Source organism: Lactuca saligna, chromosome 1 (genome assembly GCF_052625555.1).
Source record: "Lactuca saligna cultivar CGN05327 chromosome 1, ASM5262555v1, whole genome shotgun sequence".
NCBI lineage: Eukaryota > Viridiplantae > Streptophyta > Magnoliopsida > Asterales > Asteraceae > Lactuca > Lactuca saligna.
The window spans coordinates 100,596,841-100,668,929 of NC_136417.1; the positions used below are offsets into that span (position 1 = coordinate 100,596,841).

A 72,089-nucleotide genomic window follows, 5' to 3' on the forward strand; every position below is an offset into this window, starting at 1 on the left:
CTTCCTAGAAAATCTTATATTTTCCTCTAAAATGAAAAGTAGTCTTTTACTCAACACCCGAGTGTTTTGTATGTTTGTTCTATTGTAATAGTGTAAAAATGTATGTTTGTACTTGAAATAGTATAAAATGTATGTTTCTACTTGAAATAGTATAAAATGTATGTTTGCCATATTTATAAACCATCTTTACTAGAAAATTAGTATGCATTTCTCATGTGAGAATATCACTACATGAATGTAATAGAAAATGAAGGTTATAGTAGAATTGTGTAAAATACACTATTGATGCATTACTTGCCTTGTAACCAAACAGTTAATTAAGATTAAAATGTGATTAGGTTATAACCATGCTTGATTGACTAGCATAAAACACGACGTTCTTAAGGCGTCGAAAATGATATGACATTTGTCACCCGTGGACCTGCAGGTCCCACTTTAGCTAGCATCAAGGTGTAGGATGGTCAATCCCGTATAGATCTATACACAAACTCACACTCTCCTTTCAAGAGACTCTACTTACAAAACCTGACTTAGCAAGAATATTTCTATGCCACAGAATAATATCTCACATTCTAGTTATCTTGTTCTTGTTGCAGTATGTAAGTTCCTTTTTGTTCTTGTAAATGAATAGTATACTTTTTAATGCATAGTAATATTATGCATGTATTGATTCATGTATTGTTTCTCTGTTCTAGAAAATAGTGTGTATTGATCCACTAAACTATACCTATTATAGTTGACTAGTATGTTTGTTTTAACTGTAAATGATTTGTAGAAAAGACTCAATTGCTTAACATATGCAACTGAGTTAAGTATGTTCCTTAAAAATGGGGTTTAATATTCATTTATATATTTAGTATGTATAACTATGATTTAGCCAACAGTTGGACTAGTGATCCTACCCTAAGACCACAACCAAACAAGGAACAGGAGTCAAGGTATTTAGCAATAGTCCTTAGTCCATTAAAGCATACTTACACATAAATATATAAATGAATACGATTTTGATAATAAAAAACAATATAAAATAGTTTAAAAGATTTTTTGAAATGATTTTAACAACAATTATAAGCATAAGAAATCCTTTTTTGTTTGTTTTCACATGTAAGAGTTAACACAATTCCATTGTGTTCTACTTGTATTCCCCCTAAAAGCATTTAAAAAGGTAAATTGTAGGGGTATGAACTCACCTTAAGTAAGTCATTCGTTTGGATGTTCGATATAGGAAGATTGTTTCCACAAGTTAGATCCCGAGAGAAAACAAGTCCTAAAATGCATTTCACTCGATATATATATGCATACAATTAGTGTATAGAAGCGTAGATACATTAAGGAAATAGACTACTTTGTAAGTTTAACTTACAAATAAGAGTGTTAATAGCAAAATGGAAGGCTGTTAGGGATTCAAGGCCAGCCTTGGAGTTTACGACCCAAGAAGATATTGGTGTTCTTGGGTTTGTGGTTGAATGTTCTTGTAGATATGAAGGAGATTGAAGGGTTTATGGTTGAGTGTTCTTGAAGATATGAAGGAGATGCAGGGGTTTACGGCCCAATGATCTTGATGAATGAAAAACACTTGAAGATCCAAGTAAGATCCTAAGAAGATTCAATGGATTGAAGGATGATAGTTGAGAGAGAAAAGGTGTTTTCGGTTGGTGTTCTTTAGAGTGGGAGGGTGGGTTTTCGGATGGAAATGAAGAAGTGAGGAGGGGTTCACGGTTCGGTCGTTATATAGGGTAAAAACTGGTGGGACACCTTCGTTGGTTTACACACCGAAGGGATAAGACCGGAGTTTACGGTCCGAGGAGCGGGTTCTCGGCCTTACACCTCGTTTGCGGTGGCAAACCGTTTGCGGTCCGAAGTCTCAAGCTTTTGCGAGGGTTTGCGGCTCAGATGAAGGTTCTCGGTTCCATGTAATTCACTTATAGCAACACTTCTAATTAATGGTTTTGAACCAATCTAGAATTTAAATCTACTTTAAATAAGATAGATCAAAATAAGAAGTTTGACTTTAGTTCCACTTTTACAATAATGAAAATAATAGGTTGTCACAAAGTACCTGAAACCAAAACTGAAAACTATAAGCATGACGCTTAGTGAGTCTCCCCAAACTACCACATACCATACATATAATCTCATAATGTCATATAAACATATCATGGGCCTCTCCCTATCATCGGGGCCCGCCCGACATCGAGTAAACCTCGATATACATATAAACATATCAAGAAATACACATAACTAATCACATAACATAAACACATAAACATTCCTCGGGCCCCGCCCAACATCAGACCAAAATTCGAAAACATACAATGCAGACACATGCAAGAATCACGAAGACATCAAGCCTATAAACATTCCTCGGGCATTGCCCGACATCAGATCTAAATTCGGAAACATATACACCTATATCGGGCACTACTTGATATCAGATTGAAATATGAAACATATAAACCTAAATCATGCCCTCCCTGGCATCGGACCTTAGTCTGGAACATACTAAAATACATATACGGGCTGAAATTGTGCCTTCAACCCGTTAATCCAGGAGGAAACTCACCTCAAATGTCGGATACTAGCTGAAATGTCTCTGCTCCGAAATCAGCTCTACTTACTCCCTGAATCAAAACAACCCTTTAGATATAATTTCATACCCATAACCCCTTAGGGTCAACTATGGTCAAAGTCTAGTCAAGGTCAAAGTCAAAGTCAACGCTTCCAGTTGACTCAACTTTTCGAGTTTGACCTTCAACTCGTTGAGTTCCCATGAATCACAGAATTGTGATTTCGCTAACCAAGTCATTGAGTTCTTCGATGAACTCACCGAGTTCTTCCCTATCACATAATCAAGACACTTCCATTCAACTCGTAGACTCTATCCTTGAACTCGTCGAGTTCCTCTATTTGTTAGCCTAATCTTACTCATTAAGCCGTTACTCTTCAGACAAAGACCCTATACTTCAGATCTCAACTAGAAATGGCTCTGGAAGGGTAAATTTTCCAACTTTACCCATTAAAACCTTTCCTAAATGGGTTAAGCTCAAACCCTAACCAAAAAGGCCAAAGTGTTAATCCCATCATCACCAAAACTACAAGGTAGACCTTGAGGTCACATATCTGGACTCTAGGGACAAGAAGATCATGTAAAGTCCCAACTTTCTCTACATGCATGGCCATTAGATGCTCCAAAGGCTAAAATGATGGTATAAAGGTTGCATGGGACTTCCATTGCCATAAAGTTGCCACCTTTATGCAATGAAAACCACTTAAGGCCCTAGATCTGAAGTATTCTCTATTTGGGACGTCCAAATTCCAAGAACCATGTCATTTGGACCAAGAACAATCAAAATAAACCTAAAAGAAGATCTAATCAACTACAAGGGAAGGTTCAGGCTTTATACCATAAAGGTGCAATAGATGACGCAAGGATTCTAGATATATATGCTTGTTCTTGTGTCTCTAGGCTTTTCCTTCTTCCAATAGCTTCAAATACACACCAAAACACTAAAAAATAGCTCACAAACACTTCAATGGCTTTAGGGTTTTTCGAGATTTAGGATTTGGGACTTGGATGCTAGAAATGAGGCTAACATGAAAGGTCTAAGATGTCTAAATAAGATGCAACTCAGAAATTAGGGTTTCATATTTGTCGGCCTACTCGTCGAGTTGAGGCCTCAGAACTCGTCGAGGAGGTTTCTCAACCCGCGGTCCTAATAGTCTCTACTTGACGAGTTTGGGGCTTCCAACTCGTTGAGTTGCTCTATAAAAATGAATAAATTAAAATTTTTAATGCATACCAGGAACCAAGAGTTACACAATCATGAGCATCGGAAATCATAATGATCAGCGCCCGAGGAATAGGTTATAGATATCTAAATTGAACTCACATACATCGGGTTACACTAAAAAATCAATCTATTTTTTTTCATTTAATTATTCTTAGGCCATGTTTTTTATTGAAAAAAAATCAATATACCAAAAATCATAACTTTTTATCTTCTTTCTATAGATATCGATACTTATATGTAAACTCATTTCGTATTTTTGCTTTCTTTTTCAATATTTAGGTTTTATTTTTATCCCAAAAAACCTACATATATCTGAATTTTGAAATTTGTGTCCTCTATTAATAGACATGAACATAGAAAAAGAAAATAAAACACATCTTGATCTGTTCAGATTCACACTTCCACACTGTGAATCTGTATTGTAAATATTTTAGTTTTAACATTAACAAAGTTAATCTGACTTACCATTTCAACTCTTTAATCGTTCACAAGTGATATTATTGAATTTAACATGTGAATCAATATATATATATATATATATATATATATATATATATATATATATATATATATATATATAATATTCTAACTTTTTGATTACTCATAAATTAATTTTATAAAATCAACAAATGAATTTTGTTCACATTGTGAACCAAACGTGTATATGAGTCAGTTTTCAGAATTCACAATTTGTATCTGACTTAATATTATTCACAATATGAATCTGAAAAATATTTGTTTTACATCAATATGAATCTATTTTAAAGAGTACAAAAAAAATACAAATTTTTATATATTTACTAATTTTTTCTGATAAAAAATAGACCTTAAATGTTCAAAAAACAAATAAAATGAGGTGTTTTTTTTTAAATCTTTTTTATATATTAATATAGATCTTTATTTAAAGAGAACGAAAAATAATGAACAATGGTATATTCGATTTTTTGTTTCGACAAACAAAAATATGGCCTAAAAACAATAAAACTAAAAAAAGAAGTTTATTTTTGGTATAATATAGTGCATTTGCATCGACTCGAAGATAACCGGTGTCTCATCAAGGATACCCCTTATGATCTCGGACGCGATGAACTTGCGTGACCCATCATCCACATGCTCGGATCCTGCGCCCGAGCCCGATCCTGACCCGGATCCTGAACCTGCTGCTCCATGTCGCGTTACCATCATTTTGAAAATAAACATACGACTGTCAGGGTCACATATAGTATCTAGGCCCTCCTTGATTCGAGTACGGGTCATCTGCTTTCAGTAGTACGGGCCCATACTACCTTCCACATATACCCGTACTTTCCTCAAGGATTGCTTCGAATTCACCAAGTCCCTTTTACTGATACCCTTTCCAATGTTCTCATCCTAGGCTTCCCTAGGGCACACTCCGACCTACTCTCCGCCATCAGCTGCACTAGGAGTCCCCACGACCTCCCCCTAACTAGCTTGCGGATACTATTACATATTCGTTCTTTAGTTAGTTAAAGTTAGCCAAAACCCCCATAGCACAAAGCAAGCAAGATTCGTGTATTGAGTAACCAAACTAGGCGTTACCTACATAGGCCATCCTACTGCTGACTAATCAGTCCTAGCATACGGCTCATACAACAGGCACATAAGGCATCCTTCCTAGATCCTTAGCCCTAACTAGCATGCATTTCTCAGAATCATATATCAGGCACACAAGGCATCTTTATAGATCCTTAGTCCTATTCTAGCATGCAGTTCTATGAATCAAAGCATATAACATAACATAATAAGTATGGGTATCTTGGGGAAAACTTACTTGAGCCCAACCAGTCGCACGCATCACACACTTCGTATTTAAAATTTCTCAATTTAGATTTTTGAAACCATTTTCCTTGAAAAATATTTTAGTCCCTCGGTTTGAGTCCATATACCCCCGAGGGTGCATCCAAATCCCTCAAACCAAGGCTCTGATACCAGCTTGTAACATCCCAAATTTCAAGCCCGAAAATTTCATTTTTAAATTAAAATTTTTGTTAACATTTTTACCAAGATATTCTCGAATAAACAACACGTCACAAAATCATATTGTTGCGTCCCAAACCATAACGTCAAAAGTAATCAAAATCAGAGTACAGTCCCAAAAAGTCCTTGCGGAAAACCATGTGTGGGTGTGATGCGCTGCTACACCTCCATCATACCACATACCATACAATATTGTCAGTATCTTTCAACTGATAACCTACATCGGTATCTTTCAACCGGTAACCAACATCAGTATCATTCAACAGGTAACCAACATCGGTATCTTTCAACCGGTATCATTCATCGATATCTTTCAACCGGTATTTGCAGACTATTTCACCCCTACCACTAGCATACAATCTATAGATATAAACATACAGTCAGGCATATCCGAGTACTGACCTACCCTTGGGTCCTATGGACCACTGTTAGGGAACCTAATCCCTACTATACACATAACATATCATCCAGATAAATCTCATAACCAACACAAAACCAGACCAAGATAATTATCACAAAGGCCATTATCTTCTACACGACAACCTTCAAGTCAACACACAACAAGGAAAACCCTAAACAGGGTCAGTCCAAGTCTAGTCAAAGTCAACTTCAAGTTGACCCGACTCGCCGAGTTGGGCCGTCAACTCGCCGAGTCCCTCACCCTTTTACTCGTCCTCATCCATGACTTGACTCGTTGAGTTGGGTCGTCAACTCGACGAGTTCCTCTCTCATATGAACATCGCATTAAACTCATCCGACTTGCCGAGTTGATGAACAACTCGTCAAGTTCACCTTCATTTGATGAACAAGTTCTGTCCTCGACTCGCCGAGTTGATGACTAACTTTTTGAGTTCATCTTCATCCTTTTGAAGATTGCCTTGGACTCGCCGAGTCTGTTCTAGCACTCGTCGAGTCCCATGAACTCCAGGTCTAAAATCACGTCCAATACATTGGGTAACTCTTTCTTTCTGATTACAACACTTCTAACACTCAACTGGGTTCCTTTGACCCCCAACAAATATGGGCTCAAAGCCTCGGACTCGTCGAGTCCCAAGAACGGACTCTCTGAGTTAGTCATGTCAACGCTTCTATAATCGATCTAGCATGTAAAGTTACAAACTTTACGTGCTTGCATGGGATTTTGAGCTCAAAAAGACATAAAACAAGCTCTTAAGATGCATGGGGCCTTTCATGGGTGCAAAAGCGACTCAAATCTGCCTAGTGACCCCTTAAATGATGTGATTCAAAAGCTTTGTCCCCCAACCACGTTTGCAAACATGGTTGGCCACCAAAAATGGCTTATAAAAGCCCTAAATCTCCCCAAAGAATGATCTAATAAATGAATGAGCAAGGTTACAGCTTTTTACCTCTAATGAGCTGTAGAAGGTGCATAAACTCGGGTTCCCTTGGTCTCTACTTGCTTCCTCAAGATTTTCTCCCTCCTTCTTAAGACCATAAGCACCAAAATCCACCAACAAGGCTTAGATTGCTTCAATAATGGCTAGGGTTTCAATGAGAGGTGTTTTGGGAGCATAAGGGACGTTTTGGGACGACATAAGATTGTTTAAATAGGGTGCAAACCCTTAGATTAGAGTTTTTGTCCAAACATCACTTACTCGTCGAGTCCGGGCCCCGACTCATCGAGTCTAAGGCTTAAAACCCACGTCCCATCCCGCTTCTACTCGGCGACTTGGTCCTTCAACTCACCAAGTCCAAGGACAAAATGAAAAATACATAGATAAAAATAAAAAGAAGAGCATACCAAGTACCAGGTGCTACAAGAGTGTTCTTTATATCTCTGAAATCCTTATGACGACTACTTCCACTTTCTTCAATGCCATTCATGCAAATTGTTATTCTATTTTGGAGGTGTATTTTTTTCTTGTTTTTATTATATTGCTTTAACCATGTATACTACACATAACTAACATAAATCACATAATACTTAGATAATTATCAATATTTACTTCATAAAGGGTTACAATTGTTGACCATTACAATTACATCATTTTCTAAATGCTAAGCACGAAACGTTGAAGTTACAAAAAACCATCATAATTTTTTTCCACATATCTAACCAACTTGTGGCAGATGGTGACATTTGGCCACATTGTTTGAGTGTGGCAAATAACTGTCACATTTTTTATGTTTAAGAGTGTCTAAAGGTTTCAATTATATTACCAATGGTCACAAAATTCAACTTAAAATGTCACTAAAACAATAGCAGGGACATAAGTTTAGTGAAAAGTGTGGTTGGGCGGTTTTGGGTAAAAGTGTGACCATATATCATTTTTGTACTACTTTGAGGTTCTTTGGTGGTTGGAAGAAAGTGATAAAAACTGATTTGAGGATAGTGGTCATAAATTTGAAAAGAGAAAGAAAACTATGTACATAAAATGGAGCAGTTATGTCTTTGCATATGTTTATTTCATTTATAATATTTTTTAATCATTGTACATAAATTTTATTATATTATAAGGTAAATGGAGCAATTTTGTCTTTATATGTGTTTATTTCATTTATGTTTCAAATTGGAAAAAAAAAACAAAAACGTAGTGCCAAAACAGAAGAAAAAAAAATGAAAACATAGTGTCTTTTGTGCATGGGCGAAGCTAAAAAAAATTAGGGTGTTCCTCATATATATCATAAATATATAAATGATAAAAGAAACAAAGAAATTGAAAATTTAAGGGTGGGTGTGGGCCTACCCTAGTCCTAGGGTGGCTCCGCCCTTGTTTTTGCACCATTTTTTCCGCTTCTGACACGTCATCATGTCACGTTAACAGTGACAACTAGATGACCTAAAACAAACCGATCAAGTTGTCAAATTTGTAACAATTGAAAACATAGTGAATTAAATGTAAGAGAAAAAAATGTGGTGCTTAGAAACTTAAAACTTTGTTGATAGATGGTACAATATATTGGTTTGGTTGGTCTTGCCGTATAAAGTTCATATATAACATACTATAATAGCAGTTAAAAATTCACATGGAGATGTGAATATGATTGTTAGTAATGAATACGAATACATTCAATTGTAAGGGTCAATGGCAATATTAACTCACGTGGTTAAAAGTGAGTAGTTAAAACGAATTGAAGATATCTCATTCTGAGAAAATATCTATTCATCAGAAATGATCATGATATATCTATAATAAAATGGATTAAGCAACTAATAATTACTAATACGTCATTGGTAAAAAAAACATTTGTTACATTGTTTCTTAAACTATTATGCAAAACATTTGTGCTTTGTTTTGTAGTCACATGATATAGAACGGGCATCGTTGGTGTTGTAGTCGCGTTTTTCTAATAGTGACTACAATATGCACATACAATCTTAGCAATTCAAATCATATAACAAGAAATAAGTTAGTCTTCCTAGTTTTATCTATTCTATCTAAAATGTACAGGCACAAATTGTTACCAAATCACACATTATCACCATTCAAATAAGTGCAACTGTGCAAGCATGGAATGATATACATAAAACCAAAAATCCACAATGAATTTACTTTACTTGAAATAACTTCTTTAAAGCATTGTTTTTCGCAAAGTAATTCCCTAATGAGTTACTCTTCCTGGATGGCTGAGATGGTATACCTCTTTTTGATTGTCCACTTGATGAGAAGGTATCACTATGACCGGTTCATCACCTGATTTTACTCCTTGTTTGTGCATGTAACACCATTTTTCTTGAAATAGGTAGAAGAAAGCCATGAAATAGACCTCAATAGTGAAGAGTATGCTCCAAATCCTTGCATTGATGGATGTTCTCTTGTGATATGCTTTTAGACGTATGTAGGTGTTAACGATCGCAACCAATGAGATTGTTGTCCCTAATATCTAGTGGAAAACGTACCATAAGGTCCTTCCATTAGTCCCCCTGGCAAACAACAGTTATTTTGTTATTGTTTAATTACAATTGTTATGGGGTTACATGCAGAAACAAGGAGTAAAATCAAGTGACTTAAAGGTAAGAGAAAAAAATGTGGTGTCAAATAAAAGTAAAAGTAGAAAAGAGTAACTTTTATGTCATTTGCCCTTTTATTAGTCTTATGTAGTTTATGATTTGAATATACGGGTTGGAAAGAAATTGATACTTGGTTTTTATTGAGAAATGGTTTTAATTGTTTTACTTATATTTTGAAAAAGAAATTTTGGTTTGAAAATTAGGGACGTTACACAATAGTAACACAAACATCTGTCAAATGTATCCGTCCGTAAAAGCATCCATTGGTAATCCATCGCTAAAAGTGTTCATCAGTAATTTGTCGCCAATTCATCATAACATTGTCGGTGAATTTATTCGTAGCAGGTTGGGGAGACTTACGAAATGGCCCAAGACAGAAAAAAAAGTAGTGCATAATTGTAGGGTCAACCATTCTGTTAAAATGACATTACATTTTATTTTGTCATATTATAGACCCAATTCCATTATCTGGTGCCGTTTGGAAGTGGTAAACTAAAGAAGTTTGGAGGTAATGGAATTGAATCAGCGTAGAAGATGAGGGAACAAAAGGGAATACAGAAGAAAAGCAACAATTTATGGCCTTTAAAAAGGGGCTAATGCAAAGAATGAAGAATATCTATTATAATAAATGAAGATCCATTTTGCCACATGTCATAAGTTTTGATACTTGCATTTTGTAATATTTTTAAAATAAATAATGTCTACATGTCAATTTCTGGGTTTTTTTAAAATTTTAAATTAAAAAGCCATATGTAATAAATGTGATAGTAAATTGTAATTAATACAATTCTTTATTTTTTATTTTAAAATTTTATTTAAAACTACTTATTGTTTACACTTTGATATTTAATTTATTTTAATCAACCTGTTTAATACACATATTTTACACCTGGTAAATATAATATATGGCTTATGTTGGTTTGATGTTATGGCTTGCAAGTATGTAAAATGGAGTCTTTTTTATGGTGTGACCTAGTACTCCTCCCACAACAAAAAGGAAGGCTCAATCTGTTTTTTTATTTTTCTTGGGTGATCTTGTGCTTCACTAGGGATGTTAACGGGGGTAAATGGAAAAGGGAGTGCATCTCCCCTCGCAACCCCGAAATTTATCCATTCCCTCATCCCCATCCCTGCCCCTGAAATGTTCAGCCTTCCTACCCCTACCCCGCCCCCAGCCCCTTTTGTAGTTACGATTTAATCGAGTATGTAATATGAGATCAGAATCAACAATGAATTAAGAACAAAATATCTAAATCTAATTTGGTTGTCTCAATTACGGTTTCTGGAAAATACAGAGAAATATCAGAGAGTACAAGTCGAATGCAAAAGCTACACTCTAACTCTAGTATCCATCCCATATATATATATATATATATATATATATATATATATATATATATATATATAAAACAAGGAAAGCCTACAAAAAATATAAGGGACTAAGACTCTTAACCTTCGATACAAAATGCCCTTATAATAAACAAACATACAAACATACTTCGACACTAAGAAAGACCTAGATAGACTTTGACATCTCACAATATCTTTCGACCTCAATATTCTCCACCTTTGTGAGAAGTGTTAAATCTAAGTCATCAGCATCTGATCAGCTTGAAGTATACCTCTATGAATTTCTGTATACTAGTTAACCACCTTGCGAATTTCAGCTTTGTCACCTTCATTATTCTTTGCACAACTATTCATTTGAACAATAAGGTTTGTGTAATGAGGTGTGGTAGATCTTTCAACATCAAAAACTTGAAACAGAAACTTTGTAACCTTCCCCTTCTTATTCTTTCCAACAAAAACAATTCCCAATGGCTTCAAATAAATCTCCCCATCTTCATAGCTCTTCAAACTAGCTTGGATTTTCAACATTGATTGAGGTACATTGATTTGTTTACCAATAGCTAATACTAATTCGACATCAGTTAAAGCAAGATATTCATAGTAATTGTCTATGACGAACTTGATGTGAGCTAATCCAATTAGGAAATCTTCTTTGCTTGTTAACTGAAGCTTTGAAACGTCGGTCCCCTTCAAAATTCTTGCAATAGAAACAAAAACATGAACATTCGTCAAAGGGATGTCAGCAACAGAACAGTCAAAAGTGACATTTTTTGCTTTGACAACAGGGAAGTGATAATTCTGCAACATTCCTTCGAACAAAACATCTTTGGAAATATTGAGAACTCAAATTATCTTGACCAATGACCAAATTTCCTCTTCCCTTTTACCTAGAATAGCATTAAAACAAATTTCTAACCTTTTGAATTCTTCTTTGCCTTCGAACTTTTCAACAAGCTGATATTATTCTGCCATGAACATCATCTTATTGATTAGAAAATCTAATTGATTGAAATCATAATTTTCTATGACATAGCTCTTCTTAGGAATTTTCTCAAAGTCTTGCTTTTCACCAGTAAAGTCTTGGACTTCAATGTATTCCTAACAAAAATGCTTTGAAGAATCACCGTTATCAAAACCAGGAGGGTCATTAGCCCTTTGTTGAAGAATGCTTTTGAATCTCTCTTTGTTTCTTCATTTCTTCATTTCTTTCTCAACAACAACTTTCTTTTCTTTGACAGTGGGTTCTATAGAAACACCTTTCCCTTTGTCTTTCATCTCTTCTGTTGATGGACATGGCTTCAAAGAACTTGAACCCCCAACAATAGAAACAATCACAATCCTTTTTGTTAATGGTCTTGTTGTTGTTGTTGTTGAAGTGGTTGTAGTTGATGTCTTTGGAAACGAAGTGTGAATTTCAGTAGAGATGACTTTCCCAACTACTTTCGCATCATCATCTACTTTCAAAGAAACACTTCCTCCCATACTGGTCTTCGAGCCCATGCCCATTATAACACTTATCTTTTCTCCCTCTTCCACCCCTATGTGAACAGGTGGGGCATTCGTTGGCATTAAAGTAGCCTGTTTTGTAAGTGGGGCTAATTCATTGTGAATAATAGATTCCAACAAGCGAAACTTCTGAGTTAAAAACTCAGGAGTAAGTAATGAGGATGATGACGAAACAGACTTAGAAACCAATTCCTTAAGAGTATTCAACAACTCTTCAACTTTGCTAAAACTCTGAACATCAAGTTCAACATTCTTATCAATCTTCGGTAATAGTGAATGATAGCACTTGACAACATTTGTAACAACATCAATGATTACATCCACTTTTGTATGGTTAGAAGAATATTCGTGACTAATAGTTGTAACTTCCTCCGCCAACTCAACCCTTAGTTCTTCAATTTTTAGATTGACATCTTCATGAACCTTCTTGACATCTTGAACAAACATAAGATACCTTTCTGTGGCCACAAATTTAAACTCCTTAAGCTCATGATCGAAATTCGAAGATTGAGCCTTAACACGATTCTCATTATTCCGGTCCAGAAGCCTCAATTCATGTCGCAAACGAAACTCTTGATCCTTGAGCATCACATCTACTTCAATTCAAGAAACATAATTTCGACCCCATGCATCATGTCACACCCCCAAACTAGAATGGCGGAAACATTCGGGGGTGGGTGACTTCACGTAGTACCATAACAGTTGAATATCGTAAAGAAAGTAACACAACCATCATATATATATATATAATAAAAACGTACATTGTTGCGTTATACACGTTTCCAAAAGAATATTACAATAAGATGGTTTTAAATGATTGATAATAAACGCCATAGCGTTCCTTCTTCAAAAGCTGGTAGTTACATGTATTACCGATTCCCTGAGAAATACAAGTGGTTTCGAAAAAGTGTCAACAATAAAGTTGGTGAGTTCATAAGTGTTTTTGTATTGAAAAGTATGTCATTTTAGAAGAAAGTAGATAAACGTAGTTTCCAGAAAATCCAATATTTTCCACATTTAGTTTGAAAAGTTCCCCCAAGTTGGAGTGCGTTAGTATTTTTCGTACTTGAATGATAAAGATAAACTTTGTGCTAAAAATAATGTAAATACTGAATGCATATATGAGTCTCGTAAATCAATCATGTTTTTATACTCTTGTATGAGTTTTATAACCATACTATTGACACAGACTGCCTGTAACAACATTCATCAGGTGTTGTAGTGTTATGACATTTGTCACCCCAGACCTGCCGGTCTAACTGTAGCTAACAGTTTAGGTGTGGGGTTGTCAATCCCGTATAGATCTATAGACAAGTATCACGCTCTCCCTCCAAGAGATTATGGATTATAATACAGTACATGAAATGCATACTTAAGAGTACATTGAAGTCGAATATCTCACATTACTTAGTATAAAATAGATTTAAGATAAGAAAGTCTTTATTTCACTTCATATGAAAGTATTTCGTTTTTCAAATATGTATACGTAAAAGTGTATGAATAACTCGTAAACTATACCCATTATAATTTTTCTGAAAATGTATTCCATTTGGTTGAAAATAACTTGGTGAATTACTAACTTTTTGCGTAAAGTAAATTGCTGATATCGAATAATGATAAGATAGAAGTTGTATTATATCTATATAAATCGATACGTTTTCTTGTATTGTACTTGTATTTCCCCCCTAAAACATGAAAAGACTTGAAAAGTAGGGGTATGAACTCACCTGTTTGGTTTGGAGAGAGAGAGAGAGAGAGAGAGAGAGTCTAGAGTCGAGCAGAACTTCAACCGTAAAAAGCTGTGTCTCCGAGCTTCTCGGTATCTCGGTAGCGTAGAACCTTCGTCGGGGCTCAGGTGCGGAAATCGAGGGTGTCAGGATGGCTTCTGGTGCTTGCAAGTGTGTTAGAGTAAGTGTGAGTTTGAGATTGTGTGCCAAAAATCCGGAGCTTATGCCATTTATTTATAGGGCTGGAAAGGCGAGTATGCTGGGCGTACCACCGGAGTACGCTGGGCATACTTCGGTTACGCTGGGCGTAACTTCACATCATGGCTTAGGACTCGGGTCTAGCTAGGCGTAGAGCTGCAGCCGATGAGACTCGACCTTGCTTCTGAGTACGGTGGGCGTACTCTTGAATTACGTTGGGCGTAATTCTGGCTCCCATCTTCTAAATTCTGTAACTTTCGCATACGGGCTCCGTTTTTTGTGTTCTTTATATCCACGCGTAGGTGAGATTATGCTCTACAACTTTCATTTAGACTCCATCGCCTAGTTTTGAATTTATTTTTAATGCTATGTTTTTAATAGCCCGGGACTGCTAAGGTCCGTTAAAAATTCATAGTTTCTTTATCCGACGTGTGTTTTCGTTTGTCTTTATATTATCTTACTCCTGATGTGGAGACCTTCAACTCTCGTTTAGGTTGTGTTAGCTAAATATCGTTCGATCTTCAATCCGAGTTTTTAGCTCTCTACTACTGTTACGAAACTTTGAAAATTCGTAACTTCTTCATACGAGGTCCAATTTGGGCGATCTTTTTATGCACGTTCACCGTTTAACGAAATGTATGACTTTTGTTTAGATACCTAAGGCTAAAATGCATTTTATTGAAACTTCTTATTTTACATTTGGTAATGTCATACCGGGTGCGTCGTGAATGTTTGAGTAGTCAAAATATTTTCATTATAACTCGGTTTTGAATGTTCTTTATGTTTCTGGAAACCTTGGCACGATATCTATCATTTGGTGTATCCCAACTTTAGATTTTGAACATTTTATTTTTGAGGCTAATTCCGTTGATTCCAAATAGTTTCGTTGTATTAGACTTTTTAATTGTTACATTGCTTTGGAAGAACATCGGGTTGTCACATCATCCCCCCGTTAGAGGGAATTTCGTCCTGAAATTTAATCTAAGATAGGGTTTACAGGTTAGGAAAAAGATGCAAGTACTTTTGTTTCATCTGATCCTCGCATTCCCAGGTGTATTCAGGTCCTCGTTTGGCGTTCCAGCGGACCTTTACGATAGGTATGCGGCTTTGTTTGGTTCTTTTAATTTCCCTATCCATGATCTCTACTGGTTCTTCTATGAATTGGAGCTTCTCATTTATTGCAATTTCTTCCATAGAGACGACGAGGGTCTCATCGGACAAGCACTTCTTTACGTTTGATTCGTGGAAGGTAGGCTGTATGTTGTGGAGTTCCTGAGGTAATCGGAGTTTGTAAGCCACCGGACCGATCCTGGCAAGGATCTCGAATGGTCCGATGTACCTTGGGTTCAGTTTCCCATGCTTTCCAAAACGTATTAGTCCTTTCCAGGGCGAGACTTTTAGTAGGACACGGTCTCTAACCTGGAATTCCAAGGGTTTTCGTCTTTTATTCGCATAACTCTTTTGTTCGTCCCTTGATGCCTTCAGTCATTCCTGGATTTGAACAATCTTTTTCGTGGTTTCCCTTATGATTTATGGCCCGGTGAGAGTGTTGTATGTTGCTTGTCCTCTTTCTAGCTGTGTGCCACCTACTTCAGCCCAGCACAGAGGTGATCTGCACTTACCACCATAGAGGGCTTCGAACGCAGCACCCTTGATTCTAGTGTGGTAGCTATTGTTGTACGAAAACTCGACTAAGGGTAAATGGGTGTCCCATGCCTTGCAAAAATCGATTACACAAGCTCTCAGCATATCTTCTAAGGTTTGTATGGTTCTTTCACTCTAGCCGTCGGTTTGTGGGTGATACGTTGTACTCATGTCAAGTCTCATGCCTAGGGATCTTTGCAGCGACTGCCAGAACCTTGAGGTGAATCTACTGTCTCGGTCTGAGATAATGGATATGGGCACACCATGCAGTCGTACAATCTCTCTGAGGTATGTTCTAGTTAGTTTCTCCATTTTATCCGTTTCTTTGATCGCTAGGAAGTGCGCGGATTTAGTTAACCTATCGACGATCACCCAGATGGTGTCGAGTACGCTTTCCATTTTGGGTAATTTGTTTATGATATCCATGGTTATCTGTTCCCACTTCCATTCGGGTATTTCTGGTTGTTGTAATAAACCCGAGGCTTTTGGTATTCCATCTTGACTTTGGCGCACATCAGGCATTTGCTCACGTAGGTAGCAATTTCGGCTTTCATGTTCGGCCACCAGTACAGTTTCTTGAGATCCAAATACATCTTATCGGAGCCTGGATGTATGGAGTATCGTGTCTTATGGGCTTCGTCCATGACGATTTCTCTAAATCCACCAAACTTAGGTGTCCAGATTCGATCCATGAAATACAGAACTCCATCCCTCTTGGCTTCGAGATTCTTATTCATTCCCCCTAGGGCTTCTCTTGGCACATTTTCGGTTTTCAAAGCTTCTATTTGGGCTTCCTTGATTTGCGTGGACAGGCGTGAATGGATTGTCAGAGTTAGAGACTTCACTCGGCGGCCCGAGTATTCCTTTCGACTGAGTGCATCAGCCACTACATTAGCCTTCCCGGGATGATATCTAATTTTGCATTTGTAATCACTTAGTAGTTCTACCCATCATCTCTGTCTCATGTTAAGTTCTTTCTGCTTGAGGATATGCTGGAGGATTTTATGATCAGTGAAGATTGTACATTTTGTGCCGTAGAGATAGTGTCTCCATATCTTTAGAGTGAAAACAACTGCTCCTAGCTCAAGATCGTGCGTCGTGTAGTTTACTTCGTGCGTCTTTAGTTTCCTTGAGGCGTAGGCGATGACCTTCCCTCGTTGCATCAGGACACACCCAAGTCCTTGGTTTGATGCATCGCAATAGACCACGAAGTCCTCTATTCCTTCTGGAAAGGTTAGGATGGGCGCAATACATAAGGCTCGCTTTAGTGTTTGAAATGCGATGTCTTGTTTTTCTCCCCAGTCGAAGGTCACACTCTTCTGAGTTAGGGTGGTAAGTGGCTTGGCAATCTTCGAAAAGTTCTGTATGAACCTTCGGTAATACCCAACGAGTCCCAAAAAGTTGTTGGATTTCTGTAGGGGTTATTGGAGTAGTCCAACTCTCTATTGCCTCGATCTTGGAAGGATCCACGTGTATCCCTTCTTTGCTTTCAACGTGGCCTAGGAAATCTGCTTCCCAAATCCAAAACTCGCATTTTGAAAATTTTGCGTATAGCTTCTCTGCCCTCAATGTTTCCAAAAGTTAGAGGAGGTGTTGGCTATGTTCTTCCTGGCTTCTTGAATAGATGAGTATATCATCTGTGAACACGATCACGAATTTATCCAGGATTGGACGACATACTCGGTTCATCAAGTCCATGAACACCGCTGGTGCATTTGTCAACCCGATGGGCATTACTACAAACTCGTAGTGACCATAGCGTGTTCGGAAAGCTGTTTCGGGGATGTCTCCTTCCAGTACTCACAGTTGGTGATATCCAGATCTTAGGTCGATCTTTGAGAAGTAGCTTGCTCCTTGTAGTTGGTCGAACAAATCATCTATGCGCGGTAGGGGATATCGATTCTTGATCGTGAGTTTGTTTAGTTCACGGTAATCGATGCACATGCGGAAAGATCCATCCTTCTTTTTCACGAATAGGATCGGTGCTCCCCATGGTGAGAAGCGTGGTTTGATGAAGCCTTTGCTCAGCAGCACGTTTAGTTGGCTGGACAGTTCCTGCATCTCGGTCGGGGCTAGACGGTATGGCGATTTTGCTACTGGAGTGGCTCCTTGGATTAAGTCGATTCTGAACTCGACTTAGCGTTCTGGTGGGATCCCTGGAAGATCTTCTGGAAAGATGTCTGGGAAGTTGCAGACTTCCAGAATGTCTTTAATGTTCTTCGATTCTCGTTTCTTGTCTACTACGTGGGCTAGAAAGGCATGATATTCTTTGCGAAGATATTTTCGTGCTTTAACACAGGAGATGATTTGTAAATTTGTACTGGGTTTGTCACCATAAATGACAAGAGTTTCGCCGTTTAGCAGATTGAGGCGAACGTCCCTTTCGTGACAAAGTATGTCGGCATGGTGAAGGCTTAACCAGTCCATACCGATGATGACATCGAGACTTCTTATTGAAATAGGCATAAAATTGATTTGAAACAAGTGCTCGTTTAAATTTATGGTGCATCCTACGTACATATCGCTTGCGATTTCCATTTTACTATTTTCCATTTCTAAAGTGAATATTTTATTGAGTGGTTGGGGTTTTTGATTAAGTAGGTGTTTGAATTTATGACTCACAAAACTTTTCTCCGCACTTCAGTCAAAGAGTATGCATGCATAAATGTTGTCGAGGAGAAACGTACCTGTAACCACCGTGGGGTCTATTATTGCTTCATTCTGTCCTATTACCAGCACTCTTCCCACACCGCCAACATTCCTTGCCTTGGGGCAATCCCTCCTGAAGTGACCAGTTTCTCCACACCCATAACATGCCTAGCTTACTCCAGTACCAGGAACTTGTGTGATTGGTCGTGCCGGTGCTTTACATAAACGGGTAGTGTTCCGTTTCCTGTCGCAGTTCCTACAGTGCATTACACTACAGTTACCGTGGTGATGGCAATTGCATTTGTTGCACTTGGGCAGGTTCCCAGCATATTGTTTTGCTAGCGCAGGGGTAGTAGGGGTTGCAGTGGGGGTAGTAGCGGCATGGACCGCCACCATTTGTTTCTTAGAAGGTTCTTGTGAAGTTTGACCTTTCCTCTTGTTCCAAAACTTCTTCTTGATGTTGTTGTTGGCACTATTGTCGTGGTTGTTGCTTCCTTTGGTTGGTTCGACGATGGTTGCGGCACTCTGACAAACACTGTGATCGTCGAGAGATTGCGCCAGTTCCTTGGCGTTACACACTCCCTCGAAGTTGGGGTGATAGTCTCGAGATATACCTTTCCACCTTCTGGCTTTCCAGGACCATCATTCTTGGGCAAAGTATTGTTAAATCACTGAATCTATTGGTATAGCCTGTAATGTCCGAGCCTACCATCTTAAGGTCCCACAGTTCCTGTTCGAGCTTTTGGATCTTGCCCCTGGGGCAGTACTCTCGTAGAAGCATTCGTTTCAGGTTTTCCCAACCCACGGAGTTCGCCACCGGTAGGGTTAGTGCCTTGATGTAGCCATTCCACCACGTTAGGGCTCGTTCGGAGAAAGTATAGGCAGTGAATTTCACTTTGCTTTCTTCGGGGCACACGCAAATCTCGAACAAGGCTTCCATTTTCTCTATCCATTGGGATAGAGCCATCACTCCCTTGGTTCCACTAAAGGGAATAGGTTTGCTGTTGGTGAAGTCCTTGTAAGTACATTCCCCGGTACGACCCTGGTTTAGGCCATTTGTAGAGCTATTTATTCCTCCGCCTGACCCGTTGTTACTAATTTGTGCCATCGTTATGGTTACAGCGACTGTTACGACGGCTAGGAACATTGTTGTATCCATAGTTGGAGGGGGTGGTGGATGTGGTGTTGCAGCTGGGTTTTTGCGCGGTGTTTTGCGAGGAGGCATGTTCTGGTAAAGAATTAATAATAAAGACTATAAGTTTCTAATGAATTGACAATTGTGCACTAGAGGGTTAATCATATCTTGTAATTTGTTTCGACATTAGTTAATGGTTTCAAAGCAATTTAAATAATCTGATGAATTTCGATGGGTATATAAAGGCATACTTCATATATAAGTCGCACATACGGTCCGTTACATTATGCTTTATAGGAAAATTTTGACCTATCTACAGGTCTCTGATTACATGTTCAAGGAAAATACGAACAACTTTATCCCAGGTCCTATTCTATATCAAAATTGTTGGAGTTAGGCAAGTCCTACTTGCGGCGTGTTGTGCGTTCTGAGCTAGATTCTCCATCCGATTGTTTGACTCCCATTAAACGTCTCTCAAGAACCGCTTGTTGTTCCTTCATCTCTCTTATTTCTGCAAGTGTTGCCTCCATTTGGTTTTGAAGCGCCCCTGTGTGGAGTTGGGTATCTTCGTGTAGTTCGTCCAGACGATGGATGTCTGCGGTGTTACCTTGTGTAGCAGCATTGACCTCACGAATTCTGACCGCTTGCATGTCCAGCTGGTAGGTCTTGGTGGCTATTTGTCCCACAAGGATGGGAAGCGCCCTATCTGCTGAGCCTCCTCCACTGACATTGTAAAACTCCCGACACATGCCGAAGGGAGGACGTACACCTTGCTGATGGCTCCAATAGTAGAGGTGGCTTCCCAAAATGGGAATAGGAGGTTAGTAACCCATTCTAACTTCGGGAGAACGAGGAGCGGGTGGGTTGATCACTTCCGGCTCGGAGTCTATTCCATTCGTAACTTCCTCTTCCTCCTCTATTGGCTCTTCTTCCTCTTCGACTTCCTCATTGACTTCATATTCCTCTCCGACTTCGACTTCGAATTCCACTGGGTCTTTTTCTGGGTCTTCCTCTATCCATCCACCATTACCTTGGTTTAGGTAGTAGGGATCCCCCGGTAAATGGAATCCGACAATCTTGTTTGTACTAGGATAGAGGTATAAGAATTTTATAAGAAAAGAAATTTCTATTTATAGGCATCTTAAGTTTAGCTATATATTGTGATGTGCAAATTTTTATTGTCCTTATATGTTTATAATAATACTCCTATAGAATTTTGAATTTGTAAGTTTAAAATTTTTTATTTGGTAAGTTTTTGACTTGTTGTCCACTACGACGATTCCTTGACGTACGTTGGTCAAATCCAGGATAAATATAGTTGATCAGGCTATATTTATTCTCGATTTGATTACATACCTCGAGGCCCAATCATAGCGTCGCAACTCGCCTTAATACTTTTTAGAAACTTTTTTATGATACGAGACCGATGCGTGCGTATAAAAATTTATATTTTAAAAGAAAATATGTCGTTTATGAAAAACGTGTTGTCAGAGGGTTTTTGTTCCCTTTTTTACATTTATAGTTTGTATATCTTATGTGGTTCGATATAAATAGTTCACTATAAACAATGCTCTGGTACCAATCTGTCACACCCCCAAACTAGAATGGCGGAAACATTTGGGGGTGGGTGACTTCACGTAGTATCATAACAGTTGAATATCGTAAAGAAAGTAACACAACCATCATATATATAATAAAAACGTACATTGTTGCATTATACATGTTTCCAAAAGAATATTACAATAAGATGGTTTTAAATGTTTGATAATAAACGCCATAGCGTTCCTTCTTCAAAAGCTGGTAGTTACCTGTATTACCGATTCCCTAAGAAATACAAGTGGTTTCGAAAAAGTGTCAACAATAAAGCTGGTGAGTTCATAAGTGTTTTTGTATTGAAAAGTATGTCATTTTGGAAGAAAGTAGATAAACGTAGTTTCCAGAAAATCCAATATTTTCCACATTTAGTTTGAAAAGTTCCCCAAAGCTGGAGGGCGTTAGTATTTCTCGTACTTGAATGATAAAGATAAACTTTGTGCTCAAAATAATGTAAATACTGAATGCATATATGAGTCTTGTAAATCAATCTTGTTTTTATACTTTCGTATGAGTTATATAACTATATTATTGACACAGACTGCCTGTAACAACATTCTTTAGGTGTTGTAGTTTATGACATTTGTCATCCCAGACCTGCCGATCTAACTGTAGGTAACAGTTTAGGTGCGGGGTTGTCAATCCCGTATAGATCTATACACAAGTATCATGCTCTCCCTCCAAGAGATTATGAATTATAATACAGGGTTTGAAATGCATACTTAAGAGTACGTTGAAGTCGAATATCTCACATTACTTAGTATAAAATATATTTACGATAAGAAAGTCTTTATTTCGCTTCAGATGGAAGTATTTCGTTTTTCAAATATGTATACGTAAAAGTGTATGAATATCTCGTAAACTATACCCATTATAGTTTTTCTGAAAATGTATTCCATTTGGTTGAATAAACTTGGTGAATTAGTAACTTTTTGCGTAAAGTAAAATGCTGATATCGAATAATGATAAGATAGAAGTTGTACTATATTTATATAAATCGGTACGTTTTCTTGTATTGTACTTGTATTCCCCCCTAAAACATGAAAAGACTTGAAAAAGTAGGGGTATGAACTCACCTGTTTGGTTTGGACAGACAGAGAGAGAGAGAGAGAGAGTCTAGAGTCGACCAGAACTTCAACCGTGGAAACTTGCGTCTCCGAGCTTCTCGGGATCTCGGTAGCGTAGAACCTTCGTCGGGGCTCGGGTGCGGAAATCGAGGGTGTCGGGACGGCTTCTGGTGCTTCCAAGTGTGTGAGAGTAAGTGTGAGTTTGAGATTGTGTGCCAAAAATCCGGATCTTATGCCTTCTATTTATAGGGATGGAAAGGCGAGTACGCTGGGCGTACGAGTTACGATGGGCGTACTTCGGTTACGCTAGGCGTGACTTCGCGTCATGGCTTACGACTCGGGTCTAGCTAGGCGTAGAGCTGCAGCCGATGGGACTCGACCCTACTCCTGAGTACGCTGGGCGTACTCCTGAATTATGTTGGGCATAATTCTGGCTCCCATCTTCTAAATTCCGTAACTTTCGCGTACGGGCTTCGTTTTTCGCGATCTTTATATCCACGCATAGGTGAGATTATGCTCTACAACTTTCATTTAGAATCCGTCGGCTAGTTTTGAATTTATTTTTAATGCTATGTTTTTAATAGGCCGGGACTGCTAAAGTCCGTTAAAAACTCATAATTTCTTTATTTGACGTCTGTTTTCATTTGTCTTTTTATCATCTTACTCCTGATGTGGAGACCTTCAACTCTCGTTTAGGTTGTGTTAACTAAATATCGTTCGATCTTCAATCCGAGTTTTGAGCACTCTACTACCATTACGAAACTTTGAAAATTCGTAACTTCTTCATACGAGGTCCAATTTGGGCGATCTTTTTATGCACGTTCACCGTTTAACGAAATGTACGACTTTTGTTTAGATACCTAAGGCTAAAATGCATTTTATTGAAACTTCTTATTTTACATTTGGTAATGTCATACCGGGTGCGTCGTGAATGTTTGAGTAGTCGAAATCTTTTCATTATAACTCGGTTTTGAATGTTCTTTATGTTTTTGGAAACCTTGGCACGATATCTATCATTTGGTGTACCCAACTTTAGATTTTGAACATTTTATTTTTGAGGCTAATTCCGTTGATTCCAAATAGTTTCGTTGTATTAGACTTTTTAAGTGTTACATTGCTTTGCAAGAACATCGAGTTGTCACATATCAGCTTCAAGCTGCAATAAAGAATTAAGCTTCATGTTGAGAATCTTGAATTGTTTCCCTCACATCAACATGTGATCAATAATGTTTTCTTCTTTTGGATCAAATTCAATATCAGCAAAAGTTCGCATAAAATCTCCATCTTTTGTGGTTTCATCTTTTTGAATAGTTCTGAGGCCATCAGTGGATTGTGATGGAAACAATGAATTGATGGGTTGATTCATGATGTTTTCAAAAGTTGGTGAATGAGTGGATTGAGGTAAGGTGATAGGAATATAAGTATGGAATTGTGGTAATGAAACATTGGTGTCAGTGGTATATGTATCGAAGGAAGATGAAATAATAATATGGGAAGTACCTTGGGTTTCATTTGTCGACACTCCCTCACCCATATTAACATTTGCATCCATATTAGACATGTTCGAATGGATGCCTGAAGTTCGAACCTCCTCAGAAACTAACTCAGCAACCGAAACTTCGGGTGGTATGACAACAGTCTTCTCAGGAGTGGATATCTTCGAAAGATCACCATGATTAGTGTTTTTGTCCTCATTAGATGTTTTCACAGTGCCACCGGGACTTCCAATCTCCTCGACATTCAACTTGATTGGAGAGTCCTTCATTGGTGATGGAATACCCATATTAATATCACGAGGTGGTGATTGAGACTTACCACTTCCATCAAAATTTGACTCGGGAACAACTTCTTCCATATAATCATCAACAACTTTTGTCTTCTTCGTCTTTTTAGATACGCATTTCTCCATATCTTCAGCTCTTCTCTTTTTGGATGCGGGTGACACTAGAGAAGGAATTTCATGAATAACAACACCTTTGCTATTCAGTTGGGGCTTGCAAATATTCTTGGATTTTGCATCTTTACCACTTGGCCTGTCTGGAGAATAACGATGTGACAACCCAAAATTTCTATCTTGAATAGCTATTCAAATCAATCAAATATGGACTCGATTTGCTATCTTCTAGCATTGTTTTGAGTCATTTAAAGCGTTTTAAGCCTAGTACATCCAAGAAATGAGTGTTAGGATTTATCTGCTTGAGTCCATTGTGCACCAAGCAAGCCATAAAGTTCATCATGCGGAGTTTACGACCACACCATTTGAGTTTATGGTCGTAAACTCAAGGTGGCCGTAAACTCATGTCCTTAAAAATGATATTCCATCTCTTTTCTTCATTATTCACCATTACACCTCAAGAAGTCGACTTCTCTCTCAAGTATCATCATGAACTTTCATCTTGATCTTCAATCTAGTAAATAATCTTTCCATTTTCAAGTTGATATTCTTCTATATCTAGTGGAGATACATGATTTCATCCATGAAATATCTTCTTTTGGTTAGATCTTCAAGTGTTCTTCATTTCACCAAGAACACACACTAGTGTTTTGGTCCAACATCAACGTTTTTAGCTTTTATATCGTAAGTACTACTTCCCTATACTCGATATCTAGTTGAAACACATGTTAAACACCTTGAGATCGTCCATTTCCCAAGAACAATAGGTGTTTACAGTCAAGAGCATCTTCCTTGGCCGTAAACACTAGTTAGAGGTGCATATGAGCCTTAAACTCTTCGTAAGGATTGGACATGAGGCTAGAACACTTCCTTGTTGTTTGTAAGACCTTAAAACACCATTTGGTAGAAATCATCATGATTTTACGAATGTAAACTCATGAGACCGTAAACTCTAAGGCCGTGAACTCCTAAGACCATGAACTCCTTCACCGTAAACACCATTGTGTGGCCATATACCCCTTAGATGCAACCCTTTATACTTCTAACACTTCAATATGAGTGTTTCCTAAGTCCTAGGGTTTCTTTCCTTACATGATTAGTTGTTTAAATGCTAATTATATGCATATATGTGTCATTATATGCTAAATAGGATCCGTGTGTGTGCTCAAGTCTTCACTTGACCCTTAGCATCCTACAACACTTGTTCATCCAAACCACTCACCACTTCATCCAAACCACTCACTATTGGTGAGTTCATACCCCTTAACCTACCTTTTAAATGTTTTTAAATGCTTTTATGGGGGGAGGGGGATACAAGTTGAAAACATTATAGTTATTATATCAATCACATGTGATTAATAACTATCAATCAGATGGATTTACTATACTTTAAACTGTGTTATCAAACAAACTACTTCAAATCGTTTTACAAACTTTTTATATGCAAACTCCTTATTAAACTCTTTCAAACTTATATATTGTCAAAATCATGTCTATACAAATATATTTATATAAGTAGGATTGAAAAGATTTAAGAATGATAACTCTCCTTATTTCATGTTCCTTGTTTGGTTGTGGACTTAACGTATTTGGTTGTTTGTCCGACGGTCGTTTGAATATTAGTTATATATTATGTGTATGTATATGGTATTAAAGTTCTACATTCAGTTCAATACCTTTGGGTAGCAAAGTTGTACAAACATGTTCATTTATACAACAACTTTACTACTAAACTATAATAGGTATAGTTTAGGAAGTCACTATTACTTTTACTAGAACAACAAAACATACAAAGAGTCAGTTCATACATGAGTCAGTACATACTATAACGAGAAACAATACTCACTATAAAGAAAAACAGATAGAGAATACTATAACAACAAACAATACTTACTATAAAGAGAAATAGATAGAGCATACTATAACGAGAACCAATACATACTACACACTATACACTAGAGAACATACTACATACTAGACAGAGAGAACATACACTACACTAGTACATACTATACAAACAATAGAACACTATAAAATTAATGTGAGACACTACTTCATGACATGGAAATCTACTGTTGTGCCACATTTTTCAACTAAAGTCTCCTAGAGGGAGAGTGTGAGTTGGTGTATAGATCTATATGGGATTGACTATCTTACACCTTGCTGCTAGCTACAGTGGGACCTGCAGGTCTATGGGTGACTAATGTCATACCATTTCGATGCCTTAGAGCGTCGTGTTATACTAAGTCTATCAAGTATGGTTACAATCATATCACATTTTACCTTAATTAACAAACTGGTTTAAGGTAGTTAGTACATTGGTAGTTACTTACATACAATACTACTATACACTGTTATTTTCCCATTGCAATCACATTATGATCTTCTCACATAAACAGTAATGTAAACTATATCTTTGGTAATGATAGTCATACTTGGGAAAGATACACTTTTACAAACAACACAACACACATAACATTTGGGCCTTGGTAGAAGGTTACTTTTTGTAAAAAATATAGGATTTTCGGGGAGATACAAACATTTACTACAAACTGTTACAAACATTTACATCAAACATTTACAAACACTTTCATACAAGCAACGACACTAAAATACTTATGCACTCACCAGCTTTAATGCTAATCTACGCTTTCAAACTAACTTGTATTCTCAGGTCACCAGTAGACAGGTACCGATGACCAGGTTTTGAGAGGATGGAGCACGTTCAAGACTCATCTCTTATTTTGATTTATATTTTGGTGTCTTATAAACTATACATAACACACTTGTATTAAAATTATATTATTAATGCAATGGATGATGTTGTTGCTTGTTTACTATTATGCATTGTTGTGATACTGTACATGACATCATTCATCCCTGAACGTTTCCGCCATTCAGGTCTTGGGGTGTGACAGACGAGGTCGGTCAACCATTTTCTTCAGACTCTTAAGAACCCCAGACTTCAAAGGCGTGACTTCCTTGGTCGGAATAGATGTATTGTCAACAATTGGCTTAACAATTTCCTATGCAACATTCTTTGGAGAAACTATAAAAACTTTTTCAACAGGCTCTGGACTAGGCTTCGAAGGACTAGCTTTTACTCCTTTTTTTATCCATTACTCTTCTTGGATGATCCACCAGCAGCTTTTGGTAACAACACTCGAGTTTCAATCGAAGGATTGATAGTGGTGAGACAAGCCACCAAAACTGGATTCGTAAGATCAAATCTATGAAGCATAGCATCAGGAATGCGAGCAACCGATGGAAACTCAATATGATTATCCTCCATCATCTTTGGATGATGATAGAAAGAAAATTCGGTCTTAGGTTCATCTTTAGGAACACGAAATTCCATTCACCATATTCGTGTTACTGATATTATTAACAAACTAATCCCATAATGGTGTCACATAATCCACCTGTAAATCATAATAAATCCCTGCTACTATAGCATATATGTCCAATTTTTCCTTTTCCAATCAAAACTTTGACCTGTCAGGCATCGAATAAATATACCAAATAAGAAATTCAAGATGCAAGGTAAAGAAGATTTCTTGAGATCACTTATCTTGGTTAAAGTTGGTTGATTCCCCATTTCATTAAACATGTGAAGCACATGTTTATTCAACACTTCGTAGAAAGGGCCAACATTAAGAAGGTTTGGGATCTGAGCTGACATCTTCTTTGTTAAGGTGAACTTCTTCTCAGTAGACAATTGAAAGGTAACCACCATGATCGTCTTGTTGTACACCGCAGTAGAACCAACAATTAACAACCATGTTATCGAAACAGAAAAGTATGCTGACATTGTTGTTGACAAAATTGAATGGTTCAAAGCAACAATAAATATCTTCAATTCATCAGGATACTCAGTAACATCTTGAACTCAGAAATTTGTGCCTTGAATCTTCATTAAAGGTTGAGAAGTGACATCATCTGTGGTTTGAGATTGATCAACATGATCATGAACAGCCACCATTGTTAGGGTTTTAAAAGAACTTGAGAGAACAAAATGTATTTAGGTAAGAAGATATTTCGGATACTTTAAATTGCATAAAGTTGGAAAGAGGTAACACAAAACCCTTTTATACATAAACCCCAATTTGAATTTGAAGCGATTTGAGCATTAAATGCAATCCACATGTTGCCTTCAAAATTGGACCAATAGCCACGTCTAAAAGGTTATGATCACTATTTTCTTGAAAAGCGTAAGGTAACCAGAATATCACATCAATCAGTCTGTTCATTTTCCCCATGAAGATATGAACCGCCAGAAACCCTTCGGCATGGAGGGAAGGCTCTTTCGCTTTTGGGTTAAGAATCGAAGTCATACACCAGACTTTTTGAAATTATCTGCCTGAATTGGTATTATTTAGAACCTCAAGGATTTCGGTGTGTGTTTATGTTTGCCAATGATTGGGATGAGATCAAGATAAAATAAATATAGATTTGTGATGCCAATGAAAATTTGACATAAAGCAATAAGATCCGAGGCAAATATTGCTTCGTTCTACATCAAGAGAGATGTTGAACAGCTTGTGTGGGTTCCCTTGAATTACAATCGAATACTTATAGAGAAGTATCAAAGGGCTTCTTTTATAAGGCTTCATGGGTGGACAAAAAATTTCATTACATGTCACTACTCAATATAAGTGTGAAAAATTGTAAACAAAATTACATGTTTGACCAGTGTAGTCAATGACAAGTATGGTGAGAAAATTATTTCAAGTAACAAAGAATCTAACTAATACTCAGACAAAAAACATATTCCTAAAAATTAAGACTTGGATCTTTTTAGGTAAAAATGTCGTGGGTTTCGAACATTTTGCAAGACCACACAAAAATAAAGAATATGATTTGGAATATCAAAGTAAGGTACCCAAACAAATGTTTCATTACTTTCTAGAACTAAAGTTCCCCATCAATTCCATCAATCTTTTGAGATATTGGGTTTCACCTTCATCACGGTCTCATGAATCCAGATCATAAACTCAAATTGGTTACATACGTATAACCTGGTTGGTTTGGACCATAGATGTCTTGTGTATGTGTCATTGTGTGTGATTGTGTAAGAATAGTTGATGAAAAAGATTGGTTAAAGAATTGAAAGTACCTCTGCTATTCGTGGACCAAGCAGAAAACTCTTAACTCATTTGAGAAGAGTAAGGTAGCTCAGGGACTAATGTGAATATAGCCTGATTGGGAAGGAATCCTCGTGATGAGAAATACATTAAGGCTACGAAAACACATAGAGTCATTGAGGATTGGGTCAACATGTTGCAACATGCTTCTAGGGACACTTAAGTACTGCAAAGTATCGAAGATTTACCTTTCCCTAGAGCAGCAAAACATGTTCCACTAAAGATCTTCGCTAGAAAAAATAGAAGAGAAAATATTTTTGTCTTTTTGTTTTTGTAAGAAAATAAAAAATAAAAAATCTTTTTGAAATTTTTGAGTTTTGAATGAAAATAACAAAAATAAGAAAATATTTTTGAGATTTTTGATTGTGGAATTAAAATGACAAAAACATAAAAAAATATTTTTGTGATTTTTGATTTATGAATGAAAAATAACAAGGAAAGAAAGAAAAATGTACCGGACATGCGAAGTGTAAAGTGTTTTCATAAGGAATGAAAGTATCGACGTTCTGGTAGAAATGAGGTAGCGAAGCGTGTTCTAAATCATTTAGAAGAATGTCAAATGTGAAGTGTGTTGAAGCACTGAATGTGAACAGTAACATATGATTGGATCAGCAAGAGTTCGACATCACTTGACATTACGACGAATTTAGTCCAGGAATAGCATTCGCATCTAGCATGCCTAAGCCCGATAAAATCCTTCGAAATCTTTTCTCATCCAAAGGTTTTATGAAAATATCAGCAAGTTCATCAGTAGTTTTCACAAAAAGAACTTCAATGTTGCCTTCCTCAACATGATCTTTGATAAAGTGATAACGAAGTGCAATGTGTTTAGTCTTCGAATATTGCACCAGATTATGGCAGATGCGAATGGCACTTTGTGAATCACAATACAACAAAATTTTCTTCATGTTGATTGCATAATCACGTAGTTGACATTGAATCCATTTGATTTGAGAAGTGCAACTTGCAACGGCAACATACTCTGCTTCTGCTGTGTAAATCAAAACACAAGTTTGCTTTTTCGATTGCTAGCTAAGAAGCTTCCCATCCAAAGTTGACATCCGTCACTTGTGATTTTTCAATCAAGTTGACAACCTCCCAAGACGGCATCTGAAAATATTTGTATAAAAAATATTGTTTTCGAAGGATACCATGATCCTAATGAAATTGTGCCTCTGAGATAACGAAAAATGTTCTTCATAACAGTGAGATGAGGCTCCCAGGGATTCGATTGATACCTAACACAATTGCACATAACAAACATACCATCATGTCGACTAGCCGTTAGGTATAGTAAGAAACCTATCATACTTCGGTATAATGTGAGATCAACAGCTGGTCTATCTAAGAAAGGACCAAGTCTTGTTCCAACTGCCATCGATACTTGCAACTTTGAACTATTCGTCATCCCAAAATTTTCAAGAAGAGTTCGAGAGTATTTCTCTTGATTAATAAAAAAAAAATTCCATCTCTGCTTTGACAAATGTTTAACCCTAGAAAATTATTTATTTTTCCTATCATGCTCATCTCAAATTGGCTTTTCATCATATTCTCAAATTCCTTCGACATAAAAGGATTAGTAGAGCAAAAAATAATGTCATCAAAATAAATTTGAACAAGTATGAGATGATTCCCAACTTTCTTTTGAAAGAGAGTGGGATGAACCGATCCTTGTTTAAATTTGGATGATTATAAGAAATTAGTAAGAGTGGCATACCAGGCTCGAGCAACTTTTTTAAGTCCATAAACAGCCTTATCTAGAACATAACAATGATCAGAATATTATGAATTGACAAAACCTGGGGGTTGCTCGACATATACCATTTCTTCGAGCGCTCAATTAAGACAGGCACACTTTACATCCATTTTATATACGTCGAAATCATTGTGTGCTGTATAGGCTACAAAGATTTGAACAACCTCGACTCTTGCGACAGGGTCAAAGGTTTCTTCATATCAATACCTTCTTGTTGCGAATATCCTTTTACTACCATCCTAGCCTTATTTCGAACAATATTCCATTCTTTATCAGTTTTATTTTTGAAAATCCATTTTTAACCAATTACCGATACATCTTTAGGTTTCGGAACAAGTCGCCACACTTTATTTCGTTCAAATTCAGCCAATTCAGATTGCATGGATATAATCAAATAAGGATCATCCATAGCAGTCTTGAGTAATTTAGGTTCAATCTTAGATGCAAACAAATTGAACATACAAAACACTTGATTAGCATTAAGTACCTCATTCTTCGCCCGTAGTTGAGCTCTCTTTAAAACTCCAGCTTGAGGATCATTAAGAATTTGTTCGTTTGGATGACTTCTTGTCCCTCTATTCATTGGTTGATATGTAGGATCCAAATCTAACGATGCATCTTCGAATGTTTCATCTGTTTCAGATCCTTCGCCTACAATGGACATATTATTATGTATGTTATGAAAAACAATAGTATAAATATGCGTAGTATTTGGTAAAATTCATTTTGCTCCCCCTCTACAATTGGATTAATAACAGGATGCTCCCCTTCAACATCATCATTTAATTGATCTTGCTTCCCCTCGAAAGTATGCTCCCCCTCAACACTACTATTTGAAGGAAAGTGCTCCCCCTCCACTTGAGCATTCGGTATCTCTGGTTAACTTTCGTTAATCATTGGAGAAGTCGTTGAAGAGTTCTTCTCAACAACATCCTGGATAATAGTCGAATCATCAGTATGCTTTGATGTTTCAGGTCCTTGATTATCATCATCATGAACTTCTACGTCAATAGCCCTGTCAGGAACACCAAAAATGAAATGATAATCAAAATCTAGAGAATTCATACTTTGAGTATCATCATTCGATTCATTTACAATTGGTTTTTGTTCAAATAAATTTTCAATTATTTTAACATAATGATCTTGAAAATAAAGAATAAAAGTTTCTTCAGTTTTCCTGGTTTATTTGTTTAACACCCTGTATGCAACAGAATTATGAGAATATCCCATAAATATCCCTTCGTCAGCTTTTGGCTGAAACTTCAAAAGGTTATCCTTGAGATTCATAATGAAGCATGTGCAACCAAAAACATTGAAAAATTTTACATTTGGTTTCCTATTGTTAATGATTTCATAAGGGATTGTATTAAAACGATGATGAATGAAGTATTTGGTTTCCTATTGCCACTCTTAATCTTACGAACCTTTTTCTTTAAACTCACTTCTATGTTCATGATAAAATCGATCATTGCTTGAGCTGTTTCTGATTTTAACCGAAGAAAATACACCCACATAAACCTGGAAGAATCATCAATAATAACCAAGATGTACCTCTTTTTGTTTAGAGTTTCAACAGTTGAAGGACCACAAAGTTCAGTATGAAGAAGTTCCAGATGGTCAACAATCTTCGAATCAATGACAATCGGATGACCTTGTCTATGTTACTTCCCTTGTTCGCAAGCTGCACATAAAGTATCATTATCAAATTATAATGCAGGCAAACCACGAACATGATCATTGATGACCAGTTTATTTATATTCTTGAAATTCAAGTGAGAAAGTCTTCGATGCCATAGCCAACTGATGTCTGATGATGATTTCGAAAGTAAGCAAATTGAGGGAACGCGTGCAATATGCTTGATATCAAGAGTAAACATATCACCTTTTATTTTTGATTTGAGTAAAACCTCTTTTGTGTCTATGTTCGAAATCACACTTCCTTCTTAATTAAAAACCACCTAATTGCTAGCGCCCACAACAAGTTGTGAAACACTTTTTGTTGTAGACCTTCGACATATGCTACTCTTTTAATTGTAAACTTGCCATTCCTTACTTGGCCATATCCTTTTACTTTGCATTTGTTATTATTTCCAAACTTCATCACTCCAACATCTTCCAGACTTCGAAAATCTCTAAGGTTTTCCTTCTTTCTAGTCAAGTGACGAGAACAACCACTATCAATGTACCAATTGTCATCATATTTCTCGTCACACAAAACCTGCAATCAATGAAAGAATTTAGGTCCCCAAGGCTGTTTGCGTCCTTGGTTATTAAAGCAAAATGCATGATGAAATGAAGATCCTAAAACCCAATTACGAACTTTTGATTTCAAACTATCAATTAAGTCTACTTCGTTACAGGAGGGTAGAGAAATAAAAGTATTTGTCGGTTTAGAATCAACACTAACTTTCCTTTTAACCTTCTCAGTTCGTTTCACATTAACTTTTGTTTTTGGAGAAGCTTTCCATTATCGAGTAGATGGATTCGACTCTTTTGATGATGTACTTCCATTAGAAGACTCATTCAAATAACTTTCATAAGCAACCTTGATTTCTTCTTGTGAAAACTTCACATTTTGATAAACTTTGCCATTCCCTTCCAACCGATGATTGATGTCTTTGATATTGGTTGTTCCTTTTGGAAATGAAACATTACTTGCTTTCTTCGGAGATGGATTGGGAAATTGAGGCTGGGTGGGTTTAAACATCACATTTTTCTTTGCATTGACATTTAACTTTTCAAATTGATGTTTTGGAAAATCAGATTTGACTTGTGATTGAAAACGATTTTGAAAGTGTTTTTGATAACCAACATTAGAGTGATGAAAATTTTGTGAACCATTTGAAAATATTTGTTGTTTAGTAAATTGAGAAATTTTCTTTTGTTTATTTGGTTGAAAACCATTTCTTTGAAAATTATTTTGTGAAAATCGGTTGTTTTGAGAATAATGAACAAAATTCTTTGACTGTTGGTGTTTTACAAAATTCTCTTTGTTTAGTTTTTGAACTGGACTTCGAATCTTGTGATTGAGTTTTAGACAAATCTTTTTGATTCTGATATGATATACACTCAATAGTTTCAGACGATTTATTTGTCAAAACACTTTGTTTCTTTCGAGGCTCAATATTTTGCCAATAAACCTTCTTTCTAACTTTAGTCCTCGAAATTTCATGTTCTTTTGAAATCTTTTCAATTTGTTCGTTGAAATTTTGACCCTTTTGCTTTGAATTTTGAAAAACTGGTTCATTTAATTGTTTTTCTTCTTTTGGTTTTGCAGTTTTAACAACTCAATTTCCATGAGGTTTTTTTTTTGAAACATAGATGAGTTTTTGTTAATATTATTTTCGACAGTGCTTTGAGTTGAGAAAAATCCTTCTTTAGAAAGTTCCTTGTTATCCTCTTCAACAATTTTGTTGATTTCAAGTTTAACTTTATCACCATTTCTTGAGGTAACAAACACCAGATTTTGGGAAGATAACTTCATCTAAGCATTTGATGTTTGGATACACAACAATATTTGTTTCAAGATAATGAGGACCCTTTTCTTTCAGTATTTTGTCAAACTTCTCAGTTTCCTCACAGACCTAATCAACAACAACTCGTGGTATTGTTGTATCTTTCGAGACATCGTCATTATCATCGTCACTGTCTATTTGAGTATCTTCAACAGTCACATGGTCAGGATCATGAACTTTCGATCTCAAGGTTTGATCAGTTTCAATTTTAACCAAAGAATCATTACATTTTTTACCCTTTGCTAGATAAGTGACATTAATGATAGATAAATGAGAACAGTCAACAACTTCTTCTGCCTCAGTTTCATTCATATCGTCATAATCATCTTCGATATCAGCAAAACTGTTAGGAGACTTAGATGTCAAATTTTCAGTTCTTTTCAAAATTTTGATTTTTTCATTTTTGGTCAGGGTCTCATTTACAATATCAACAAGATCATTTGCATCTAAACATTCATCAATTTTCAAAATACCATATGCATATGAATCTATTAGGACCTTATCATATTCATAAATTTTCTTTTCATAGTAATAGGAAGTCGAATCTATTTTCTCCCTTTCGAAAGCTAAAAAGGGAAAAAGTTTCCTATGTTGTTCTTTGCTAATACCAAACGAATGATGTAAAGCAGTTAATTTCCCATACAAACTTTTAGCAGTGTTATAATAAATGTTTCGTTGTTTATGCAAATCTTTATTTATAGATCATATATTGTCACAGTCACAAATTACATGAGTCAATTGTAAATCTAATTCATCTATCATGGTTTTCTTGGTATCCAAAATCCTATGAGTGTCTAGTAGTTGTGTGTTGAACTTTGTGGCATCACCACTAGCAAAAATAAGCAGGTTATTAACGTAAGTAATAGCTTCATCAAACTCAGATAAAACCGAATTATATGAATTAGAAGGAATATTAAATGGTTGAAGAAGAGAATGTACCTGCAAAGTCATGGGAGACTTTTGAGTAAATGTTGAAACAAAACACTTCCCAAAGACTTTCTACTCATCCTCTTCCTCAAAACTCGTGAACATCGCTCCGTGAGTATGGTTTTACATCTCATTGTGATCTGAACCTGATGACCATACCTGATCTATCACATCTTCATCAGTCATTCCCTTCGTAACTAAGGACATTCCAATCACCTTTGTTCTTAATTCTTCAAGCATCCAATGTAATAGGCTTTATCCTTAACTCTATTCTTCTTCTTACCCCTCTTCTTGAGCATACAATCATTTGCCATGTGAGTCACTCCATTACAGTAATTGTAGTCGAATCCTGAATCACCTTTAAGTTTTCTCTCCATCTTCGCATCTTCAACCTTGACATCCTTCTTCTCCAATTTCTTTTCCTCATCCACAAGCTTTCCATAAAAACTTCCTTTTGCTTCACTTGCTCGTGGCTTCGAATTAAAAGGCATTTTGAAGAATTTCTTCACTCGATTATTTGAGTAAAAAGCCATAGCCTCATCATTAGAATTGACGATCAAGCCTTCATCTTCCGAATTCTCCTTCTCAGTAATTTCTTTCTCAACATCTCTTCCAGCAACCTTCGACACAAGAGCAAGAGGACCACCCAGACTGATCCTTGCTTCATCAGCAATCTCATTCACTTCAGATTCATGTGCTTTTAACACATCCATTCAGTGAAAAATAGTCGAAACTTTATTGTGTCTTTATCATAAGGCTGACATTTCTCCATTCTTTGCGAAGTTCCATGATAAATGTTAGATTGAATTCCATTGTAGGACTTGTAACTCCATATCTATTACATTTGAATATGAGTTAATTCAGACGGGCATAGTATAGCTCAATGGATTCTCCTTCCTTCTACTTAAACTCTCTCAACTCCTGCAGACACTGTTTGACTAAGTTAATCTTTGTTTTCTCACTACCTTGATACTTCTCCTTTAGTGTATTCCAAATTTCCTTAGAGGTTTTACAGTTGTGCACGTAATTGTATACAACTGGAGGAAGAGCACCACGGACTTCACACATACATTTCTTTTCATTTTTTTTTTTTTTTGTAATTTTTCAGTCTATTCAGCAACATCTGGATTATTAGCAGCATTTCCAACACTTTGTACAACAGTAGGAGGAAGAACATCACCAATGATGCATTTCCACCTATCCTTAGCTATTACATTCAAATTGTCATACATTCGAGCAACCCATTGACCATTGAACTCAAGAATCAACATAGGATTTTTAATGGATGAACCAAGAAGATGAGAGTATGAAGTCATGGTGTTCATGACAAAGTTCTCCATTGTTGTACAGACGAAATTTGTGAAAAGCTTCAGAAACTGAGATTTGATTGACAATTCTTCCAGAAAACCGGCACAAAATACTTGATCTAACAAACCGTAAGCAGAATCGAATCAAAACAGATGATTTGTGATGATTTTCAGAATCAAAAGAGCAGAATATTTTTAATTTAGAACGAGACTCAAACCTTTTTGAAAACTTACGAAAATCATATCAAAATTAAGTGAATCCTACTTTGCTACCAAATGTAGTTATGATTTAATCGAGTATGTAATAAGAGATCAAAGTTAAAAAAGAATTAAGAACACAAGATCTAAATATAATATGGTTGGCTCGATTATGCTTTCTGGAAAATACAGTGAAATATCAGAGAATACAAGTCGAATGCAACTCCTCTCAAACTCTAGTATTCATCCTATATATATATATATATATATATATATATATATATATATATATATATATATATATATATATATATATATATATATATGGATAAGGAAAGCGTACAAAAAATAAGGGACTAAAACCCTTTAACTTCGATACAAAATGCCCTTATAATAAACATACATACAAACATACTTCGACGCTAAGAAAGACCTAGATAGACTTTGACACGTCACAATATCTTTCGACCTCAACACATAACCCCCACCCCAATTGATTTTGGACTTCCTTTTTTGTGCTAAAAGAGGTTATTATTTAGGTTAAAAAAACTATTTTTTAGGTAACAAATAATTATTTATAGCAGAATTTTATATGTTCAAAATAAAAAAGTTATGACATCTTAAAAACATTATACTAACAACTTAACACATGTTTTTTAATGAATTTTGGAAGCTCAAAATCATATTATTGCTTATTATCTTTATACAATTAATATATGTTTAATATATTAACGAGGTTCCCATGGGGTTTCGGGAAGGGATTGCATACCCCTGCCCTCGCCCCCGAAACTAAAACAGGTGTTAACCTTGTCCCCACCCCCGTCCACGCCTCCGAATTTTTTAAAAAAATTCCCCGAAACAGGACGGGTACCACACGGAAACGGGGTCCTACGAAACGTTTTGACATCCCGCACTGCAAAAACAAGAGGATAACTCAATATTATGGTGGATAAATTAATCCCTTTTTTGGTCAGCACTCTACGATTACACGAGAAAAAAATAAAAGACCCCCAGATTTTCAATACTTAACGTTTGTTTTTTCTTCTTTTAACTTTGTGTTTATTATTTAATAGTTTCAACTTTTATTGTTTTCAATTTTTAAAGGCTCGATATTTTCGATCTTGTTTTATTGTTTTATTTTTAAAGGATTCAATTGTATATTGGTATATAAATCAATAGTTTACTTTAATTGGTACAGTAGGTAACTACCTTTAATTCTTATTCGCGTCTGATTCAATTGTTTTTTTATTGTTTGATCGTTTCCAACATTTTCAACTTTATTCGGTGCTTAGAAACTTAAAACTTTTTAGATAGATTGTACAATATAAGTTGGTCTTGCAGTATAAAGTTCATATATAACATACTACAACATTTTCAACTTTATTCACAGGGAGATGTGAATATGATTGTTAGTAATGAATCAGAATACATTCAGTTGTAAGGCTCGATGGCAATATTGACGCACATGGTTAAAACTGAGTAGTCAAAACGAATTGAAGATATCTCATTCTGAGAAAATATCCATTCATCAGAAACGATCATGATATATCTACAATAAAATGGATTAAGCAACTAATAATTACTAATACGTCGATGGTAAAAAAAAGTTTGTTGCATTGTTTCTTAAACTATTATGCAAAACATTGGTGTTTTGTTTTCTATTCACATGATACACAACGGACATTATTGGTGTTGTAGTCGCGTTTTTCTAATAGTGACTATAATACGCACATACAATCTTAGCAATTCAAATCATATGACAAGAAATAAGTTAGTCTTCCTAGTTTTATCTCTTCTCTCTAAAATGTACAAACACACATTGTTACCAAATCACACATTATCACCATTCAAACGAGTGCAACTGTGCAAGCATGGAATGATATACATAAAACCAAAAATCGCCAATACGTATTTACGTTACTTGAAATAACTTCTTCAAAGCATTGTTTTTGGCAAAGTAATTCCCTAATGAGTTACTCTTCCTGGATGGCTGAGGTGGTAATACCTCTTTTTGATTCTCCACTTGATGAGAAGGTATCACTATGACGGGTTCATCACCTGATTTTACTCCTTGTTTCTGCATGTAACCCCATTTTTCTTGAAATAGGTAGAAGAAAGCCATGAAAGAGACCTCAACAGTGAAGAGTATGCTCCAAACCCTTGCATTCATTGATGTTCTCTTGTGATACGCTTTTAGACCTGTGTAGGTGTTCACGATCCCAACTAGTGAGACTGTTGTCCCTAATATCCAGTGGAAAACGTACCATAAGGTCCTTCCTTTAGTCCCCCTACCAATTAAGCAGCCGTTATTTTGTTATTATTTAATTACCATTGTTACGAAAGATAGTTTTTTCTTGTAATTAAGAATGTAATCGCTACCTCTTAGGCCTTCGAAACCCTGCAAGGGTTTGCACAACGATGGCAGCATAAAGTGCAAGACCTATTCTCTGGTGATTGTTGTTGAATGAGTTTTCAAAGCTCGTTATAGACATGATTGCTCCAGCGAATGCAAGAAGCACTGCAAGTATCTTTTCACACACATTCAAAAGTAATAAAATCAATATCGATTTGATTTACACTTTCTTATGTTGGTTTCTGTGAATTTTCAACAAGTTTTATTGTCAAAAAGTTTCACAAGCTTCGAAGATTAGTGTTGTAATTTGAATGGGAAAGCCATCAAGTTAGTCATTTGCGAGTGGGAAGTCACGAACACAGGCTTTTTGCAAAGAGAAAGAGATAAAGAACGTTAAATAATTCCTCACCAAACATCGCAATATATAACGGACTTTGGTGCATGGGGATTACCTCTAGTTTTTACATTAAAAGCAAAAGAAAGATTAACGCAATATGGATTAAAGGTAATCTGGTTGATGTGATAGACCACCTAAACTTGTGGTCACAGCAATCATCATCACTCGTCTTTCTCTAATTAATATTCAAATGCATGATTAAAGTGAAGCAATGATGGCAAAGGCAAAAGAGATGAAACCCATAAATGATAAAGGCATGTGACTTTGAACAAACAAAACACAATTTTATTCCCCTAAAGTGAGAAAGGTTATGGGAAGAAATCTGATCTTGAATGCTGTAATAAAAACAAAAAGATTAGTGATTAGATCACCTGAAGAATAGCATGAATGTATACGAGAGCTTTAAGCTTTCTGGGGCTGCAATCTTCTTTGTTAAACATTCTTACTATGAGTACACCAAGAGGCATCAAGAACCCCATGGAAGCCCACAACAGAATCCCATGAATCTTTATTTCAAATATCAAACGTGGACTCATCTGCATCATCGATCATGCAGGAAGCCTAGCTAATCAGTGCAAACAGACACCAGAAAAAACCAAAATGAAAAAACAACATTGAGAGGCATGATTTGTTACTTACCTTGTGGTTATCGGAATCCTGTTTGATGTATTTGTGAGGAATGATGAGATGGTTTTCGTTGGATGAAGATACAACAAAGGGTAGAAGATGAAGTGCAAGAAGAATTGTAGACATAGTTGATAGAACCAGTTTCTTGAATCCATGCATTGTTATCACTAGCTCTAGCTCCTCGACTGTTTTACACTTCTATATAGATTTCGTAAGATATATCCTTCTCTCTCTAGATATGTGACTTTATACCATCATTGATCAAACATCTTGATGAGCTAACGACTTTTGAATGAGGTAAAAGCAAAAAGAGGAAATATTATAATCATGTGAGTTGTCAAAGAGCGCATAAGAAGAAAGGTCGGTTTTGTTCATTTAAATTTTTAATATATTATTTCACAAGATAATCTATAAATCTTCAAATCAAATCCAAATCTTGAGCATTATTTAATAAAGGATTAAATATTACTTGAGATATATCAAATAACATATAACAAAAGTTCTCACAATTAATAGAATGGTGGCATAGTTCAGTGCAAGCTAGTGAATGTGGTGTCGATGAGGGCCATCTCTTTCTGACAATCACCAACCGTCACCCCAATTTTGTCTACGCATTATAGACACCATGAAAATACTTGTGCCCATGATGATTTTGCTTTATCCGATATAACATACCTATCACGCTCAAGTCCATCACACAAGTATAACCAAAGTTAAAAGAGGTTACCCTAAGTGTCGATGGGGCTTTTACTTTGTGCTGTAAAGGACCCATGAGGTTCCAATTTAAATGTTTAGTAAGTTTTTTTTTTTTTTTTTTTTGATATCCTAGAGGTCACTAATAGTTCTTAAAACAACATTAAGTTCTAGAGAATAGAGAGTTTAATAGAGAGTCGCACTATAACATCTCATGTCTCTACAACTCTATTTTTAATTATTATTGAACCAAAGTTTTTTAGCTCACCCGTATCAAGTGTTGATCTGGTGTCCTTCAGCCCAAACTGATTAAGGGTTCAAGTCTCATCGATCTGCAATTATGGTGTAACGTCCGATTTTCGAAAACAAAATATTTTCATTTTTACTAAAATAAAACTTCCCAATTATGAAACCATTTTAAGAAAACAATTTATTCCTAATTACAATTATTGAAAATCAGAATATTATAATGAACGCGGAATCCTCAATGTTGCTGATAAGTGTGTACAGTCCCGCCTTCACATTCCCATGATCACGTTGATACCTGAAAAACAACAACGACTGAGTAAGCATAAAGCTTAGTGAGTTTTTCCTAGAATACCCCATATTATAAATATATAAGCATGCACAACGGCCCACAACCTCCCGGTTGGAATGCCTAGGCCCAACCAGTCATTGGACTGAAATGTCAACATGCAACGGGTCCAATCAGCCATCTGGCTAGAATACCCGGGGTTTGTTGGCCTACCGCCTCAACCTAACCGCTCTTCCCAAGCATTCGTGTCTAGGGCTTATAGCCAGCCCATATCGGATATTTTGGCCTACAGCACAAAGTAGAACACATCAACCCACTATTACCAATGTCGACATATAAACAAACAAGGATCAAGTAGGCACATAATATAGGAAACCAGCAATCACACAGCTCACTACCACCTACTAGTCCTCACACAACACACTGTCCTGTTACCAACTAACTTCCATGAAATGTGTAACCATAAGTAACCATATGTGAGATAGTCAACCGAACAAATGATCCTAATCTAGAGCCACAACCAAACAAGGAATGGGCAAGAAAGCCTAGATCAAGAGTTCTTAGGCTATCCTACATGACAACATATAGTGTAACGACCCAAAAAAATTTGTTTAAATAGTACTAAAAGTTACCCATCATCCACAATATAATGAAACCGTACGTCACAAATCCCAAAAGTTATAATAGATGTGTCATAACAAAAAGAACTGTATCAACATATCATAATATCTAAAATAAACTCCCAGGATAAAAAGCTGAAATTGTGATGTGTATGATGCCATCATCTCAAGCTCTTCCCTTTGCTAGCGGAAGTACCTGAAACCAAAACTAAAAACTGTAAGCACAAAGCTTAGTGAGCTCCCCCAATCTATCACATACCATACAATAACATATAAACCACATACTGGGCGTTACTGTCACACCCCCGAACCAGACGGCGGAAACGTCCGAGGGCTTTCGTGACTCATTGAATACCATTACAATGCATATACATGAAACATAACATAAAACATCACCAACATTTGGAATAGTACAACCAATAGTGTTTACATTCATTACATTGTTCAAACGTTACATTCTCAAAATAACTGTTCAACATCACTTAAACCACAGCAAACATCATAGAGTATAAATCATCCGTCACCTTATCTGTTACCTGAGAATACAAGTATTTTGAAAAATGTCAACATACGAAATGTTGGTGAGTTCATAAGTAGAGTTTGGAATCCAATGTAATGTTTGAAACCCGTCAGAAAATACGATATTTTCTAATAATAGAATAGTGTAAAAATATGTGTTGATCCATGAGTATGCATGTTTGAATTCTATAGATGTAAGCGTAAGAGTTGTGAAAAATTCGACTGGTAATTCATAAGTTGTAATTGTTGAAAACCCTAGGAAAACCCGACGTTTTCCTATCACTTTGTATTACTTAGTTTGTATACCGTTGTTTCGTTTCGTTAGGGAAATCGTTGAGTTCTGGAGGCATTGAGAATACAATGGGTGGTGAAGTGTTGTGACGTACGTTAATGAAAACGTCCAATCGACAACCTTACAAGCGATCCCCTTAGGTGCCACTCGTAATTCTTCACACAACTCGATCCTCCCGGACTTGTGTAATCCCACGACCGGAGGGAAGGAGAGAAGGTGCGAAACCCTCGGTATTTCCCCGCGTCGTTCAGGACAAATGCAATTGCGAAGGGCCCGAAGCCCAACCCGCAATCGTGAGTTACCGACTTTACTAGCAGCACTGAAGGACCCTTGGGGACTAGCAGCACGTTTGCCATTGAAATTCCTGTTACGTTATGTCGGATCGGTAAAACCCAACACTTCGTAAGAGAGAGAGAGATCTTCGGGCCTTAAGATTAGGTCATTGGGCTAGCTAGGCTCAACGAACAAGATTTTACACTTTTGGGGCCCAAAGATGGTGCATAGACGTCTGCGCACACTCGTATGTATAGTGAATTCTCCATCGTTATTTGTTATGAATCGAAATGTTGTAACGTCGTCGTGTTAGTGGTTTTGGATTTTTATTGGTTCGAGACCGAACCAATTCGTTTAACAACGACTTTTGGTATTGTAGTATATTGTATTTCGTCGACGAGCGTGGTACCATCAATTGGTCAAATTTCATGTATTAACTAACCTTGAAGATTTTCTGTTTTCAGTCCCTCCTTAATTGTAGAATTTACTCTTTTTACCCCTTTATTTAAAAACTTTCCGGTTTGGTCCTTAAATCAATTTTCTTGACATTTTTATACCAAAAATGATTGAAATAAGTATTTTCCAGCATATTTATCATAGAAAACAGTTTAAGCCCTTGAAACTTCAGTTTTCTCGGTTATAGCCCCTCTTTTTCGCAACTTTTACATTTTTGACCCAATTTGGAAAAAAAAAATTTACAACTTTGGTCCCTTTTAAATTTGGAAAGCATTTTAAACCTTTGAAAAGCATATGGAACACTTATAGTCCACTGTTTTACAAAAAAATGCAGTTTTGGCCCTCCAATTTAGAAAATTTCGCATATTGGGCCTTATTGGGCCGAAAATGTCATATTTAGCCCAATAAGCTTGGAATTTATGTTTTTAACCCTCTAAATAGTATATTTTCAGAAAATACATTGTGTAAACTGTTTTGACTCATCTTACCCATCAGATTTCGAAATATTTCACTTTAGGCCCTTTAACTTTGTATTTTCAACATTTTATGTCAAAAAAATGAGTTTTTAGCCCAAGTTAAGTGTTGTCAAGCTATTTAGCCATTTTCTTAGTATACTTTGCAATGGAGTAGTATATTTTATGCCATAATAAGATATAAGTCTCGGTTTTTAGCATTTCATACTAAATCTATCATCAAAATCATACAAAACATACACATAAGCATAGAAATCAACCACAACATACACATAATGATGGATCTACACTTTTTCTTGTATCCTCCCCCACAAAAACTCATAAAAACCGAAAATAAGGGGATATGAAACTCACCTTGGGTGTTGATTCGGTTTTTGAAGAAAGAATGGAAGAAATGAAGTGATTTTTGGCCTTTGCACTCCTTGATGAAATTTTCGAGTTTATGGGATTTTCTAGAGTGCAAGATCATGATTTTTGCATGGATTAGGAAGAGATTTTTGATAAATATGGAATACAAGTCATAGATCCAAGCAAAACCTTACCTTAGATAATGATTTTGTGGAAGAACTTCCTTGAATGCTTTCTAAAATTCGAGATTTTGGAGGTAGAAGAAGAAGAAGCCTTGAGTGAATTTTAGAGAGAGTTTGTGAGTGTTTTGTGTGTGTGGGGTGTTGCTCTCGGCCGAGTTCAAGAAGAGAGAGGAGTGGAGGTGATTTTGAAGTGATGTTGCATGGAAATATGGACTAACTTGCATGGATACCCAATTGATAATAATGAGGTGGCATACTAAGGTCAACTCTCTTCTCTTGGGCTTGTTTTGGGCCTTGGGCCGAGATTTTTGGAATGGAAGGAGAAAAATTGGGCTTTAATGCCCTAAACCCATGTAGATGTTAAGTTGGATGGTTTTTAGTCCCAAAAGAAATATAGTATGATTTTTACACTTTGTTGGGCTAGTTTAGGTTAATCATGGTTCAAAATTTTGTATTTATTTCATTCTAGGCCCAATGTTGCCCAAAATGTTGAAATAAATAGATGAGGGTCCAATTAGAGCCCAATTAGGGTTCTAAGCCCATGATAGTCCAATTGGAAGCTTATTGGTCCATTTGGATCCAATAAGGAAGTTCTAGTCCAAATAGACTTAACAAGAACTTCTAGGGTTTTCCAATTGTTTGATGACTACTTGTAGTACTTGTATAATGTATTTGATTGAAGTTTTTGATTCACATTAGCTTGAATGTATAGATTACATGACACAAAATTTCCAGTTGTGACATCATCCCCCCGTTAGAGGGAATTTCGTCCCGAAATTCTGTTTGAAAGTTAGATTTGAGAAAACTAGAATAGGTGAGGGTACTTTTGCTTCATTTGATCTTCGCGCTCCCAAGTGAATTCTGGCCCACGCTTTGCGTTCCACCGTACTTTCACGATTGGGATGCGACTCTGCTTAGTACGCTTTACCTCCCTGTCCATGATTTCAATTGGTTCTTCAACGAACAGGAGTTTCTCATTGATTTTGATTTCGTCAAGAGGAGTGACGAGTGTTTCATCTGAGAGACACTTCTTCAGATTAGATACGTGAAACACGGGGTGTACACCGTTTAGCTCTGCGGGTAGTTGCAGTCTGTATGCTACTGGACCAATTCGAGCGATGATTTCGAAAGGTCCAATGTATCGCGGGTTCAGCTTTCCCCGTTTTCCGAAACGTATAACCCCTTTCCAGGGCGAGACTTTTAACAGTACTCGATCACCGACCTGAAATTCTAAGGGCTTTCGTCGTTTGTCGGCGTAGCTCTTTTGTCGGTCATGCGATGCTTGCAATCGAGCTCTGATTTGAACGATCTTTTCCGTGGTTTCACGGATGATCTCCGGTCCCGTTAGCGCTTTGTTCGACACATGCATTTTCGCTAGCTGGGTGTCACCTACTTCAGCCCAACATAACGGTGATCTACATTTACGCCCGTAAAGTGCTTTGAAAGGAGCCACCTTGATGCTCGAATGGTAACTATTGTTGTATGAGAACTCTATTAAGGGTAGGTGGGTATCCCAAGACTTTCCAAAGTCTATCACGCATGCACGGAGCATATCTTCGAGTGTTTGGATAGTTCGCTCGCTTTGACCATCCGTTTGTGGGTGATAAGCGGTGCTCATATCGAGGTTTGTTCCCATCGCCTTATGGAGTGATTGCCAAAATCGGGACGTAAACCTACTGTACCTATCCGAGATAATAGATTTTGGCACTCCATGGAGTCTCACAATTTCTCGTAGGTACAATCGCGTCAGTCTCTCCATCTTGTAAGATTCCTTGATTGGCAGGAAATGGGCAGATTTCGTTAGTCGATCGATTATTACCCATATGGTATCCAGTCCGCCCGACGTCTTGGGTAGCTTGGTAACGAAATCCATAGAAATCCCCTCCCATTTCCACTCGGGAATTTCCGGTTGCTGCAACAATCCTGAAGGTTTCTGGTATTCCACCTTTACTTTGGCGCATGTAAGGCACTTACTGACGTAGGTCGCGATTTCCGCCTTCATGTTAGGCCACCAATAGTGTTGTTTAATATCCAAATACATCTTATCAGAACCGGGGTGAATGGAGTATCACGTCTTGTGGGCTTCCTTCATGACAACATCTCTAAACCCTCCAAATTTAGGGACCCAAATACGGTTCATGAAATAGTATACCCCATTCTCCCTTGTTTCTAGGTTCTTTTCCATCCCGCGCAACGCTTCGCTAGCTCTATTTTCCGTCTTCATGGCCTCTGACTGGGCTACTGCAAGTTGAGTGGCCAGGTGAGATTGAATGGTTATCGAGAGAGTTTTCGTACGGCGGTTAGAGTACTCCTTCCGACTTAATGCATCAGCTACCACGTTGGCCTTGCCTGGGTGGTACTTGATCTCGCACTCATAATCGTTTAACAACTCAACCCATCTTCGTTGCCTCATGTTTAACTCCTTCTGGTTTAAGATGTGTTGGAGGCTCTTGTGATCTGTGAAGACGGTGCACTTTGTACCGTACAGGTAATGCCTCCAAATTTTTAGGGCAAAGACTACAGCTCCCAACTCTAGGTCATGGGTTGTGTAGTTTACTTCATGCGTCTTTAGCTGGCGGGATGCATAGGCTATCACTCTCCCACGTTGCATGAGAACGCAACCTAAACCCCGATTTGATGCGTCGCAGTAGACTACAAAGTCTTCCGTTCCTTCAGGCAGAGATAGTACAGGTGCGCTACATAGAGCTTGCTTCAAGGTTCGAAATGCGATTTCTTGTTTGTCTGTCCATTTGAATGGTACGCCCTTTTGCGTAAGCGAGGTAAGTGGCTTGGCGATCTTAGAGAAGTTTTGAATGAATCTCCTGTAGTAGCCTGCTAATCCCAAGAATTGACGAATTTCCATGGGCGTTGTCGGGATTGCCCAACCTTCTACAGCTTTGACCTTAGAGGGATCCACATGGATTCCATCTTGGCTGACCACATGACCTAGGAAATTCACGCTCCGCAGCCAGAACTCACACTTGGAGAGTTTGGCGTAAAGTTTTTCCGATCGTAGAGTTTCTAAGACTTGTCGGAGATGTTGGCCATGCTCTTCCTTGCTTCGAGAATAGACGAGGATGTCATCGATAAAAACAATGACAAAGTTGTCAAGAAACGGTCGGCAGATTCGATTCATTAGGTCCATAAATGCGGCAGGGGCATTCGTTAGACCGAAGGGCATTACGACAAATTCATAATGTCCGTAACGAGTTCGGAAAGCGGTTTTTGGAATATCCTCTTCCCGGACTTTGAGTTGGTGGTACCCGGACCGTAAATCGATTTTAGAAAAATAACTAGCCCCTTGGAGCTGGTCAAATAGGTCATCGATTCGGGGAAGTGGGTAGCGGTTCTTGATTGTGAGTTTGTTTAATTCTCTGTAATCGATACACATTCTAAAAGATCCGTCTTTCTTTTTGACAAAGAGCACCGGAGCTCCCCATGGCGAGTAACTAGGTCGAATAAATCCCTTGTCCAAAAGTTCGCTGAGTTGGCTGGATAATTCCTGCATCTCGGCAGGAGCCAACCGATAGGGTGATTTAGCAAGGGGAGTTGCTCCTGGGATAAGGTCAATTCGAAATTCAACCTGTCTCTCTGGGGGCACTCCCGGAAGATCTTCAGGAAACACATCCGGAAATTCACACACTACAGGAATGTCTTGAACGTTAATCTCCTCCTTGGTTTTGTCCACCACATGAGCCAGGAACGCCAGATTGTTCTTTGGTAGATATTTTTGTGCCTTGACACACGAAACGAGGCGAAGGTTCACGCTAGATTTGTCTCCGTAGACCACTAGGGTTTCGTGATTTGGAAGACGAAGACGGACGGCCTTCTCATGACACATAATTTCGGCATGGTGGGGGCTTAACCAGTCCATACCGATGATCACGTCGAAACTTCTAATTGATACTGGCATTAGGTCTATTCGGAAGACGTGTCGATTAAGAGCTAGGGTACATCCGGTGTAGATTTCCCCAGTGGATTCGGTTTTCCCATTGGCCATTTCTACCGTATAGGCTTAATTTAGCTTTTGGGGAAGTTGTTTTAATAGGTGCTTAAACTTATTGCTTACGAAACTTCGCTCCGCTCCGGAGTCAAATAAGATGCATGCATAAGCGTGGTTTAAGAGAAACGTACCGGTAACAACAGAGGGATCCTGAATAGCTTCCCCCTGACCCATGGTCAGCATCCTTCCTGTCCCTCCATTTCTTGAATTGTTGTTGTTGGGACAGTCTCGGCGGACGTGTCCAGTCTTCCCGCATCCGTAGCAGGTGTAGCTAGGCCCTGCGCTGTTGCCGCTGGCATGGACGTTGTTGTTGTTGCGAGGGTTGTTGTTGTTGATTCCCTGATTTTGGTTATGGGGAGGGTAAGCCTTGCAGTACTTTGCAGTGTGACCCCTTCGGTTGCAACTGGTGCACTGAAAATCCTTGCATTCTCCATAGTGGTGGAAACCTCACTTGTTGCATTTGGGAAGATTACTGGAATAAGGTTCGGGAGTATTTGAAGTGGCTGAGGTTGGAGCATGTGGTGCGGCTGGAGCCGATGTGGTAACGGCATTAACCGCCACTGTCTGCTGTTTCTTGGAGGTGTCGGGGCCCTAGCGCCCCTTCCTCTTATTGTTCTTCCCCCTCTTGTCATCTCCTTCCTTCTTCTTCTCAGCCTCCACTGGTTTCTCTCCCTTTTTGTTATTATGGTCGTACAACCTTTTTGCCAGTCTCTTCGCACTGTCAAATGTTTCGGGGTTTGCAGCTATCACATTCCCTTGAATTGGTGATGTGAGTCCCCAGATGAATCGCTCAATCTTCTTTCCTTCCGAGGTGATCATACCCGGGAACAACGGAGATAGTTCGCTAAATCTCGATATGTAGGCATCGATATTCGCGTTCTGCACAGTGAGGTTCCATAGCTCTTGTTCTATCTTCTGTATTTCGCCTCGTGGGCAGTACTCTGCCATTAACATTTCTTTCATCTCCGTCCACGGCATAGAGTTGGCTACAGGGAGTGTCATGGATTCTACATGTCCGTTCCACCAGGTGAGTGCTTGATCCGCAAAAGTGCAGGCTGCGAACTTCACCTTCATGTGCTCAGGGCAGTCACATATCTCGAATACCGACTCCACTTTTTCGATCCATCGCTTCAGAGTGATCACTCCTCCAGTGCCATTAAAAGTTCGTGGTTTGGCGTTTGTGAAGTCCTTGTAGGTACATGCCTTGGTGGATCCTTGATTCATTCCATTGTTTGAACTTCCGGCTCCCTGCCCATTGACTCCTCCATTGTTCCCTTGTTGAATTTGCGCAATCGCTGCAGTGACTGCTGCAGATACAGCTGCCTGGAAGGCGGCTGAGTCAACTTCAGGTGGGGTTGGTCCTGGGTTTCCGCGAGTAGGTCGGAGAGGCATCTTTCTGTGACAAAACGGAAAGATGTTGAGGGTATGTGGTTTCGGTGAGGTCGTGATCCTACTGACTAGGTGCATAGTACGAACTCAAACACTACTACCATTTACCAATCAATAATATCTCAACACATAGCAATTTATAATATCGTAATAAAACACCTAGAAATTTACTAATATTATCCGCATTTGATACATGAAAATTTGCTCATGGGAGCATACATGAGTGATACTAGTTCGACAGCATAACGACTCTATGAGTAGTGTAGTCACTTAAACATAGAGTCGGAGTACATAGCATATTTCCTAACGAACTACTATGATAAGTCTATCCCTAACCGCGATGAGCTGCGTCCGAAGGTGGTGCTGAGGATGTGGATGCTCCCTGAAGACTAGCCACCAAGCGTTCCGCATCCCGGAGTCGAGACTCCCACCGAACCTGCCTCATGTGAAACTCTCGAAGGACGTCACGCGTCTCCTGCTCCGCACGCTCGACCCTAGTCCTCAACTGGTATACCTGATCCGCAGTGTCCAGGGCAAGATCGCCCGTATTCCGTAACCGTTTCACCATGACTGGAAGGGCTCGATCAGCCGGTCCTCCGTCTCTCAGGTCGAAGAACTCGCGTGACATGCCGTACGGGGGTCGCTGTCCCTGCTGTCTGCTCCATCTCCAAAGGTCAATACCCCAGGGAGGTGTAGGACCAGTGGGGCCTACTCGATAGGCAGGCACCCTGATCGGATAAGGGGGGTTGATGACTTCGGACTCTGCATCCGAATCACCCCTGTCACTATCATCAGCATCCTCCTCGAGGCTTCCTTCATCTTCCTCTGACTCGGCAGGTTCGCCCTCAACTTCGGCCTCCAGTTCCCCGTCAGATTCCTCTTCGGGGTCTTCCTCAGGCTCCTCCTCAGGCTCTTCCTCGGGCTCCTCCTCTAACCATCCGTTGTTCCCCTGGTTAGGGAAGTAGGGATCTCCGGGGTGATGAAAACCAGCCATGCGGTCTGCGAGAGTGTGTAATTTATGCTAACGTCATTCCTAGGGTGCTACAATTATCACATAGATCAAGTAGGCGTTCTCGTTTTTGTGGTAGATGGGTATAGTTTTAGGTTCCCTAGCTATCCCAACCTCATCGAGACGTGTATTAGTTTTACTTTAGAGAGAATGTAGTTGATCAGGCTACATTCACTCCTTGGTATTACTAAGAACAGTCCCAATTTAACCGAGACACCAGCATTATTCTGTTTGATTCGGCGTTATGTTCTTATTCCTAATACAAGCAAGCGTATTTTATTTACTTGTTTTGTTCAGAGTTATGTTAGTCCCTCTTTTTGGTTTATAGATGCATATCCGTGTGTGGCTAGATATGCTAGTTCACTATAAACAATGCTCTGATACCAACCTGTCACACCCCCGAACCAGACGGCGGAAACGTCCGAGGGCTTTCGTGACTCATTGAATACCATTACAATGCATATACATGAAACATAACATAAAACATCACCAACATTTGGAATAGTACAACCAATAGTGTTTACATTCATTACATTGTTCAAACGTTACATTCTCAAAATAACTGTTCAACATCACTTAAACCACAGCAAACATCATAGAGTATAAATCATCCGTCACCTTATCTGTTACCTGAGAATACAAGTATTTTGAAAAACGTCAACATACGAAATGTTGGTGAGTTCATAAGTAGAGTTTGGAATCCAATGTAATGTTTGAAACCCGTCAGAAAATCCGATATTTTCTAATAATAGAATAGTGTAAAAATATGTGTTGATCCATGAGTATGCATGTTTGAATTCTATAGATGTAAGCGTAAGAGTTGTGAAAAATTCGACTGGTAATTCATAAGTTGTAATTGTTGAAAACCCTAGGAAAACCCGACGTTTTCCTATCACTTTGTATTACTTAGTTTGTATACCGTTGTTTCGTTTCGTTAGGGAAATCGTTGAGTTCTGGAGGCATTGAGAATACAATGGGTGGTGAAGTGTTGTGACGTACGTTAATGAAAACGTCCAATCGACAACCTTACAAGCGATCCCCTTAGGTGCCACTCGTAATTCTTCACACAACTCGATCCTCCCGGACTTGTGTAATCCCACGACCGGAGGGAAGGAGAGAAGGTGCGAAACCCTCGGTATTTCCCCGCGTCGTTCAGGACAAATGCAATTGCGAAGGGCCCGAAGCCCAACCCGCAATCGTGAGTTACCGACTTTACTAGCAGCACTGAAGGACCCTTGGGGACCAGCAGCACGTTTGCCATTGAAAGTCCTGTTACGTTATGTCGGATCGGTAAAACCCAACACTTCGTAAGAGAGAGAGAGATCTTTGGGCCTTAAGATCAGGTCATTGGGCTAGCTAGGCTCAACGAACAAGATTTTACACTTTTGGGGCCCAAAGATGGTGCATAGACGTCTGCGCACACTCGTATGTATAGTGAATTCTCCATCGTTATTTGTTATGAATCGAAATGTTGTAACGTCGTCGTGTTAGTGGTTTTGGATTTTTATTGGTTCGAGACCGAACCAATTTGTTTAACAACGACTTTTGGTATTGTAGTATATTGTATTTCGTCGACGAGCGTGGTACCATCAATTGGTCAAATTTCATGTATTAACTAACCTTGAAGATTTTCTGTTTTCAGTCCCTCCTTAATTGTAGAATTTACTCTTTTTACCCCTTTATTTAAAAACTTTCCGGTTTGGTCCTTAAATCAATTTTCTTGACATTTTTATACCAAAAATGATTGAAATAAGTATTTTCCAGCATATTTATCATAGAAAACAGTTTAAGCCCTTGAAACTTCAGTTTTCTCGGTTATAGCCCCTCTTTTTCGCAACTTTTACATTTTTGACCCAATTTGGAAAAAAAAAATTTACAACTTTGGTCCCTTTTAAATTTGGAAAGCATTTTAAACCTTTGAAAAGCATATGGAACACTTATAGTCCACTGTTTTACAGAAAAATGCAGTTTTGGCCCTCCAATTTAGAAAATTTCGCATATTGGGCCTTATTGGGCCGAAAATGTCATATTTAGCCCAATAAGCTTGGAATTTATGTTTTTAACCCTCTAAATAGTATATTTTCAGAAAATACATTGTGTAAACTGTTTTGACTCATCTTACCCATCAGATTTCGAAATATTTCACTTTAGGCCCTTTAACTTTGTATTTTCAACATTTTATGTCAAAAAAATGAGTTTTTAGCCCAAGTTAAGTGTTGTCAAGCTATTTAGCCATTTTCTTAGTATACTTTGCAATGGAGTAGTATATTTTATGCCATAATAAGATATAAGTCTCGGTTTTTAGCATTTCATACTAAATCTATCATCAAAATCATACAAAACATACACATAAGCATAGAAATCAACCACAACATACACATAATGATGGATCTACACTTTTTCTTGTATCCTCCCCCACAAAAACTCATAAAAACCGAAAATAAGGGGATATGAAACTCACCTTGGGTGTTGATTTGGTTTTTGAAGAAAGAATGGAAGAAATGAAGTGATTTTTGGCCTTTGCACTCCTTGATGAAATTTTCGAGTTTATGGGATTTTCTAGAGTGCATGATCATGATTTTTGCATGGATTAGGAAGAGATTTTTGATAAATATGGAATACAAGTCATAGATCCAAGCAAAACCTTACCTTAGATGATGATTTTGTGGAAGAACTTCCTTGAATGCTTTCTAAAATTCGAGATTTTGGAGGTAGAAGAAGAAGAAGCCTTGAGTGAATTTTAGAGAGAGTTTGTGAGTGTTTTGTGTGTGTGGGGTGTTGCTCTCGGCCGAGTTCAAGAAGAGAGAGGAGTGGAGGTGATTTTGAAGTGATGTTGCATGGAAATATGGACTAACTTGCATGGATACCCAATGGATAATAATGAGGTGGCATACTAAGGTCAACTCTCTTCTCTTGGGCTTGTTTTGGGCCTTGGGCCGAGATTTTTGGAATGGAAGGAGAAAAATTGGGATTTAATGCCCTAAACCCATGTAGATGTTAAGTTGGATGGTTTTTAGTCCCAAAAGAAATATAGTATGATTTTTACAATTTGTTGGGCTAGTTTAGGTTAATCATGGTTCAAAATTTTGTATTTATTTCATTCTAGGCCCAATGTGGCCCAAAATCTTGAAATAAATAGATGTGGGTCCAATTAGAGGCCAATTAGGGTTCTAAGCCCATGATAGTCCAATTGGAAGCTTATTGGTCCATTTGGATCCAATAAGGAAGTTCTAGTCCAAATAGACTTAACAAGAACTTCTAGGGTTTTCCAATTGTTTGATGACTACTTGTAGTACTTGTATAATGTATTTGATTGAAGTTTTTGATTCACATTAGCTTGAATGTATAGATTACATGACACAAAATTTCCAGTTGTGACACTTACCCACTGCATCGGACCGAAGTCCGGAAACTAATAAGGTCCTTGCCCTCTGCATGGGACCGAAGTCCGTAAACTAACCACGACCTTGCCCTCTGCATCGGACCGAAGTCCAGAACTAACTGGGACCTTGTCCCCTGCATCGGACAAAAGTCCAAAACTAAATGAATCGGACCGAATTCCGAAAAAAACTGAACATAACATAGCATACACATATCAACTAGCATGAACACATATACTGCATACTGCATCGGAGCAGGGTCCAGAACACATAACACAAACAAGCTTGAATCACAAAGACATCAAGCACACTACTACTGCATCAGACCAAAGTCGGCATTGTGGCCGTAGACCCGTTGCTACTGGAAGGAAACTCACCTCGTAATGCTGGCTGCTGAGATGATAAATCTAAAAGTGGCTGATTGCTGCTCCGGAACTGTCCGGATACAAATCCCAAAAACACTAGATCAGGTACTTATAAGTGCCCTCAGGGTAAAATTACTATTTTACCCCTGGTCAAAGTCAACTCCCTGGTCAAAGTCAACTTTCAGTTGACCTGACTCGCCGAGTCAGGGCACAGACTCGTCGAGTCCCTCCATTACTAACTCTGACTTTAACTCACCGACTCCCTTCCCAACTCACTAATTCACCCTGAACTCACAAATCGAAGAAAGATGGGGGACTCGCTACTCGACTTGTCGAGTCCAAAGAGCAACTCACCGAGTCCTAACATGCAGATTCCATAAAATCGATATTCATCCATTTTAGAGCATCTAACTCATAGATCTAAGCTCCTAGGACCATCTGAACATGTAAAGTTGCTAACTTTACGTGTAACTAAGAAGAAATGAAGCTATTTCATTCAAACTCTACTTTAATAGGGAAAACTCATCCGACTCGCCGAGTTATTCATACAACGCGTCGAGTCTAAGGCAATCTTCATCGGACTCGCCGAGTTGCTCATCCAACTCGTTGAGTCCACGGCTATCTTCATATGACTCGTCAAGTCAACCTTGCGACTTGTCGAGTCCATTCAGTCCTTTTTCCATACACACTTGTTTTGAGCCATGTAGCGGCTCCAAATCATAGATCCAAGCTTCTAGGGCATGCTTATCACGTAAAGTTGCAAACTCTACGTGCATGCATGGCTTTAAAGGCTTCAAATGCCAAATCTAATCTCTTAATGGGGTTCCAAGCTCAAGAGGGACCTCAATCACGAGCAAAACTGTAACTTTACGCTTCTAGAATTTAATTTGGGTCCAGATCTGAAGGGTAACTCGATCATAAGGCTTTATCACAAAGGAATTGGGGTTTTTGGGCTTAATATCAACAATTTGGGGGCAAACAAGATCTAATAGATCAATAAGCAAGATGGAGACTTTATTACCAGAAAAGATGACCACAAAGGAGTGTGTTCTAGATCTACTTCTTTTTCCATGAACTCTTCAACCTTCTCATTCTTCTACTTGCTCCAAAAGTTCCTTCACAAAGTAACAATCACTCACACACTCTTTAAGGGGGCTAGGGTTTGGTAAGAGATGCTCTGAGGGTGATGGAGGCGAGGTTGGGGCGCATAAATTCGTTTAAATAGGGTGCAAGCCCTTAAAATTAGGGCTTCATCCATACAGGTGGACTCGCCGAGTCCCGCCGTATGGACTCGTCGAGTAGCCAACTCAATTTGTGTGATCATCCCATCTCTACTCGACGAGTTAGGCTACAGACTCGTCAAGTACCCCTTAAGAAATGAAAATACTTTATTTAAATCACATACCAGAAATGGGGCGTTACAATTCTCCCCCACTTATGTTAGACTTCGTCCTCGAAGTCTGCTGCTATTGTTGTATCTGAAAATAACTCTGGATAATGCTCCCTCATCCCTCCCCCCTCAGACTCCTATGTCCACTTTGAACCCTTTCGGTGTTGCCACTGCACCTTCACTAAATAAACCACCTTGTTCCTCAAGGTCTTCATCTTTTGATCTAAGATCACAACTGGTCTCTCGATATAATTCAGTCTGCTATCAACCTTAATATCCTCCAAGGGTACAACTGCTGACTCATCCACCAAACACTTTCTCAACTGAGAAACATGGAAAGTGTTGTGGATCTGGCTAAGCTCTACTGGAAGATCCAACTAATAAGCAACCCGACCCACCGGGCCAAAACCCTAAAAGGACCAATGAAATTGGGGCCCATCTTGCCCCTCTTTCGAAACCTGATAACACAAGGTGATACCTTCAGAAGGACCATATCGCCCACCTGAAACTCCAAGTCCGAATGCCTCCTATCGGCGTAACTCTTCTGCCGACTCTGCGCAATCTGTAGTCTGCTACGAACCTGCTTGATCAACTCTGTGGTCCTGAGCACCACCTCGGTGCTCCTAATGACTCATTGACCGACCTCGCCCCAATAAATCGAAGTCCTACACTTCCTTCCGTAGAGCATCTCGAATGGAGGGCGGTCAATGCTAGTGTTGTAACTGTTGTTATAGGAAAATTCTGCTAGTGGAAGATACGTATCCCAACTACCACTGAAGTCTAGAACACATACCCGAAGCATGTCCTCGAGAGTCTGAATCGTCCTCTCGCTCTACCCGTCCGTCTGAGGGTGGAAAGCGGTGCTAAAATGAAGATGAATCCCCATCTCGTCATGAAACCACTTCCAAAATCTAGAAGTGAAACGGACGTCTCGATCTGATACTACTGATACACGCACTCCATGTCGTGCTACTATCTCGTGCACATGAATATCGGCTAGCTTCTCAGCCGATATACTCTCCTGGATCGGTATGAAATGAGCGCTCTTGGTCAGCCGATCTACTATGACCCAAATCGAATCAACTCCCCATGCGGTCCTGGGAAGCTTTGTGATGAAGTCCATGGTGATATCCTCCCATTTCCACACAGGAATGTCTAACGGCTGCATCTTGCCGTGGGGTCTCTAGTGCTCTGCCTTGACCTTCCTACAGGCCAGGCACCTCTCTACGTACCACGCCACATCCCACTTCATGCAGGGCCACCAATAATCGGGTCGAATATCTCTATACATCTTCGTTGCCCCTAGATGGATGGAGAACCGAGACTTATGGGCCTCGTCCATCAACACTTGTCGTACTCCGCCCCATTACGGTACCCAAACTCTCCCATGAAGGGTCAACGACCCCAACTGTCATAATCAAAAGAAGCTACTCGACCCACGACCCTCTCACACTTCTGCCTCTCCTCCTTGAGGCCCTCGACCCGTGCCTCCCTGATCTACTCCAAAAATGGAGTAATTATTGTCATCTTCAGGCATATATCCCTGATTGGGGCCGCTGCCTCCTTACGGATCAGGGCATCGGCCACTACGTTGGCCTTCCCCGGGTGATAAAGGATCTCACAATCGTAATCCTTCACCACATCTAACCACTGACGCTGCCTCATGGTAAGATTTGGCTAGTCCATGAGGTACCTCAAAACTCTTGTGATCCGTGTAGATGGTACAACGGACCCCATAGAGGTAATGTCTCCAAATCTTAAGGGCGAACACCACTGCCCCCAACTCCAAATCGTGTGTCGGATAGTTAGCCTCGTGAGGCTTCAACTGTATAGAGGCGTAAGCTATCACATGGCCTGGCTATATCAACACTACTCCCATACCTATGATCGAAGCATCACAATAGACCACAAAGTCATCCACTCCCTCTGGCAGGGTAAGAATCGGTGCCATGCACAATCGCTGTCTGAGGGTCTCAAATGCCGCCTGCTGCTCAGGCCACCAACAAAACACTACCTACTTCTTGGTCAGTCGGATGAGTGGAACCGCTATCTTGGAGAAATCCTGGATGAATCTCCTCTAATATCCTGCCAAGCCTAAGAAGCTCCGAATCTCTGATGGAGACCTTAGGACTTCCCACTGCATCATGTCCTCGATCTTGGCCGGGTCTACTAGAATACCCTTCTGGTTGACGAGGTGACCAAGGAATTGCACCTCGCGCAACCTCGCATCATGTCCTCGATCGCAAAAAGTCGCTCCCTGCTCAGTGTCTCTAGAACCTCCCTCAGGTGCTCCTCATGCTGCTCCTGAGTCTTAGAGTAAACCAAGATGTCGTCAATGAATACTATCACAAACCGATCCAACATCGGCCTGCACACGCGGTTCATGAGATCCATGAACACGGCTTGATCATTGGTGAGCCCAAACGGCATCACCACAAAGTAATAATGACCATAACGGGTCCTAAAAGTTGTCTTTTGAACATCCTCACCCCTGACCCGCATCCGATGATAACCGAAGCGCAGATCAATCTTGGAAAACCAAGATGCTCCCTGAAGCTGATCAAACAAGTCATCTATCCTTGGGAGTGGGTAACAGTTCTTCACCGTTACCTTATTCAACTCCCTGTAATCTATGCACATAGGGTGCGACCTATCCTTCTTTTTCACAAACAGGATCGGGGCTCCCCATGGTGAACTACTCGGTCTGATAAAACCCTTGTCTAGTAGCCCCTGCAGCTGTGTAGACAACTCATGCATCTCTGGAGGAGCCAACCGATACGGTGCCTTGGCTATCGGAGTCGTGCTAGGTACCAGGTCAATCCTGAACTCAACCTGTCTCTCTGGAGGTATCCCAGGCAAATCCTCCGGGAATATGTCCGGGTAGTCTCGCACTACCAGTACATCTTCGACTGTTGCCTTTCCCTTCTCCCGAGCATCTAAAATGTAGGTGACGAGCCCTGCGCAACCCTACTGAAAGTAGCACCTCGCTCTCGCTGCTAAACAAAGAATCGGTCTGTGTTGTGGCCTCTCGCCCTGAATCACTAAGTCTCCCCCGCTGGGAGTGCGAACCCTCACTAGCTGCAGCTCACAATCAATCACCGCCCCATTAAGGCTCAGCCAATCGATGCCTACTATAACCTTGTTCCCTCACAAAGGAATAGGGACCAGGTCTACTGAAAACTGCTCGTTGAATAACTGCAGCGAGCATGCCTTATGCACTCTCGCGACCCTGATGGTCCTATCATCAGCTATCTCTACCTCGAGTGGACAATCCAACTCCCCTGGAAATCTGCTAAACCTCTTGCTAAGCACAAAAGAGCCAAACAATCGGGTGGCCCCCAAATCAAATAACACTGTAGTTGAAATGTCATTCACTAAGAACGACCCTATACGCAAAACTTCAAGTTGACCCGACTTGTTGAGTTGGGTCGTCAACTCGCTGAGTCCCTCACCCTTTACTCGCCCTTATCCACGTCTCGACTCGTCCAGTTTGGCATCGACTCGATGAGTTCCTCACTTATATGAACACCGCATGAAACTTATCTGACTCATCGAGTTGTATGAGCACTCATCGATTCCTCCTTCATCTGATGAACAAGTCCTGTCCTCGAGTCGTCGAGTTGTATGAACAACTCGTCGAGTTCATCTTCAATCTTAAGAAGATTGCCTTGGACTCGTCGAGTCTGTTCTAGTACTCATCGAGTCCCATGAACTCCCGGTCTAAGATTACATCCAATGCAGTGGGTCTCTCTCTCTCTGTCTGGTTACAACCCTTCTAACACTCAACTGAGTTCCTTTGACCCTCAATAGTTATGGGACTCAAAACCTCGGTCTCGTCGAGTCCGAGGAACGGACTCGCCGAGTCAGTCACATCCACACTCTAAATCCTTGATTTATGATGTACAACCTTTGATTAAAAGATAGTTCCAAGCTTCTACAATCGATCTACCACGTAAATTTAGAAACTTTACATGCTTGCATGGGACTTTGGGCTCAAAAAGTCATAAAACAAGCTCATATGATGCATGCGACCTTTCATGGGTGCAAAAGCAACCCCAAACTACCTTGTGACTCCTTTAATGACGTGATTCAGAAGCTTTAACCCCCAACCAAGTTTGCAAACATGGTTGACCATCAAAAATGGCTTATAAAAGCCCTAAATCTCCCCAAAGAGGGATCTAAAAAATGAGTGAGCAAGTTAACAACTTTTTACCTTCAATAAACTGCGAAAGGTGCACAAACTCGGGTTCCCTTGGCCTCTACTTGCTTCCTCAAGATTTTCTCTTTCCTTCTTAAAATAACAAGCACCAAATCCACCAACAACGCTTAGATTTCTTCAATAACGGCTAGGGTTTCAATGAGATGTGTTTTGGGAGCATAAGGGACGATATGGCCGACATAACATGGTTTAAATCGGGTGCAAACCCTCGGATTAGGGTTTTTGTCCAGACAGTGTCTACTCGTCGAGTCCATCGCTTAAACCCCGCGTCACATCCCACTTCTACTCGGTGAGTTGGTCCTTCAACTCACCAAGTCCAAGGCCAAAATACAAGATTTAAAATATTTAATAAAAGAAATACGTACAAGGAACCAGGTGCTACAAATCTCCCCTACTTATTATAGACTTCGTCCTCGAAGTCTGCTACTCGTTCCTGAAACAGCTCTGGGTAATGCTCCATCATCTCATCTACCGGTTCCCAAGTCCATTCCAAGCCCTTCCGGTGCTGCCATTACTCCTTCACGAGTTCCACTCTCTTGTTCCTCAGATCCTTCGACTTCCGATCGAGGATCTTCACGGGACGCTCGATGTACTTTAGGCAGTCATCAACCTGAATGTCCTCCAAGGGTACCACTGCTGAGTCATCCACCAGGCACTTTCGCAGCTAAGAAACATGGAAAGTGATGTGTATTTGACTTATTTCGGCTAGCAGATCCAGCCTATACGCCACCTTGCCCACCTGGGCTATAACCCCGAATGGTCCAATATACCTGGGGCCCAACATGCCCCGTTTCCCTAAATCGGATAACGCCTTTCCATGGAGACACCTTCAGGAGAACCATATCCCCGACCTGCAACTCCAAGTCTGATCGACGCTTATCGACATAACTTTTCGGCCGACTCTGAGTAGTCTGAAGCCTGCTCCGGATCTTCTGAATCTTCTCTGTCGTCTTAAGCACTATCTTAGTGCTCCCCATTACCCTTTGGACAGTGTCTTGAAGGGAGGGCGGTCAATGCTCGCATGATAACTATTGTTGTAGGAGAACTCTGCCAATGGAAGGTAGGTCTCCCAACTAGCTCCGAAGTCTAACACGCATGCTTGTAGCATATCCTCCAGAGCCTGTATGGTCTGCTCGCTCTGACCATCCGTCTGCGGGTGAAAGGTCGTGCTAAAATGCAGACGAGTACCCAGCTCGTTATGAAACATCTTCCAAAACATGGAAGTGAACCGCACATCCCTATTTGAAATCACAGATACTGGCACCCCGTGCCGCACCACCACCTCCCTGATGTAGATGTAGGCTAACTTCTCGGTCGAGATGCTCTCCGGAATCAGAATAAAATGAGCGCTCTTGGTCAATCGATCGACGATGACCCAAATCGAATCCACTCCTCGTGCGGTCCTAAGAAGCTTTGTGATCAAATCCATCGTGATGTCTTCCCATTTCCACAGTGGAATATCCAACAGTTGCATCTTGTCGTGGGGTCCCTGATGCTCGGACTTAACCTTCCTGCAAGTCAAGCACTGCTCCACGTCCCGCTTCATGCAGGGCCACCAATAGTCCAGACGAAGATCCCTATACCTCTTCGTCGCCCCGGGATGAATGGAGAATCGAGATTTGTGTGCCTCCTCCATCAGAACCTGGCGTACTCCCCCATGGTACGACACCCACACCCTACGGTGTAGTGTCAATAGCCCTCAGCTGTCATAGTCGAAGGAGGAAACTTGCCCCACTATCGCTCGCTCTTCCAAAGTTCCTCCTTCATGGCCTCCTGTTGGGCCTCCCGAATCCGCTCCAACAGCGGAGTCACCACTATTCTCCTCAGACAGACATCCGTAATCGGTGCTGCCTTACAGCTAATCACATCGGCCACCACATTGGCCTTCCCCGAATGGTAAAGGATCTCGCAATCATGATCCTTCACCACATCCAACCACTGACGTTGCCTCATGTTTAGATTCGGCTGATCCATGAGGTACCTCAAGCATTTATGGTCCGTGCAGATGGTACACCGGGCCCCATAGAGGTAATGACACCAAATCGTGAGGGCGAATACAATAGCCCCCAGCTCCAAATCATGTGTCGGGTAGTTTTCCTTGTGAGGCTTCAGCTGCCTCGAAGCGTAATCAATGACATGCCCTCTTTGCATCAATATTGCGCCCAAACCCAATATAGACGCATCGCAGTACACAACAAAATCCTCCATGCCCTCCGGCAGTGTAACGATGTAATTTTCAAAACAAATTTTTTCATTTTTCAACAACCAAATTTTATATATATATATATATATATATATATATATATATATATATATATATATATATATATATATAACATTCTCAAAAAGTATTCCACAATAGTTATCAAATCAAAACATATCCCAAGATCACAAATCAAATCTCCTCTTTGTGTGTACGGGTCACGCCGGTGCCTTTCCACCATCCTCGTTAGTACCTGAAACACATAACACAACAACTGTAAGCATAAATGCTTAGTGAGTTCCCTAAAATACCTCATACAACACATACGCCACTCGAGGCTACTGTACGACCTTTCAGTCGATGTGTCTCAGTGGGACCCTCCAGTCCCGTAGCTCGTTGGACCCTCTGGTCCGGTCATAGCTCGTTGGGCCCTCTGGCCCGGTCTGAATCGTTCGACCCTCCGGTCCGGTCTATCTCGTTGAACCCTCCGGTCCGGTATATACAATCATATAACATATATATATATATATATATATATATATATATATATATATATATATATATATATATATATATATATATATATATATCACATAACACATAAACTCATTCATAGCACATAATCTCATACATAGCACATAAGACCATCCGGTCAACACATAAATACCACTCTAGGTAACGTATAGTGAGAAGACTCAGCTCGTGTAACTCGGTAACTCGAAAATCTCGGACTCCGTGAAATAGGATCTAGCCTTCGCCTAATCATACGAAATAAACACTCGGCATCAATACATTTCCCAAGGCTAAACCATTCCCTCTCTTAGCACTCTCAAGAGGGTAAAAGACCATTTTACCCCTCTCATGGCTCAAATACCCTAAAGTTGACCAAACCCTAAAAGTCAACCCTCCGGGTTACGCTGCGCGTACCAAACATGTACGTTGGGCGTACCTGGTGCCTTCACATAATCGGGGTGTGTTGTCCCCTACACTGCGCATATAGAGATTACGCCCAGTGTAAATCCCGGTTCAGCCATATTGAGTATTTTGTTCTTAAACGGTTAAGACAAGAACTCATATTCCAGATCTGACTTCTCTAAGGGTCCTTACTCTATAAAGTTGAAACCTTTAAGCCTTGCATGGCTGCAAAGATCATCTATCACTCAAAACACCTTTCCTCTTTCCAAATTAAGACCCTAAGTCATGCATGACTCAATATCCACGACCAAGATTGGATTTTTATGACTCCTCAACACATATTACACTGGGAAAGGCCATATCTAGGCTTATGGAGACTCTTTGCACACAAAGTCTCCACCTTTGAACCAAAAACCCTAAAATGGGTCCAAAAAGCAAATTTGGTCCAACCCGCAGGTAGCTCCAAGCGATACGCTACCCTGCCCACCCTCGCGATCACTCTAAACGGCCCAATATACTGGGACCCCAGCTTGCCCCTCTTCCTGAATCAGATCACTCCTTTCCAAGGAGATACCTTCAAGAGCACGAAATCACCGACCTGGAACTCGAGCTCGGATCGTCGCCTATTCGCGTAACTCTTCCGGCGACTCTGAACGGTCAACAACCTCTATCTGACCTAGTGTATCTGCTTTGTTGTCTGAAGCACTATCTCTGTACTACCCATCACACGTTGCCTTACCTCACCCCATCAAATGGGGGTCCGAAACCTCCTCCCATACAACAGCTCAAAGGGTGGCATACCAATGCTCGAGTGATGGATGTTGTTATAGGAAAACTCAGCCAAGGGGAAATACATGTCCCAACTCCAGCCGAAATCCAGTACACATGCACGAAGCATGTCCTCGAGCATCTGAATCATCCACTCGCTCTGTCCGTCAATCTGTGGGTGGTATGCGGTACTAAAATGCAGCCTCGTACCCAATTCCTCATGAAATTTCTTCCAAAATCTGGAAGTCAAACGCACATCTCGATCTGAGACAATCGAGATCGGTACTCCATGTCGCGCTACCACCTCCCTCACGTACAACTCTCCCAACCCCTCCGCAGAAGAGCTCTCACTGATGGCAAGGAAGTGAGCGCTCTTCGTTAACCTGTCCACAATCACCCAAATTGCATTGACACCCCTAGCAGTACTCAGCAATTTGGTGATAAAAGCCATGATAATCTGTTCCCACTTCCACTCAAGAATCTCTAATGGCTGCAACTTACCATGCGGACACTGGTGCTCGGCCTTAACCTTGTGACAGGTCAAGCACCTCTCTACGAACCATGCAACATCCCTCTTCATACAGGGCCACCAATACTCCCTCTTCAAGTCTAAATACATCTTAGTGGCCCCGGGGTGGATCGAGAACTTCGATCTATGCGCCTCCTCCATCAAGATGGTACGTGTTCCACCCACAAACGGTACCCAAACCGGACCCTGAAAGGTCATAAGTCCTCGACTATCGGTAACGAACTCTGATACCTTCCCGAATACTCGCTCCCTTTTGCGGTTCTCCGGTCTCACGGCCTCCGCCTGATACCCCTCGAATGGTGTCCCACACCAGATTCATCACTGTCAATCTCATGCAAACATCTCGCATCGGGGCGCCCTCCGCCCTACGGCTCAGGGTATCGGCTACAACATTGGTCTTGCTCGGGTGGTACAGGATCTCGCAGTCGTAATCCTTTACCACATCCAACCATCTCCTTTGGCGCATATTTAGGTTGGGCTGATCCATAGGGTACTTCAAGCTCTTGTGGTCCATGTATATGGTACACTGAACCCCATATAGATAGTAACGCTAGATCTTGAGCGCGAACACCACTACCCCCAACTCCAGATCGTGGGTGGGATACCTCGACTCATGAGGTTTCAGCTTCCTTAATGCATATGCTATCACATGCCCCCTCTGCATAAGCACCGCTCCCAACCCTGATATTGATGCATCACAGTACACCACAAAATCCTCCATCCCTTCTGGGAGTGCGAGCACTAGAGCTTCGCACAATCTCTGGCGAAGTGTCTCAAATGAGGTCTGCTACTCCGGACCACATGAAAAAGCAACACCCTTCCGGGTCAACTTGGTGAGTGGCACGATGATCTTGGAGAAATCCCTAATACATCTTCGATAATAACCAGCAAACCCTAGGAAACTCCTGATCTCAGTAGGTGACCTCGGCACCTCCCAATTCATCACCGCCTCGATCTTGGTCGGATCAACCAATATGCCATTCTAGTTAACAAGGTTCCCTAGGAACTGTACCTCCCGTAACCAAAAATCACACTTGGAGAATTTGGCATAAAGCCTCTCCGATCTCAGAACTCCGAGGATCTCCCTCAAATGCTCCCCATGCTGCTCTTTGGATCTCGAATACACCAAGATATCATCGATGAATACGATCACCGAACGATCCAATATCGGCCTGCACACCCTGTTCATCAGATCCATGAACGCTGCTGGTGCATTGATGAGCCCTAAAGGCATCACCACGAACTCATAATTCCCATAACGAGTCCTGAACGTTGTCTTCTGGATATCTTCATCTCGAACCCTCATCCGGTGATATCCCGACCTCAAGTCTTGGAAAACCAAGACGCTCCCTGCAACTGATCAAACAGATCATTGATCCTTGGTAATGGATAACGGTTTTTGACCATCAACTTGTTCAACTCCCGGTAATCAATGTACATCCGGTGTGAACGATCCTTCTTCTTTAAAAAAAGGATCGGCGCTCCCCAAGGTGAGCTACTCGGTCTAATAAACCCCTTTCCTAGCAGCTCCTGAAGTTGCGAGGATAACTCTTGCATCTCAGGCGGCGCAAGGCGATAGGGTGCCTTGGTAATAGGTGCCGCCCCCGGTACGAAATCGATACGAAACTCTACCTACCTCTCGGGAGGCACACCCGGCAACTCCTTTGGGAAGACATCGGGGAACTCCCGCACAATCTGGACCTCATCAATTGAACATGATTTCCCAGCGGCCACTCGCGTGCCCATCACATAGGCCACAAACCCCCTATGTTGTAGACTCTGCCTCTCCCTAGCAGCCGAACAAAATGTTGACTCAGGACGGGTACCCTCGCCATACACCGTAAGTACTCCCTCACTAGGGTCTCGCATCGTCACTAATTGATGCTCGTAGTCTATAATATCTCCAAATTGGCTCAACCAATCCATGCCCACTATGATCCATACGTCCACCATCGCAATTGGGACTAGATCAATAGGGAACTCCACACCGAATATCTCAAGTCTAAATCCTCGAATCACCTCCGTGGCATACACCGCTCGCTCGTTAGCTATAGAAACTCGTAGAGGTCGACTCAATACCTCTCAACAAATACTGATATGATGACTAAAAGCTAATGATACAAAAGATCGACTCGCTCCCGAGTCAAATAGCACTAAAGCAGGCACAAAATTCACAAGAAAAGTACCTACGCATATCATAATATAAGCATAATATCTCAGACTAAAAATAAATAGAGTGAAGAATACATACCGGCCACAACGTCGGGTGTTTCGCGGACCTCCTCCACTATCAACTGGAAGGCTTGCTCGCGAGCCTTCGGCGCCTCGACCTTCGTTGGCTGAACCTCAGTAGCCCTAGAAGTCGGTGCAGATCCCAATGCTGATCCCTGATGTAGCTGAGGGCACTCGACCTTCCGATGGCCGGTCTGGTTGCAATAGAAGCAAACTAAAAATCCCTTGGGGCAATCCCTCGCGATATGCCCCTCCTTCCCGCACTTGTAACATACTCCCGCTCTGCATGTACCCTCGTGACTCTTGCCGCACTTCCCACAAGTGCGGCCCTTCACACTCCCAAATCTCGAATCAGCGGGCCTGTCCCGCTTGGCTGCGGGATGAGACTGTGTCAGCCGCCGATCCTTCCCCTAAGAGTCCGCCTACTCCCTAGCCTGAGTCTCCAGCTCTATCTCCCTATTCCGGGCAATTTCCTGGAGCTCGTAAAATGTTCGGTAAGTCGAGTTTGCCACGAACTCCTGAATATCTCTCCTCAACACACTTAGATATCGGCTCACGATAGCCTGCACGGTAGACACCTGCTCAGGGAAAAACATCGCCCTCTCATGAAACTTCTGCGTAATCACAGTAACTTAATTTGTACCCTACTTGAGGGTCAAAAACTCCTGAGCCATTCATTCCCTTTCCACAGGGAAAACGTACTCATCACGAAACATGGTAGTGAATCTTTCCCATGTCACCGCAGTAAGCTCAGTTGGGGTGAAATCTGCTGACACAAACTTCCACCAGTCCTTCGCCCCTAGGCGAAGCTGGTTCAGCACGAATCGCACTCTCAAATGCTCCGGACACGAACAAGTGTAAAAACATCCCTCAACATCTGCAATCCATCTCATAGCAGCAATCGGATCCTGTGTCCCATCGAACTCTGGTGGCTTCGTGTTGCTAAACTCCCGATACAGCAACGAATCACCCCCCTGCGGCCTGGTAGCCAGGACGGGTGTGGTGTCTGTTGGAACAACAGCATCAGTAAGAGCGGCGTACCGCTCATCAAAAGTCTCAATTAACGTGGTCTTGATAAACCCAAACATCTCCGGTATCTCAGCTCGTATGGCCGCAGCCACTTCCACATGAATCAACCGACAGATCTTATCGTCGCTGACACCGCTGCTCTCAGGTGTGTGTCGTGTCGCAACCATGATGCCTCTGAAATACAACATAAAAATATCAGAGACTCGATCGAGCATCCTTGCACTCGATAATGCAACCCTACTCGTCCCCCAGTATCCTAAGGATTCTTACTTGGACTGCTCTTTGATCTGGTGTCTTTAGTAGTACGGGCCCTATACTACCGACCACACCGCATCAGCATTAACCCCAAGTCCTCCTCCTTGGATCCCGGATCACAAGTACTCTACTCTCGCTCTACGTCGGCTACCCTCCGGTAGACCTCTCATAAGCTTCTCACTGCTACTTACTCACACTCAAGGCATTTCATAGCAGTAGTAATCTCCTAGGCTAAGGCATCATAAATCAGGCCACCCTAGTCCTAATATGAATACCTAGCCTACTCTAGAATGCATAGCATAACATATCATATCTCATAACACATAATGTAAGGGTATTTTAGGGATTCACCGTTCAGGCGCTGGCTAACCGTACACACTGCTCCGCTCTGGTATGTCTCAAAACCTTCTTCTCTTTTTAGAAAAATTAGTTTTTATTGTTGAAAATTTCTCAAATCCTCAGTTTGAGTTCAGATACACCCGAAGGTGCATCATAGTCCCTCAAACCACGAATCTGATACCAACTTGTAACGATGTAATTTTCAAAACAAATTTTTAATTTTTCAACAACCAAATTTTATATATACAACATTCTCAAAAAGTATTCCACAATAGTTATCAAATCAAAACATATCCCAAGATCATAAATCAAATCTCCTCTTTGTGTGTACGGGTCACGCCGGTCCCTTTCCACCATCCTCGCTAGTACCTGAAACACATAACACAACAACTGTAAGCATAAATGCTTAGTGAGTTCCCCAAAATACCTCATACAACACATACGCCACTCGAGGCTATGGTACGACCTTCTGGTCGATGTGTCTTAGCGGGACCCTCCAGTCTCGTAGCTCGTTGGACCCTCTGGTCCGGTCTTAACTCGTTGGGCCCTCTGACCCGGTCTGAATCGTTGGGCCCTCCGGTCCGGTCTATATCGTTGGACCCTCCGGTCCGGTCTATACAATCATAGAACATATATATATATATATATATATATATATATATATATATATATATATATATATATATATATATATATATATATATATATATATATATATATATACACACACATCACATAGAACATGAACTCATTCATAGCACATAATCTCATACATAGCACATAAGACCCTCCGGTCAACACATAAATACCACTCTAGGTAACGTATAGTGAGAAGACTCACCTCGTGTAACTCGGTAACTCAGAAATCTCGGACTCCGTGAAATAGGATCTAGCCTCCGCCTAATCATACGAAATGAACACTCGGCATCAACACATTTCCTAAGGCTAAACCATTCCCTCTCTTAGCATTCTCAAGAGGGTAAAAGACCATTTTACCCCTCTCATGGCTCAAATACCCTAAATTTGACCAAACCCTAAAAGTCAACAAAAGTCAACCCTATGGGTTACGCTGCGCGTACCAAACATGTGCGTTGGGCGTACCCGGTGCCTTCACAGAATCGGGGTGCGCCACCCCCTACGCTGCGCGTATAGAGATTACGCCCAGTGTAAATCCCGATTCAGCCATATTGAGTATTTTGTTCTTAAACGGTTAAGACAAGAACTCATATTCCAGATCTGACTTCTCTAAGGGTCCTTACTCCATAAATTTGAAACCTTTAAGCCTTGCATGGCTGTAAAGATCATCTATCACTCAAAACAAGTTTCCTCTTTCCATATTAAGACACTAACTCATGCATGACTCAATATCCACGACCAAAATTGGATTTTTATGAATCCTCAACACATATTACACAGGGAAAGGCCATATCTAGGCTTATGGAGACTCTTTGCACACAAAGTCTCCACCTTTGAACCATAAACCCTAAAATGGGTCCAAAAAGCAAAACTCTTGAAGGACAAGGAAAGCTTTGAGCTTTTTACCTCAAAAGGGATCTCCAACCACTGTAGAACTAGGATCTACTCTTGCTTTTCCACTTCTAGCTCCAATAATGGCTTCCTCTTCTCCTTCTTCACCTCAGAAAGGTACCTTCAATCTCAAGAACACACACACAAGCTAAAACACGGATTTATGCACTCTAAGGGTTCACTCAAGGGGGTATGGTGGCTGGGGCACAGGAATAAAAGTTCCTTTTATAATGCACAAGCCAAAAATTAGGGTTTTCCCCTAGGCACACTACGCCCAGCGTAACCCTGGGTACGCCCAGCGTACCCGGGCGAGTCCGCATCCAAAATAAGCACGTGAGTATGTGCGGCATTCGCTTCATTACGCCCAGCGTACTCACAAATCCAACATACAACTTTAAGGGACTCATATTGCCAACTCTCAAAATCGAAGGGTCAAAAAGCTTACCTGAATTTCGGGCAATTACAGGCAGGGATAAGATTGGCGCCTCGCACAATCTCTGTCTTAGTGTCTCGAACGTAGTCTGCTGCTCTGGCCCCCAACGAAAGACCATGGCCTTCCTTGTTAGCCTGGTCAGGGGCAAGGATATCTTGGAGAAATCCTGGATGAATCTCTGATAGTAGTCGACTAATCCTAGGAAACTCTGAATCTCAGATGGAGACTTCGGAACCTCCTACCTCATTGATGTGTGTAAATTCAACTAGTTTTATCCCTACTTTTTATTAATAATTTGAGCACACAAAGGTAGTGAACCTGTCTTTAAGTGGTATAGATTGATAAGTAAGGTATCGAACTCAGGGAACGGAAATTAAACTAATAGCTAATTTTAACTAAAACAAATAATAAAAGTAAATGGTTTTTCTCTAGTTTTGCAAGACTAGAAAGTTAAACAACTAAATTTAACTAATTAACTAAAACAACAACTATTCACCAAATTTGATGAAGATGTTTCTATTTAGGTTCAACCAATTCACTCCTATGGTTATTTAAGTTAAGGCAGATTAATTGCTATTGGTTACCAATGATAATAGTTAGGTTCATGTTCATTACTCCTAACCCTTAGACAATTAACTAATTTAAGCGTTGATCAAGTGTTTAAACTAATTAATTCCCTAGATTAATTATTTGGATTAAATAAGATTTGTAATGGTCAATTAAGTTATTAATTCAATTAACCTCTTGTTGATGGTTTCTCAACAAGCTCACACATTAATCTTCCTATTTTCATATTCATTACTTCCAAGCATATGTTTTAGCATTCACATAGACATATGAGGTTAACAATTAAGTGATGTTCATGCAACCTAATTGCCTTCCAATTAACAGAAAATAGTAGTGATTAACACATAAGGTTCTTTAACAAACTTGATTTAATAAATCACCAATAGACAATTAAACA

At 39.6% G+C, this 72,089-nt stretch overlaps 1 protein-coding gene across 1 annotated transcript; it reads right to left on the reverse strand.

Moving 5' to 3' along the window:
- Positions 1–39,075: 39,075 nt before the first annotated feature.
- LOC145042334 (Cytochrome b561/ferric reductase transmembrane protein family) lies at positions 39,076–41,336 on the reverse strand. Its single transcript, XM_078990730.1, has 5 exons — positions 41,257–41,336; positions 40,762–41,034; positions 40,494–40,658; positions 39,752–39,900; positions 39,076–39,660 (listed from the first exon to the last, which is right to left on the reverse strand). The coding sequence occupies exons 2-5, from the start codon at positions 40,906–40,908 to the stop codon at positions 39,285–39,287; spliced, it is 837 nt and encodes a 278-aa protein (XP_078846856.1). The 5' UTR covers positions 40,909–41,034; positions 41,257–41,336; the 3' UTR covers positions 39,076–39,284.
- Between the last annotated feature and the right edge of the window lie 30,753 nt (positions 41,337–72,089).

Excerpts from the sequence above, each read along its gene's own strand:
- LOC145042334 (XM_078990730.1), bottom strand. The coding sequence starts at position 40,908 with ATGCATGGATTCAAGAAACTGGTTCTATCAACTATGTCTACAATTCTT. Across the intron at positions 40,659-40,761 it reads AGGATTCCGATAACCACAAG|ATGAGTCCACGTTTGATATT; the intron begins GTAAGTAACAAA and ends TCGATGATGCAG. Across the intron at positions 39,901-40,493 it reads ACATTCATGCTATTCTTCAG|ATACTTGCAGTGCTTCTTGC; the intron begins GTGATCTAATCA and ends GTGTGTGAAAAG.